This window comes from Aythya marila, assembly GCF_965140915.1.
Source record: "Aythya marila genome assembly, chromosome: 3".
NCBI classification, from domain to species: Eukaryota; Metazoa; Chordata; class Aves; order Anseriformes; family Anatidae; genus Aythya; species Aythya marila.
Genome location: NC_139044.1, coordinates 70580257 through 70647158, shown reverse-complemented (window position 1 = coordinate 70647158; position 66902 = coordinate 70580257). Strand labels below are relative to the sequence as shown.

Below are 66902 nucleotides of genomic sequence, written 5' to 3'. Positions count from 1 at the left end.
GTTTGCATCATCTTCTAAGAGGGGTGTGAGGAGGTATTTAAGAGCTTCATGCGGATATAAATACCCACTGCAGATGCACAGCTCCGAGTGTTATGTTACTGCATTGTTAGTTGGTCCCTCGTGTGGTCTGACCATTAATAACAAGTTTTGACTAACAATTTCGTTTGTTAATCAAAGATTGAGTAACTCTCTCTCGAATAAGTTACTGGTATAGGTAAAGCTTTTATCAGGAAGAAGCAATGTTTTGCATTTACTGTTGTCTTTCCTGCTTTTTGAGAGGATTTAGGAATGAATTGAACAAATCTTTACGCTCTTCTGAAACTCTGGACTAGTAACTTGAAGAGTAAAGTTAAAAAAGCAGTAGAAATAAAATTTCTGCTGCTGCACCCCTGTGCACTAGTGTCCTATGCATAATTTAGAAGTACCTAGTTTTATTTCTGTGTAAACAGACTTGCTTTCTCCCGTCTGCTGTCACACTCCATTTTTTTTTTTTGCTTTCTGTTGGAGATTGGAGCAGGTACCCATGCAGCTGGACCATCCAGCTGGGCCGAGATGCTGCAAATCACTTCCAGGCTCTCAGAAGCCATTTCCCTAGGTCTGTGCTTGGATTTGGCTGCAGGAGGCAGGTGGGTGATGCAGCACAGCTGGCCCTGCTGCTTCTGGCCTCGCTTAAACACTGATATGGGATGCGGTGGTAACTTGTGGTTGGCAAATATAAGTACTGTGAAATACATCTAGGGTAGGTCAATGCCGCCTCTTGAAATAACGGGATACATCTGAAGTAGATATGTGTAAATAAAAGGAATAGATTTTCAAAGATTTTTGTTTTGTAATGGTCCCACCTCCCAAAATGTTGTCAGTGCTTGGTTGATGCTTTTGCTAGTCTGCTGCACGATGACTAGAAAGTTATGGTCATGCAAAAATGTGGTAAATGCCTTCAAAATTGCAAATGTCTCGTAACTGGAGGGAAAAAAATCTTTAAGGTGTACAAGAAGAAAAGATGCTTCTATTCAAAATTGCATAATTCCAGTAATTCCAGCTCTTCCTCCAGCAGGGGGAAGCAGGGGCATAAATTTCTTCAGGAAACATTGGGATTGTTCCAGTTGACACCTAGTTTGTTTTTAGCAGCAGGTTTGGGTTTGTTTTCCCCCTTTCTGGAGGAGGAAGGCATAGACGGAGGTTTCCTTTATCTGTTTCCTGCATTTTAAACTATTGTTTGCTCAAAACTAACATTTTCTTCTATTTTTATGCCTATTTTTTTCCCAAACTCCTTGCTGACTATTCATTTAAAGACTACTGAAGGAAACCCTTTATAAGATAGGAATGACTATAGGATTATTTAAAAATAAAACCTATATTGGAAGTTGAGTGTATGCTTAAATTCCTTGTTATTTAGTAATTTAAGCATCTGCTTTATTGCCAGTGTTATGTTGGGACCTGGGCAAGTTGGGAAACAAACACGTGCATGAGGTATCTTTGGGTGATTCCTGCTTGGTATTGAACTCTAGATATAATACCAAAATCGTTCCCATTGCACATCTGTGTGACTTTCATGGCTTGCAGTTTATTTCATATCAGTGTGTAAAGTTATTTTAACATGCAACTTGAGCCCCCACAGAAGCTATTTAGTTGGTAGAAATAATTTTCTGCCAAAGTCATTTAGCTTTGTCACTCAGTCAAATAGTGGAACAGTTAACCAGCAATGAAACTTATAATAAATCTAATTAGCATAATAGATTGTAAGGCTAATTATAATATTTTAAAGTCAAATTACATACATTCTACTTAATGTGTGTTGAATCAAGAAGCACTTTCAACTTCTCAGTGTGTATAACCCTTCCACATGTATGCTTTAAGAATTAAACAGGGAAGTTACATCATCTGCATAGGATTTAATGGTACAAAGGAGACTTCATGGACGACCTTGAGAAATTGTTTTTAATTCATCCACCTTCATTTTGAAGTAAGTTGAGTGCTTTCCTTTTCATGCAAGCAATGTAAATAGCTTTGCAGACAAAGCTGGAGATGTTTATATGTTCTGGAGAGAAAACCTTAAAAAAACAACAACAACAACAAAAACATGTAAAAGGTAAATTTTCAGGAGTTATATTTTATTTTCACCCTGAAGAATCAATATGACTCACAGAGTGGTGACTTCTGGGAACTTGTTGGTATGATCACAGTTGGGAACAGAAAACTTTGTTTACATCTAATGCTGATGTTAAATATTGGATGAAATGGGTACCACAGGTTTAATGGTTTGGGTCACAGGTGTGGGAACCCCTGAGCTGGTGTTCTGCTGAAGGCAGACAAGGCAGAGCACTGACTGTAAGGGCAATCTAGGGACAGTTGAGCTGTGAGATCTACATCTTTGTGATATTTCTTTTCCTCCCATTGGAAAAGTGTAAGGGTTTATCCAGTATTTGTTATCAAATAATACTTTTGGTATTGCTGAGCCTTGATGGCTGTACTTCTCCATCCCAGGCTCTTTGGTGGACACACAGACCAAATGTAGACAGGGATCAGAATGAGACAATCATCACTTAATGCCAGTCTGATGTTTCCCACAGCTGGGAAATAGGATAGCAATAGCAACGGGAATGTTTTCCTTGTATTTCCAAATGCCGAGATGCCTGGATTTATTTGTATGCCATCCTCCCACCGAGGTGCTTCAGGAGAGTGGAAGGCCAGCAGCATATTGGTTATTGGGTGTTTTGTTTTTTCCTTCACAGCACATGATCGTTTCTCCGTGCCGTGATCACAGCTACAGAATTCGTGCTTCCTAATATATGCATGTGCAGTAAATTAAACCCAAATTGAATGACCAATTTCCTTACAGCTGAAGCTCCATTAATTATTATGTGTAAATCACATTAGATGAGATTAGGCTATAATGGCTGTAAAATAGATGCTGCCCATGGCAGGGTGGCAAGATTCCGAGGCCCAGGTGACAATCAGTTGGGTTGCCTGAAATGAAAAGATGAAATGTGATAGTCCTTGCTTCGTTTTGCACTTGGAGGATTGATCTGCTTGAGTTGCCTGGCTGTGTTGTCCCTCCAAATGAATTCAGATGCACAAGAACCTGCTCTGCTCTTAGTCCTGTGCAGAACACCCAGGCAGCAGCTTCCCGTCACCCTGCTCCTGTCGTGAGACGATTCGAACAACCTCATTTATGTCTTTAGCTCCTCTTTAAATGTCACGTGGCAGAAGTGACTGCTGGGCGCAGGTGCTTCTTCCTGAAGTTATGAAGATTTACTCTTCGCAGTTAACTTCCTTATGTAAGGTTTTATCTGGTTGTATCTTTTTATGGTTCCCTCCTGATGTAGATTTGTTAGGTTGGTTTGATCTCTTCTTTTCCTTCTCCTTTGCAGCAGGGACTGAATGGTTCATTCAAATGATGAAAAGCTGCCCCGTTATATTTTACATTCAAATTCACATTTAATATATAGTATGAATGCTAAAAATTACTGGTGATTTAAAATACAGAGACTTCTCTACACAGGCTCTTCCTTTGCTGGCAAAAAACTGCCTTTAACGCATCTGGCCCATATCTCAGCCTTGTGGCAGGGCGCGAGACATCCATCTCCCCTGCTGGAGCAGCCAGCCCTGCCTGGTGCCTCTCTGTCCTTCTCCTTTAGAAGGACCTTGGTGGAGATGCCTCGAACAAAGTCCATGAGACATCACCAGGGCATCCACACCAGCAGCTGCAGGTCAGAGAGCTGCCCACGTGCTACCCAGCGAGCCCTACCCAGCACAGCAGTGTCCGTGCTGGCTGCTAAAAGCCAATTAAAACAAAAAAATAGAGCTGTGTTGTTCAAACCCCGGCATCTCTTAAAAGGGAAGCACAGCCCCCTTGGTCAAATGTGAGCCTGGGAGACTTGCAGGAATGACAGCAATTAAACATCACATTGCTTTGAATCTCCATGTAAGTGCTAAGTGTTAAATATTACAACAGCACCAACACAGGGGCTGACACCAGCCTTTGTTATCCGGGTCTCTGTAGATGCGAGGTTTTAGGCTAGGCAGTGATAAAATAATTCAGCTTGTTAGGCACAGGCGAGGCTTGTTGGTATGCGTATCATGCCAGCCTGAAAAGTGATGGAAGTGTCAAAATAGCAGAGGTGGGGAAACGTAGCGAAAACCCGAAAATCAAACCTTTTATTTCAAAAACATCACCACTGAAATTAGATTAGTTTTATTATAACTATAATGTGATTTCTGAAGTTTAACTTCTGAGCAATTAATTGACTAGCTCTGATAACTGCTGTGAAGCACGCTTTGATTCTGCTCCCTTTTCTTCTGCTGTTGGCAGCTATTCCGCAGCTGGAAAGAAAATTTGTCCCTTCTGTGGCATTGAACAGAGGCCTCTTGCAAAGCTCGAACCTGCTTTGCTAGGTCAAATAATTGCCTCCCTGTGACAGGAACTGACAAGTCTTTGCAGAACTATACATGGGTGAAGGACAGCAGAGCCTGTCTGGCGATTCCTGATTTCATGCAACGTTGTAGTGCACTGAAGTACTAAAACCGCACTAAAGTACTTCCACTGCTACCAGGAAAATAAAATCCAGATATATAGATTATCCTCAGAGGTTAATGAGGGATAAAATGGGCTTTGATGTTTTTCTGGTCACTGATAGTGTGTTTTTGTTGTTGTTGTTGTTGTTCTTGATCTTTTGTTTGTCGGTTTAAAGAAAAGTTCTGCACGGTTGTGGAGTCTCCTCCTTGGAGATCCTCAAAAAGTCCCCTTGACATGGTCCTGGGCAAGCAGCTCTGGGTGTCCCTGCTTGAGCAGGGGTTGGACCAGGGGGCCTCTGGATGTCCCTGCCCACCTCAGCCCTCCTGTGATGCTGTGACTTTGTCCCTTTTTATTCCACATGCAGACCAACTAGAAACCAAACCTGATGCCTAGGGTAGTTGGCATCCCTGCCCTAGCACCGATTTCTCCTCCTCATGCTGGGTTTTGCTGAGTGCAGTAAGCATGGATCAAGTGCCCGAGCCAGGCTGCCTTGCGTGGTAGTCCTGTCATTTGACAGGCGGCAGTCTGTGCCAAATTTTGGCTACCAGAGAGGCTCTTCCCATCCTTGGTGGTACCAGCAGATGCTGTGTGGGGAGTTTCTCTACTGAGTTTGTATGCAAACAACATACAGCTCCTGACTGACGATGGCTATCCAACTCCCCGGCTAATTAAAATCTATAAACTATGCTGGCATATGTAATTTAAAAAATAGCTATACTATAGTATGACTATGCATGCATATAGACTAAAAATAGCGCTTGCCAAGAGAAAAAAGAGATAATTACAGTGAATTTGGATGGTGACTGATTTTATTCCTTTTTTTTTTTTTTTTTTTTTTTCCTATTGAATTAAGAAAAATGAGTAGTATGCAAATGTGTCTTATGTGGAGGCATGTATTTTTACAGCTTTCTTCAGCTGTGGCAAGAAACCAAAGCTGGCGGCCCTGGACTTTTTGGCAGGTGGTGACTGCAGGTAGGTGCTGGGACTGCAGGGCCTGGCACACAAAATGGCGCCCCCGCACAAAATGGCGCCCCTAAATCTCGCCTCAGGCATGTGAGCAAGTGGTCAGCGTGGGGAAGACATGCTCCTGTGTCGCTGTGCCCGCTGCCCAGCCCTGTCCCCTGCCTGCTGTAGTCATGAATGGTGCCAGGACACGTTTTTGGGGCTGGATCTCTTGGTATTAAAGGCTGGCTTGGTGTCTGCTCCCTCCAGGTGTGGTGTGCCCTGCCTGTCCTATACCTGCAGTGCTACTTCCTCCATGGTCTCCATGTTCAGGTGCTCTCAGGGTGCCAAATCTGGGGGCTGAGAACATCGCCTACTTCCCTGGTCACCTTCCAGTGCCTGAGGGAGGAGATGGGGAAGGGTACACAGCAGGGTTTGGCACCTGGCCGCTGCTTCTTTTCTGGGCATCTGTACTGCGAAACCAGGGCTGGGCGTGATCCTCCTCACCACCCAGGAACAAAATCAGGAGGCTCCTTGCATGAGAGAGGAGAGGGGATCGGGGATCTGCCAGCATGGATGTGGGTGTCTGGTGGCTGACATGCCCTGGAGAGGCCCTAAGTTGGTAAATAACTGCGAGACATGAGACTAACCCTAGTGGAAAAAAAAGGAAATCTGGAGTATTTTGCTTTTTAACTACTGCCCAGACACAGTCATTTTATTTCTGTCCATTTATGCTACTAGAGATGAGTTATTGGAGAAAGGTGCTCGGAAAATGAGATGTTGAGGTTGTTGCTTCTGTTATCATTTCACTGAACTAGCCATTGATTTTTTTGCTTATCATGACATTTATTAAAATAGATTCCTTTCACGTGTCATAATGCACCACCTCCTGGCTCTCAGTCCCTCACTATACAACAGCCAAAAGTTTGAGCTAAGATGCTGGTTAATCAGATCCTGGGAATTTCCCAGAATAAGAGAAATCCCCATTTGGGAAATGCTGCCTCAGAAAGGAATGTTTTGCCCTAATGCAATTTAAATTGTTTTGTTTTCCACAGTGGTAGAAGAATGACCGGGTTTTCACTGCAGAAGCAGTGTGTGAGCCTGTGGGATGCTGCAGGTGCGTGGTAGGAGCTGCGGTAAGGAGGGAGCCCAGTGCTGGGGCTCCCTGGGCAGCTCTGCAAACCCCAGCACTCTCCAGGTGGCCATCCCAGCCTTTCTTCTGTTTTTTCTTTGAACTTTCTTTCTCTCCATCCTGTGCTCCCCTGATGGGATGGCTCTCTCTGTGCCTCACTATGGTTCTTACAACAAAAAGCTGATGTTTCAGTGTGTTGCCTCACAAATAACAATTCTGATGCGTACTCGGTGAAGAGTTTCTAATTCAGCTTTTCAATGCCTTATCCTTGTCAGGCATGGCTAATATAATTAGCAACGGAAAGTCATGCAAAAAATATTCCCAACGCTTCCTTGATCTTCACACGGAGAGTGATGCAGTAATTGCCATCGCTTCAGCGTTTCTGGAGCAAGATGCTCTTCCCAGCATCTGCTCGGCTTTTGCTGAGCAAAGACCCTGTGTTGTGTGATGCTGCAGCATTGCATGTGTTCTGCAGGGAACAGATTTGGAAACACTTGCATCGACAGGGCAGTGAATGCATGACCTTCTTGTGCAGCATCTGCAGGTGCATTGGGGTTTGAGCATCATTGCTAGTATTGGACAGGCAGATATGTGGTGCACTGGAAGTCTTCTGTGTAAATAAATACATCAACAATGAACATTTGTGTCATGGCCCTTAATCTAGAGACAAGAAAGGGGCCCTTTCTTCCTTAGCTGCAGCAGGCTGTGTTGGTGCTCCAGCTCTGACTATGGTTATTGCAGCTTATTGTACCTGCCTGCTTCAGCTGTGGGGAATTTTGTCCAGGCACTCAACTTTTTGGGTGCTGTCACTCCTGGTTTTTGCCAAATATAAGCTTAGAAGGGAAGGGAGAAGACATGATTTCTGCAGATCTAAAGGATTATTTCTTTTATTGCTAAGGATGCCGTGTGACTTTATTGCCTTTCTGAGCTCTTTAACACAGCAATAAATGAGCTGTTAAAATATTTTAAAATCAATAAGTGTAATAAAGAACCAGGCAAATTACAAAGCCGCACCTGACGTTTAGTGATTTGGGAAATAACCGTGTCCTGAAGCCAGGGTCGAAGTGGCAAGAAGAAGGTGCTGCAGGGAGGTGCAAGGGATGGGAAATGGTTTTTGGGAGCTGCTCCTTGCCTCTTTGAGGCATGTTGGGGCTTGGGATTCATCTGCAGCTCAGCCTGGCTCCCCAAGTGCCATTTGTGGGGTGCTGTGGTCCCCCCGCAGCGGGGGCAGGTGGTGGGCAGGAGGCACATCCCTTTGCCTCCCCCCCAGCTTCATGCATCCAAAGGGTTTATCAGAGATGACTTATCAGAGGATGCCCTCCCTGGAGACCTGTTTTCTTGAAAGATGCTGGTGCTTTTGTAATTAAGGTGATTGTTTAAATTCATTGCCTTAGACCAGACCACATCATACCTTAACCAACTGTATCTCCCTGAGCACGGGGGTGGGGGTTGGAGAAGGGTAGGGGTGGCTATCGCATGATTAATTTGGCATCCAGAAAGATTTACGGGTAAAAACCTCGTTAAACTGAACTGCCTAATAAAGATGCAGGGAAAATCACATACGGGGCATAACCCAGGCAGGCAGCAGCCCTGAAAGACCCTCGTGCAGCGGTCACCCAGGGGCTGAATGTCACCAATGTCACCCTCACGGTCAAACATCTGCTGATGGCAGCAAGAAACGCTCCGGGCCCCCACCTCGCTCATCTCGTGCCCACGTACCAGGCAGGGCTGCGCACGCTGGGGCTGTTTTGGGATATTTAATTTCCTTTCTCACTTAACCTGAATGCTTTCTGATTTCGTGGAAATCCGCAGGTAATTGAATGTAATTGTTTCAAGAATCAAATCGTTTAAATTACAGGGTGATGCTTGAAATAAAATGACAGTCTGTGGGAGGTTATTAACGTTGGCGGTGCTTTTCCTGCCTGGGACGGAGGTTTGGTGTGCTCCTGCCTGGCAGGGGGATGCAGCTGGAGGAAGAGGATGGTGTGCGGTCAGGATCCGGCACCTGCTCAGCCCTCGGTGGGATCAGCGCTGTTCCCATCCTTGTTGCCCTCCTTATTCCTGTGTGGATGGTGATGGGCACCTGAGGCTGCCCCTCAGTTGAGTATGGAGGGGAAGGGAAGATGCAGTGAAGAAGGGAGCCCAAGTTTGTATTTTTTATTGTTGTGGGAGGCTTTTCTATTTCTTTTGTTTGTATTTTTTTGCTGTTCCATTTCTTTTTTAACAGATGTGAAAACCATCTCAGATCTAAACGGTTTGAACCATCCTTCCAACACCATCTCATCCTCCCTTGCTCCTGGAAGTTGTGCTGCCCTACAGATCTGCTGTTTGTCTTAAACCCAAATTCAAAAGTCGTCGATTTAAACTTTTACCATCAAATAAGCCCTACAAAGAGCCCAATCTTATGAACCCTGCCATCCATAACAGAGCAAAACTTGCTCTGCGCTCAGTGGGGCTGCATTTTGAGGACTGCAAACTCATGCGCGGTATTAAAAACAACAGTAACAAAATAAATATAATAAATATATAAAATCCTGATCCCTTCCCCAGCACTTTGCTGTTGCATTGCACTGTATTAATGTCAGATTTTCTGCAAGAAGCTGCACTGGTAACATCGTGTGACACGAATAGCAGCGCTGGGCGCGACGAGCCACAGCAGCACCGTGTCTGCTGAGGAGATGGGAAGCGACAGGGATGGCTAAGAGTGTCACGGTCAAAATCTTGAGCAGTTTAAAAGAGAAGACAGGCTTTTTAAAAGATCCTGGCATCATTACCTTTTTATTTATTTATTTGTTTTAGCCAGTCTTTTCCCCGTTTACCCTGTTAACTGAGGTTTGCGTGGGTTGACAGCCACCTTCCATTTTATTCGTATGGCGGAATCTGTGAGTGCTGGCCCACTGGCCCTGATTTTTTCAATTGAAGAGAAGAAGGAGAAAGGGGAATCATAGGGCTTTGCCAGGATGAAGGCTGAGCTGAGTGCTTCTTTAGGGGTACAGAGCTTTCTTCTTTCAAGAGAGAGCCAAGCACCCGGCCATCCCACAGGTGGATGGATGCCCTCCTCCTCGCAGCTGGGGACAGCTCCAGCACCAAAGGCTCGGCTGATGCTGGTGGGAAGGGTCCAGGAGCTGTGGTGCCTTGCTTTTCCTCTTCTCCTTCCTCATCTGCTTCCTCGCCCCATCATCTGTGGTGCTGGGTCACCTGTAGCTCCCCTAAAACCAGCAAAGCCAGGCTAGCACAGAACCAGCGAGCAGGGACCGTGGCCGCCAGGCCGTCCGAGGAAACATTCAGAGGAGTGGGAATGAAGCGAGGTGAGGAGCACGTTTTGGCTTGCAATAAATTCTGGGTACCGGTACCTGTGAGCGTGTGAAGAGGGCAGCGGGGAGCTGTGCGACAGGCCCCTTTGCTGGCACAATCTCATCTAGCACGGTCAATGGAGCGCGACGGGATTATTATGAGCATTATTTATTATGTGTATTATACTGGGGGGGGGGAGGAGTGAGAGCTGCTGGTGGTACGATAGATAAGGAAAAGGCGAGCAGCTGGAAATGCAGGGCAAAACCAGTCCCGCATCCTGCCCGAGTGCCACGGCACGGCTGTGGTGACCGATACCTCCAAGTAGCATGAATATCATCGCCTGGCCATACCTGTAAGATATATCTGTGGGCTCCAGGCTCCGTGTACGTGCGTGCAGATGTGTGAGTGTGGGCACTGCAGTACCCAGGCGCTCCTGGGGTTGCCGGCACAAAGGTCCCGAGTGCCGCTGCCCCTGTTGGCGTCTCATTTATCCGAAACTGGAGCGCCCGGTCCTGCCCCTCACGTTAGCTCGGTATCGGGCCACATTGCTGCAGGATCGGGACAAAGGGACGATGATACAGGCAGGTTTCTATGGCAACAGAGGAGGGGTAGGTAAAATGTAGAAATGTTGCAAGCACCCGCTCGGCTCGGTGCAGCGCACCGCACGCTGCTGCGAAAGCTGCTGCTATGTGGGGGAATAAAAAAAAAAAAGTCCGACTGCCTTTACCTTTTGGGTCGTGGAGCTCTGAACTAGGCAGACATGGCAATTTTTTCTCCGTTTAGCCGGGAAGAGAAAGGAGACACGGCACACGGGCCCTCGTTTTCTGCGTGTAAAATGTGTGTGTTCTTTAAAAGGCAGTGGTTGGCTGGTTTTCCGGACATGATGTGGTTGAAGCTGTCATCGTAATGGAAATTCATTGCTGTAGCTATGGTAAATCGAGTTTTCTGCCTGTGCTGAATGCATTAGTCTAATGAGATGTTTGCAGCTGGAGAGCTGAGCTGCTGGAGGCTTGCACCGTGCTAAGAGGCAGGGAGAAGATGGCTTTTGCCGGGCTCTGGGTGCATGTGCCCAAAGTCCTCTGCCCGGTGGCTCCAAATGCCCGGGCTCCCTAAAGGCACTGCCCAGCGTTTGAGCAGAGGCAATAGGTAAGGGGAAAGCATGCTTCTTTTTCTCTGCCTGATTTTCGTGTTCTTCAGCCTTGTTTGAGCAGTTCTTGTGCTGCTTGCACGCGAACTTTACAGCTCCTCGATTGGAGACCCTCTGCTGGGCACCGCACCCGTCCCCAGAGGCAGCTTCCCAGCACAACCAGTTTGGGAACTGGTGCCGGCGCGGGATGTGCTGGGGAAGGTGCGGTGGGTCAGCAGCGAGTACTGCAGGGCTGCTCCGTGCCGTGCCATGCCAGCAGCACCTGTGTGCACGAGTTTGTGCACACTTCTGGCTGCGGTAGTGCGAGGGCTGCAGGGCAGCATCGTGCTTCTCCAAACCCGGCTCCAAGTGGGGTTTCTGTTTTTCATTTTTCTTTTCCTGCCAGGTAAATGCTGGTTTATAAGCAGCATACTTTGCAATATACTTCGCAGGCAGCATTTATACCACAAGAGCTGGGGTTTTAGTGCAGCTGACGGAGCAATGAGTTGAACTGCAGTCTCCTCGGATCTCCCAACCAGCTGCTCGGTCGAGTCGCTGCCCTTTGCTGCAAAATCGAAGGGAGCAATGCCGCCTGTGTGCCGGCTTCCTCCTCCACGCCCGAGGAGTAGCAGAGGTCTGTCTCTTTGCCCTTCCAGGTGCTTCCCAGGTAACTTCGAGGGAGGACCCCACGCCCGAAGGAGATGCACGCACGTCCCGCTCACCCTGCCAGCTCCTCCCCGGCCACCGCCGCCTCCCCAGCCCCATCCCGCAGCCAGCACCGAGCTCGCCGAGGGTGAAGGCCAGCGTGGGTCAGTGAGTAACTCTGAGGCTGGTACGGGGCAGAGGCTGCAGGGTTTGCTTTGCCGTGGCTTCATCCCATAGCAGCGACCTGGCGGACAGGAGTTGGGGTGGGTTTGGTGCACACAGGGCTTGTCGCGGGGGTGTGAAGTGCATCTGGCAAGGTGCGGGGGGAAAGTTGTTGAAATTCTCTGCTTGTGTGTGGGGGGAATTTTTGTTTCAGCCTGTTTTTAATTCAAGAGGCTTCTGAAGGCGCTTTGCTCAAGGATAGACCAAGGGCTTTCAGAATGGGCATTTAGAGACAAATGCAGAGCGCACAGGAGGGGGGTAAATAGTAAATACTTGGAAACTGCAGGGATGTTGTTCTTTGGGGGTGCAGGGATGCAGTCTAAAAAGTGTCCTTGTGCCACAGCAGCACCTGCAGCATCCCTGCCACGATGTGCTGCCGGCCCCTGGTCCAGCTACACACAGCTGGGGTTGGTGTAAGTCAGCATCGCTCCCGTGGCTCCAGCCTCGTTCAACACGAGCTGAGGATGTGGCTGGGAGATGTGAGCATGCAGGTTTTGTGGTCTGGCGTAGGTCAGGGGTCTCCCAGCCCTCTCTGGCTGCAGGTGATTTCTCATTTTAATTAAGATGTCGCACTGATTTTCCCAACGAGGCAGAACCCTTTTGCCCCATCGTAAAAGTTATTTGGCTGATGCTCACGCTGTTCGGGTTGGAGAGGCTGGCAGGGACACGAGCTTGTTAGCAGTGGATTATGGAAGCGTGGCAAGAAAAAAAAAACAAAAACTGCCAACTACAGATAAAGTACATGTGCTGCATAAGGTCAAAAACTCTGCAGAGTTGATAAATGCTTTGTCGATGGAGCACAGCAACTCTGATATTGTGATCATTTCGTTTAGCAACAGTGTTTAACTCTGGTACTTTCATATTCTGGGGAAAAGAGTGGGTAGAAAGAGGCAATTTTCTTTCTTGAGCAAGGAATGCCTTGCTCTGAGGTTCCTCACCTGCTGGTATGGGTGCTCAGTGGGAGCTGTGGTATCTGAAATGAAAAAATTGCAGTGAGAGGCTTTTCCCCCAGTCCTTCTCTTATCATTGTGCTTGCCATGAATAATGCATTTTGAAATATATTTTTTAAAGTTTTAAAGTGAAACACTATAGAGCACGCTGTCACAGTACATGAGTGACTCTCCAAGCTTCAGCAAGCTGAGAACTGACCTTTGACAGTTCTCTCTTGAACACCTTCCTTCCCCAGAATTTAAGGTAATCACATAAAGAAGAAGAGGGCACTGGCAGCAAGGTGAGGGGAAGCAGGGTGTGGGAAGGTTTGCTGTCCCCAGCCCAGGAACAGGAAACACACAGGTGCATTGGCTGGTGTGTCTGCCTGCCCCATCACCAGCCCTGTGGGGGCATGATGCTGAGATGTGATTGTCCTCCACGTACCTGGCCACGCCGGGACCTATTGGCATCCTCGGGGGCTTTAGATTACTTTCATAAAGTATCTTGTACAGTGCAATGATTTTTTTTTAAGAGAAAAGGATGATGGTGAGATGAAGAAATGCCCCAGCTCCCTGAAATCCTGCCCTACTTCTCTACCTACAGCTTTAAAATGGTGCAAAGGAGGAGTCAGCTGCATTTGCATAGAGCTGAGCTCTCCCGCTGACCATAACGAGCACCTTCAGCAATTAACAGGTGATGGTCAACACGGGCGTGCTCGCAGAGTGACAGAACTGTCAGTGGTTTATGTGTGCAAGGAAGGATATTGCAGGCTCACCTGAAAGGGAAATAATGAATGACGTGTATTCATTCTGTCGTAACAAGTTGCCTCATGAGGAACTGGTTCTCTGTGCAAAGGAAGAAAATTGTCTCTGTATTGTGCTGTGTCTTAACAAAATTCATTCAAAATTGTGCGTCTGTGTGTCAGGGGATTGCACGCTGCTGTGTGAAACAGAATCACGATGTATGGACGCATTAAAGGCAGTGGCTAAATTTGCTATTGATTAATAAAACTGAAAATAATCTACAATCTTGGAAGCATCTTTGCAGCAAGTTTTCTTTTGATTAGAATGAAGGAATTGACAAAAGAAAGGGAGATGTGCGGGGAAGCTAGGGTTAAAATCTACTAATTAAAGATGTAAATTTGTGATATTCTACTTTTCTAATAAAACCTTGCGAAGATGATGAAACTGTAAGTCGTTCATTAAGATTGACTGCTCCCTTTAGGAACTAGTGTAAATTTGGCCAGAATAAAGAATTGCCCAGAGACAGTCTGGATGTGTAATTATGTTACACTGAAGGATGAATAATTCCTCTTGAACTGAGCAGTTTGCTGCTGCCCTGCAGTTTATCCTGACCCCATCTTCAGAGGTGATTCCCATCCTACAGGAGAAATGTTGCTGTAAATGCCAGCCCTTTGCTCTCCGACTGTTCAGCCTGCTCCATTCATTTTGGGTGCAGGATGTGAAGGACAGGGTTTGCTTTCCATCCATCCTTCACCCTCTTCCCCACCTCACCCTAGCCCCAGGACTTGTAGGGGAAGACTATGGAGAATGAGTTCCCCCACAGCCAGAAGGGCTTCCTGTAAGCTTCAGCTTTCTGAAAAATGGAAATACTGTGGCAAAACAGGTCCCCTGAGACTTCTCTGAAGGAGCAGGCTGGCTGGAGGTAGCTGTCTATGTACACCACATTGGTGTGTGTTGGCCTGACCCAGCCAGCAAGAGGGAGAAGCCATGGCCCTATAATGAGGAAGTCCTTGGTAACATGAAAGTATTTAACCACACTGGCTCCAAATGATTTCTTTCTACTGGCCAGCCATGGGGAGGACACCACGTGCAGGTAAGTTTCTAACCAAAGACCTCCTCTTGCGCCACAAGCAGACTTACAGAGAATGATGGTTGTTACCATCCTCAGAGGCTCCAGCTGGAGTTCAGGCAGTCTTCAAACTCCCCGGCCAGAGAGTACATGCCATTCAAACTCTTCAAGTCAATCCAGACAATCCAGAAATCAGTCTAGGTTTCTGTATCTGAAAGCAAAGCTGGGCTAACCTAGGCTCTCCAGGTGACCTGAGCCCCTTACCTTATTTCTGAAGGAAACCACCTGTCCCCTGTGTCAGTGCCACCAAATCATCCTCAAAGTGCAAGTGGGATTGGGGGTCCTTCTTGTGAAGTCGATGTGTAAAATGCTCTGATTTCCAAAGTCCTTGCCATAGGTTTGTTTCTATCTGCACCCGTGGACACAGTGGGGAGGGGAATATCTGTGTTGGGGGAGAGAGCAGAGACTGAGGGAGGGAGTTTCCAAAGGTGGACAGAGATAATGCTCAGACGTTTCCTTAAGATGTGAGGAAAGCACTGAACGGGGAAAGGGGTGCACTGGGTTCAAAACTGAGAGCGTTGTCCAAATGCTTCTTGTACTCCATCAGGCCCGGTGCCGTGACCACTGCCCTGGGGAGCCTGTCCCGGTGCCTGAGCACCCTCTGGGCGCAGACCCTTTCCCTAACCCCCATCCTGACCCTCCCCTGTCCCAGCTCCATGCCGTCCCCTCGGGTCCTGTCGCTGTCCCCAGAGAGCAGAGCTCAGCGCCTGCCCCTCCGCTCCCCTCGTGAGGGAGCTGCAGGCCGCCATGAGGTGAGCTGTTGAACTGTGCAACAGTGAGAGGACTTTTCCTAGTTTTCCATCCAGAGGAGTAAACACATGAATCAAGGTTATTGATTTATTACCATGAGGAAGAAGCAATGATAGCTCCATGTCATCCTCCGTATGTGGAAGACATCTCTGTTTGCCATGGCACCTTCAAGATCTTGCATAAGGAGCTGAAGGAGGACTTCAGTATCTGATGCGCTTTAAAGATCTGATTACTACAGAAGATATCTTTCCTCTGCCTTGGAAAAGCACAGGCCTCATGAGGGCTCATGTGAAGCTTCTGAAGAGAATAAGCCATGAGAAGAAAAGGTGAAAAAGTTCTCTCTGCCCTAGGCTCAGTCAGAGGAGGCACCCAGCTTTGGTGCCAGGAGGAGAGTCACAGTGGGTAGCCAACCTTTCCAGAAGGACATTCTCCTCTCCTGCAGCTGGGCAGGTGACAACAAAGCCCTGAGTGAGGGACCCTGACCAGGGACAGGTCACCATGGCCCTGCCGTGTCCCTGGGGGACAGGAGAGAGGCTGGAGCTACAACAGGGAACAGCGATGCCTCAAGGAGTGGCTTCGGTGTGGGTATGCAGTGGACACACACACAGAGAAAATAAACAGGAGAGGATGTTGTCAAGAAGCTGTGACCATTACTTATGTGTATCTGGGGACTCGGTACCCTTCCCCCCGTCGCCTTCAAAAATGTTTATAGCATTTATCTCCTGATTTTGTCTGGCAGCCTCCGTCTATTTCCGTATAAGCGATGAATGAGAGATGTGCCTAGTAACTGTCTCTTATGGCTCAGTAAATACTTGAATTTATTTGCATATTAAGTCAGCTGTGCTTATACTGTGCTCACTAAATGCAGCACCACGAAATGCTGTGCAGAGGAGGCTGGTCGGCCATTAACATGGTCAGGATTTATGTGAATGACTCCCTTTAACATTAATGGAAGTTATCTACACAAATCGTCTTCCAGTGGGGGAATAGGCCGTAATGTATGTAAATACATCTTACTCGCTGTCATTTAGTCATTCAAAAGGGTACCCAGCGAGGTAAAACACTGCTCTGGTGCTGGTACTCAGTGTCCCCTAAAATGTGGAGAGGCAGGGTGCTGCTCATGCAGGAAATTGTGCAGTCCCTCAGGCTTCAGTGGGCTGCAGGGGAGCCAGATCTCATCTCTAAGCCCTTCTCATAGAGGCCTTCTCTTTATTTATGGCCTCCTACCACTGCAAGTGAGAAGCTGGGTGGTTTGGACCGAGTTTTGCAATAGGTGTTGGAGGGAGCCTACAGCACTGAAACTGAAAACCCACAAATCCCAGTGAGGTGAAGCCACAGCACTTCTCAAAGGCAGGGCTTTGATCTGAATTTACCCTTTCTGCTCTCCTGCTGCTCAGGGTAAGAAGCCAGCAGGGGCAGAGGAGGCCCATCCACATGCATCCCATCCACATGCACAGATGGCTCTCTCATTTTGAGGACCCCTTGCTCCATGCAGTGGCTGGGAAATGGACTCCTAGGACAAACCTTACAATTCAGAGGCATTTTTATTAACAAAAGATGGTAGAATTCACACAATCACAGGTGTTTTGAAACTTAGATTAAATCTACCTGACATAGCTGCCACAGATGATTTCTAGTTTAATGAGGTTATTAAACGGGGAGACAATATTGCAAAAATGATCATTGATCTTGTGTCCTCGGCCATTATTTTTACACCATTAGCAGTGGCAGTCTCTGTTGACAAAAGGGAATGACGCTGAGCCAGCGAAGAAACGGGATGACTTGTCCCTGCTGAAAAGAGAGGGGTGCTCAGGTGAGCTTCCATCAACCTGGTGCCAGGCCTCATGTCCTTCTGCCAGCTGAGATCTCCTGGGATAGGAGGGTGTCTCACAGGAAGGGCTGATGCAGGTATTTATGTAGGCAGGAGAGGCTTCACCATGGTGGTTCATAAAAGTGAATTATTCCCATATCTCCCCCCTGTACCTGCCAGCCTGGGGGAGATGCAGGACCCCCAGGCTGAGAGCAGTTTGCTGCCTCTTGCCCAGAGGGCAAAAATAACATTTTGCTGCTGACGAGCCCCAAAGTTCAGATAACTGTTAAGGTTGGTTTGTTTGGTTGGTTTTGTTCGTTTGATTTTCCTTTCCTGAATTCCTACAACTACTGGTTCTATTTTATTTTATTTTTAAACAAACATGAGCCAGGGCAGAGCATGGCTGTCCAGTGCCTTGGTGCAAGCAATGTTCAAACCAAACCCAGGGCTCCTGCTGGGGGGACCTTGGTGAGGGTCCTGCCTCGCTGCTGCATCCCACCAGTGTCCTGTCACCAGGGTTCCCAGCACCTCCCCAAGAAAAATGAAAGAGGGTCCCAGTGCCAAGAAGGAAAAAAAAAAAAAAGTTGTCCGTGTACGAGGTCTGGAGGAGGGCAAGCAGGAGCACTCCCCAATGAAAAATGGAGAACAGGACCAACTGAGGCTTCTGGTGGGTGGTATATTATGATTAATTTAGAGGTGAGGGAGTTCTCCTAAACTCATTCATATGTAGCTCTTCAGAGTCCCATGAGGCAGCAGTTCCCCACAGCCACTGGCTACATCCCCACGCAGGATGGGCCGCTGGAGAAAGTGCACCACTTTTTTGTCTTATAGTTTTTTGGCAACAGAGAGATGAGTGACAACAGAATAAATACATAAAGTCAGCCTCTGAAAAGGTCACATTTGCCTGCGCTCATAGTTGATGTGCTTGTTTCTCATGCTAATTTTGGGGCAGGGGGAAACTTAATGCTGCAGTCCTGCTGCCTGGTGATTGCTAGAAAGGGCAGCACGGGCTGCTCAGAGTCGGGGTGTTAAAGCATCGGGAGAGAAATGATGCACTGGGAAGGCAAAGAGAGTGTGCTCCGTGAGGGAGCACAAAGTAGGAGGAAAGTGGAAGGAAAAGAAAATAAATAAAGTCTGAAATTTCTCCTGGTATTCACAGGGCTCCATTTATCATGCACCGTGTGTGGCACCATGCCTCGGTCCCTCGCAGGCTCCCTGCAAGTGTGGAAGATCTCCCCGCATGAAGCGTGATAAAGTCATCTCTTCTGAGTGCTGATAAAGGAGCTGAGAAAGCTTGAGGGCAAAAATAGGATAAACTCTGAGCGGAGGAAATAGCTTCAGCCAAAGAGTCTGGGGCATGATGATGACCCAGGTGGTGCTGGGTGCCACCTGAATTACTGTGCTAGGGAGTGAATCTTATGTTGGGTGTTGAGATGCAGAGGTAGGCACTCGCAGTGGGGCACTTTGCCTGTCTTACTACTGCTGCCTTGAGCACTCCTGATCAATTGGCATTCACCCTGGATTTCCAGGAGAGATACAAGGAGCATTTCAACCTGCTATTTTCTGTCCTTTGCAATTTTGGAGAGGTTTCATGAAGAGATGCGTACCAATTGCTTCAAACACTGTACTGCCCCAAAGAGCTTATAATACATCCTTGAGTGATGTGGTCACACACACAACACAATAAAAACGATTACTTGCCTCGGGATGTTGTCCCCATCACCTATATGTGGGTGGGCAGAGTGCACTATGACCTGCAGATACTTTATCTGTCTTATAACCACTTGTACTTTCTCACTGACAGGAGAAAAGTGTTAAAAGCTGGAATCTTTTGTTGAACAATTTTAAAATTATTCTGCAGGGGAGTGTGAGAAGTAGTCGCAAAGGTAACCAGGACTTCTTATGCAGTGCTTATGAAGACCTTTGGGTCAGAGATATTTTTAGGACAGGGGAGCAGAGTGCACCCCCTCCTCACCAGGCTCTTGTAGGCACCTTGGGTGCTTCTCAAGGAGCACATGCTGCACCTGGCAGGCGGTGGAGGTCTTCCTTTCCAGAGGCAATCAGAAGCCACTGGTCATGAATGTGTTGCTGGTTCTCGTGTGATTCACATACTGGGACAGTCCTCAGACACAGGTACTCCCTGCCACCGGGTCTGGAAACCTCAGTGCTAAATCAGAACATGACACGAGTGGCTGACTTGTCAGCCTCAGGGATATGGTGTGCCCAGGTCTGTGTGCATGGACATTTCTTCCTCATCAGCACCAGGCATTGCTGTGGAGCTGTGAGTTGTCTCTGCTACTCACAGTTTTGTCCCGAGGAGCTGGAAGAAATGTAGCCGCAGTGGAAGACACCGCCATCCTGTGCTGGACCTGTGTTGCCAACTTTATGATACAGACATATAGAAAATGAAAATAATGGCACCTCAAGAGCCATTAAACAATTCAATGTGTCATGGGGAAAAAAGCACCATGTGCACGGGGTGAGTACACAATATGAGCTTCCCTCCAGTCCCAGACCACTCTTTTGGAGGCTTAACTGGATGGTATGAGGCTTCTGCTAACCAGTTAGTGCTGGAGTTACACAGGGGCTGAACTTTGTGAACAGTTTCCATAATTAACCTGAAGGTTTTCCTTTAGTTGCCCTCAGAGCTTGCTTGGAGTGTGTCTTCTCCTAATCAACATTTCCAAGGACAAAAGCACTGAAAATTCATCCAATGGTGCCTTTCATCTCTTGTGTCTTTTTTTTTTTAAATAATAATAATAACAAAAAAGGTCAAAGCAGTTAAAGCAGACACTCAATCAGTCCAGTTTTGCAAGATGTATTGCCCAGGGTATGCACATGATGACACACAAGCCAGCTGCAGCATCTTTGTTCTCGGTTTAAAGTTTCGAGGTGATGAACAGAGGGTTGTTGCCAAACACTATGTAAAAATAATCCAGAAAACAGGAAAAAGTGACTCATTGTAGGGGGGGAAATGTACCAAAGCAGTTCTGAAAAGCGAGAGTGGCGTGTTTATTTAACAACAAATTAATGATATAGTCAAACCGTGGCAAACATCACCCTTGCATGCTGTGTGCTGCAGTGACCAGCTGCAGTCAGTGAGCTTTACTCCCCAGCCACGCTTGGTCCAGCTTCACTAACCTGCCACTTGGTGTTCCCACGGTCTGAGGCCCGGGATGTCGGCAGTTTCCCAGCACGCTTCTACTCCAGATGTGTCCGCTCTGCATCTAGAGAGCCACCTGCAGCCTCCCCCTAGGGCAGAATTGGTGTCCATGAGGACAGTGAGCCTTCACGTGGGGTGCATCAGTGCCCAAATCACAGCTGGGACTTGGACCCACCAGGAGTCTGGGGCACGAGCAAATGGCTTCACCTTGCCTCTCGTGACACAAGTGTAATACATCTCAGACACTGCGTATCACCTTGCCAGGTGGGTACGTTAATTTAGGTTAACACCAGCAGATAATAGTATTGGAAGGCTCTGGTTTCCCTCCTGAACCCGTGTGAGCTTACCAAAGGGTTTGGATCACACCAGAGCTTTTCTTCTCGAGCAGGAAGCGGTGGCAGTGGGGTGACTGTCTAGCCCTGGCTGACACAGCGGGCTGTAGCAGTGATGCACGTGCTTTTCTTGTTTCTGCATTTAATGATTAAGTTCAGGATCTTTTTATTTATGTCATCTGATTCCCACGTTAAAATGTGGTTTGAGTAAAAAATGGGTCTCCCATGCATAGCAATGAAAGCTTGGAGCATCTTTAGAAGCTGTGGTCCCTGAAGTCTCTAAAGACAGAAACCTAAGAGCTACTGCAGTTAATGCCAGAAAGGGACGGCTCTTTTATAAGTATTATTGCTCACAATGTAATATAAAAGTGCAGCGGGTCCCTAAGGGATAAGGATAACTATTATGTGAGAAATGAGCGAAATTCTTGTGCTGTGTCTAAGAAAAGTTATTTCCCTATTGACTTTTGTAATATCACTTCTTCAGATTTAGGGGGTCAATTTATTTCCTGAGGCAGCTCCCAGCACCTCTGAGTTGTGGCCGTGTTTCTCATGTCCCAGCCCTCAACACTCCACAGCATTGCTGTGCCCATCCCACCGCAGTGCAGCCGCCAGTGCCTTTTGGTGGCTCGCATCCCTGCTTGCCTATGGGGCCGTGGACAGAGTGAGGAGGTCTGATGGGCTTCACTGCGATGTAGGTGTAATTAGCACAAACAAAACAGCTGCTGTGTGCATGCATGGGTGCAATTTGTGTGGGACAGGAGAAGGAGCAAACGTTTTCTTTAGTGCTCAGGCCACCTGTAGAGCAGATTTTGATGGGAAAGGGGTTTCCCACCTCTTTTTCAAATAGGGACATGTTAGCCCTGGTGATTTCATTCAGTAGGCATAATTTAACAAGGAACAAAGCACAGAAATGTTAGTTGCTATTGCGGACTCAAGCAAGGCAGGGAATGATGGGGGTTGTACCCAGGACCAGGGCTGTCTCTGTGTCAAAAATGTATTTACTTGGTAAGATAATTGAGAAGGACAGTATGCAAGCAATAAAGAAATGCCTGGAGTAGCACAGGAGGCAATAATGCCAGCAGAGAACAGCCAGATCACCTCAAGCTGCTCATCACGACAATTTCTGTTTTCCGCTATAAAGTTTGTTCATATTTCTTACTGCACTGCTGGAGGTCTCCGTTTTCTCAAATAGAAAAGGTTGAAAGCTCCCAAACCCTGCTTAGTGCTAGCATCCTCCCTGGCCTGCTGCACTGGGCCAGCCTTAGCCACGTGGATGCTCTGGAGATGGGCAGTAGTCCTGCTCCTCTTTTATTTAGTTGCATAGGTGTGGTTAAAGAGACTTCTGCTCAGTCCTGAGTGTGATGGGGACCAATTTCATGCTCCTGTGTGTTGGGGGTGCCTAGGTGGGCTTGAGGCCACCTCCGCCACTCCTTTCCAACCCTGGATGTGAAGAAACTTTTCTGACAAAAGTTTTGCTGCACCCTGTGCTTTCCTGCAAAATATTCCCTTAAAAAAATAATGATTTTTGTACATAGTGTTTTCCAAAAATTCCCAGCCACCTCTCATTGCAGTGTGCACCAGACAAACGGGGATAAGTATCCTGAATTCTTGTACATCTGCTTGGTTGTATCACAGTGGTGAGACTTACTCTCTGCTATTTCTATTTTTTCTCCTCCATCACCCCCACAGGAATTTGTACAAAACCCCTCCTCATCTCGTCCTGGGCCAAATGCACTCAGGAGGGATTCTGTGTGGTGAGGGGGCAAATGAGGTGTGGAGGGACATTGCCTCTTCTTCCTCCCTGTCTTCCTACATCAGACCTGAATACATTGGCCTTCTCTGACTTATGTATCTGGGCCTTCTTTCTGTTAAATACGAGTATCAAACTCCTTTTATTCCACAGGCAGAACAATATATTGATGGTTCAGGAAAACCATCTGGAAGTATTTCAGGGAAATTACCTAGATACCTGGATTCTTCTAGGAAGTGAGCAAGCCCCTTTGTGAGGCTTATCCATTTATTGCAGACACTGCTTGCAAAAACTATAGAAAACTTGGGAGGAAAAAAAAAAAAAAAAAAAAAAAGCCAACAGCTATAAAAGCAAAGGCCAGAGTACTGCCAGACAAGCAAGAGGGAAAAAATATGAGTATCAGCCAATTACAGACTCAGCTGGAGAACTGAAATGGCCATAATATAAATGTTGCTCATTTTGCATTCATTTGTTCCAAATCTTTGCCCCTGAACATTTAACAGAGAGCAGAGAGGGTCTGTGGCTTATTGGTGATGAAAGCTTCTGTCTTCTGTGTGAGGCATAGAAGATGAGAAAGAAAGTGACTGCATTCAAAAGAGAAGTTGGGGCTTTCTTCACAGGTCTGAAGATTGTAGATAAATAAGGTTGCTTTGTGAGCCTTTAGTTCAAGGAGGGTAGGCTTGTTAACTGTGCAAGTCCCTGCTAACAAAGCTAATGGCAGGAGGGGACCTCTGGAAAGCAACCTGCAAAGCACACGGGCAAAATGTGTGATCAGAAGCAAGGCCGTCTGAACTAGCCACTGCTTGACTGAATATGTGAAGCAGGACTCGCTAAAATACAAACCCCAATTTAAACTTAATTGCTTCTGGTTCAGAACAAGCCTCGGTTTTGTGGGTTGAAGTCCTATCAGGGCTACAAGCATTCATGTATTTAAGAAAAGGTTTGTTTCAGCGTCGCCTAATTGATTAAAAACAGACACCCTGGGCATCTTTGCTTTGCCAGTATCCAGGGTTTCAACCAAGGACACTGAGGCTGGAGGATCCTGGTGTTGTTAATCATATTTGGTGGTTGGGGTGGAAGAGAGGGATGTGCTCTGCATTACCACCCTCCTGCTTTCTGGGGAAGTTGCTGTGTCCTGAACTGAAAATGGCCAGGTGCAGGCCAGCAGGGACACACACAGAGGTCCTACAGGTGGTATCTTCAGCTGACTGCAGGTGAGGAAGGTGGCAGGCCTCCATTTCACCTCCCTATGCCCTCAGAGATGCTCCTGAGGAGAGGCAGGGCAAGAGCCTGCAGTGAAGACCTGCAGGAAGAGCTCGACCATCTCCTGCAGGTTGTCGAGGTGGTAGGCTGAGTCCAGGCCCCATTTTTCTTCTCGCCCCTCTGCACTATCAGCAGTGGTACTGCTGCACCTTATTTCACAAAGTGGACAGGGGCTTTGCTTTGTTTTCTCCTGCCTGATCTGCCCACAGGTGGCTTGACCACCTCGGCAGAGCGACCCTTGCCACTCATGTGGCCTTCTCACATCCATCCTCTCATCTTCCCTCCGGTGCTCCCTGCCAGTGCTCACTTGCTCCCTGTAGTCTCATCTCCCCGATTCCCTGCCACAGGATACTAGTCTGCCAAAAAACGTCAGGCCAAACGAAGAAAGGTAAGCTTGAGAGGCGAGGCTGGCCTCGGCTGCTCCTGGGGGTCCCATTCTCACAAGGGTTTCCAGGTTCTTCTGGCTCATTAAGCAAACCTGAGCGAGCAGGGGCAGGCAGCACTGCCCTACCTGCTGTCACCAGGGGGCTATCCTTCAAAGGAACACCTCTTCAAGGACAGCTCTGTCACTGCCATGGGCTGAACTTAAAAAAAAATAAAAAAATCAGGCTGTAAGATGGCACTGGGAAACATTTTTTTCTTTCTCTTAGTAACAAGGAAAGGAGCAGACACCATCAGTGCTTTTTGTCTGGGTTTTGAAGAAGCCTGTGCTCTTCCTTACCTATTTCTTACCCCTCTGTTAAGGCACCCAGACGTGAGAGGGAGACGAGAGCAGGGTGCAGCCCCGGACCCCGCTCCTGTTGTGCCCTGTTCCCCAGCACAGCAGCAGAGAAAATGCCCAGTGTAGATCTATGCTCAGGAATAAGGAATGAACTGGCCATGGGGCTCTGCTTGGAAGTACTGCTGCTCACGAGTGTAAAGAAACCCACAAAACACCTGTGGCAGAAACTCAGACATGTTTTGGAATGAATGCAAATGCAAGAGTAAAAATATGTTTTCTTGTTCTCTTGTTTGAACTCCGTTTGATTTGGATCCATTGGCAAATTATTTAATACGCACCATGTGCTTGCCCTTGCAGCAATTACCTGTGTGCATCCTCTGGCATATCACAAGACAGGTGGTCAAAACTGGAGGGCTGCAAATGTGGGACTCGTGTCTATCAGTTCCACATTTCCATCTATCAACCTTTGTACTCCTTGCTCTCATCTGTCTTGACCGTCCAATCTGTTTGAAATGAGTCAAGAGGTTCAAAAGTCTTGGGGAGTGAACGAGTTTGCACACTTTCTTATTCTTCAGGAAAGTAGACTAAAAAAAAATGCACACCACCTCTTTTCTGTGTGTCTCAGGCACAGAATGAAGGCACTGAAGGAAATCTTGCCCGTCTCACCCTCGCCAGCAATGCTGGCTGAGACGATGGCTCTGGGGCAAGGTAGACAGAGTCTGTGCGGTGACGGATGCTGGTGTGTGCTGCTTTGGATGCTGCTACTACTTTTAGTTTTATCAAGGAGAGCTACATTTCTGCTGTGCTGCAGGGAGAAAATGATCTACAGCTACCAGCTCTAACAGAAGATTGCTGCTCATTAGAAACCCGTGTTTTTACAGCCCAGAACAAAAGCACATTCATTTCTCCTTGTGTCTGCTTATAGGCTCTGCTGTAGCCCTGCTCCAGGTAGGGTGGAAGTACTCAAAATATGTCTTTTCAATACCTAACGTTGGGTCAAAAGTAGGTGAGTCAGACCCAACTTTTAGAAATGGGATATAGTCCTGAATTAGGACACCCAGCCAGATGATGAACTGAGCTGTGAAATCAGGTGAGGTGAATCCCAGTCTTGGCTCCCACAGCTAGCACAGATATGTGTGTTGTTTCTTCAATAATTGGTTCAGGAAATTGGGTCTTTCTGCTCAGATCGTGTTGACTGGACAGTCTCAAGGTCTTTATGTAGCAATTCTGTGGTCAAAACGGGCAGGAGAGCTCTCCAGAGAAGCAGTTTCCTCTCACTTCTGTTCCCAAGGCAATTGGCAAGGAAAGAGGGAAGCCCTGCAAGTTGCCATGAAGGACTCCATGCCATGGCTGGACATTATCCCCATCTTTTTTCAAGCAGTGTCCTCCAAGCAGTTCTGCATACAGCGTCATTAGGCAGCCACATCCAGACATGCAGACAATATTGGTTCAATGCCTTCATTAGCAAAAATTCCTGCTGCCTGCTTCACTAAACACCTTTCGTGTGCTAAGCTGTGCTGCTTTGGTATTCGTGATTAAGAGATGTGTAATGCCTCGTGTCCCTGAATGCACTTCTGCGCCTTGCTTTGGCTTAAGGCATGTTCTGTTTCCTCCTTCCCTATGCATCGTCCCCGTGCCAGTCCAGGAACAGGTTTGCGTTAGACCCGGTGTAAACCGAGTTAAAATGATCATCCGCTGGAATTACCGACATAAAATTTAATGTGATATTTTTACCTTCAGCCCTCGCAGTTACTGGAGCGCAGGTTAAAAGCTGCATTTATTACAGGCATTTATTTTTATTAAGAACAGATCTTTGCAGTCCATCAAAAGTCCCCGGTTTAGTAGGAAACTCACGGTGGCTGCCTCCACTCCCAGCTGCGTTTGCCAGCTGAGTCCAGGTGAGCTGTGTTGCCAGTCTTACAGCCTGTATGCCGAGACACGATGCAGGGCAAGCACGTTGCAAAGCACGGGCTGCTAGAAACACCCTGCTGTGCATGCACGGCTGCTTGAGGTCCTCTGGGGACAAAGCAGCACCCTTCCTGCAGCGCTCACCATCCCCTGTACCTCCTGCCTGGGAATTGGTGGGGAGATAAGGAAGGCAGGGCTGGAAATAAAATTGCCAGACCATATGGCTTGAGAGGAGAAGGAAAGGTCACCCCATGTGTAGCCCTATATTAAAGGAAGAGAAGCCATAAATGTAAAACAGTTTCCTGCTGTTATTTTTAATCTAAGTACAGAGTGATAGACCCAGGTCAGAGTGAGGCTTCACCACGCTAGTTCCTTAGGAAAAGTACAAGGACAGGGCAAAGAGCTACAGATTTCCATCCCCAGATACCATCCCCAACTATTCATGCCACAGCAATTTCCTGAACTGGGGAGGTGCCTTCGTCAGCAGCCTGCAATTTGCCTCCTTGATTTCACCCTTAATTTGCATCGGGTTCTCTGAACCTGCTCGGAGGCCACCAAGCTTTCCAGGAGCTGGGCTGTGGGTCGAGCACAGACGGTGGCAGATGTCGGAGCTGCACAAGCTGCCTCCAGCAGGACCAGGGAAAGTCCTTCTGGGGGGATGCCCTGACTTTGCTGGGGTGGCAGAAAGGGGGACCCGGCTGTCACATCCCAAGGGCACCCCATCAGCTGGAAACCATGAAATTAGGACCTGTCCTTCAACCCTGCCTTGTCCTCAAGGGTTTCCAGCACGCTGAAGCCAGCAGGACATTGAGAAAGGGCGAGGAAAGTTTCTAATCATTAAAAAAAAGGCAGTGTGGGCAATGAAACCCACAGGGGTTTCGCTGCCAGTGAAGCTGGGGGCAAAATGCTGGCCTCAGGGTAGCCAAAAGCGGTGCCTCCATCTCTCCGGCAGACTCACAGTTTGTTTGCATGCTTTTCCAGCCTGGCCAAGAGCTTTCTCCTGGCTGTGAAAGGAGGTCAATCTGTCACCCCCCACCATGACGCACAGGTGAATTTTACTTATTCTGCTCTCTTTCCCTGCTGTTGGGGAGCACTCTTGCCTTCCAGGGTCTGCAGCAGAGTAGCACAGCAGATGTCACCCAAGATGTCTTCATACTTCCCTTAGCATAAAAGAAATGAGAACCAAGTCATGGCTGGGTTTATAATTAAGTGCAGTAACAACAGCTTCTGTACTGCAGGTGACTTTTGGTTCTGCTGTACCAGCTCAAATGCATTTCACTGAGATTACGCGTGCACAGCCCAGTTGGCCCTCCTGATCTCGGCCAGGCTGTGAAATCCAGCATAATCCTCACATTTCCCCTCCCTGCACGACTCCCTGCCCACAGCTAGCCTGTACTGTACCAGCCAGGGGACGTGGTGTTTCGGGAGGAGGGAGAGAGACAGAGGGCATCACTCAGAAAGCGCTGCGGGGAGGAAGATGCACGCAGCTGTAGACAGAAGGAAAGTGGTGATGCTCAGGACAGAGACAGCCTTTCTGTTTGACTCCTGCTGTGGTGAGCTTGATGCTTTTAACCCTGAAACTGCAGTCCCCACAGTCACACCAGGCTTTTATTTGGTAAAAATCAGACCCTCCTGGAGGGCTTTCAGCCCATTCCTGATCTGAGTATACCTCAAAGACGCAACCACAGTGTCCCTGGGCAATTAAAATTAAATGTAAAAATTAAATTAAATTAAAAAAAATAATAATAAATTAATAAATAAATAAATTAAGTGCTGTAGGTTTGTCACAAAGTGATTTTTCCAATCTGATGTTAGACCTCCAGTGTTTGCATGAGAGTTTCAGACAGCTGGTGTTAAAGACCGGAAAATTTATGTTCAAACTGTAACTCTTGTCCTGCATAATGGATCTGTTTTATCTGAGCAGATACCCCTAGTGCTATTGTAAAAATCTGTTTGCACTATATTACAAATAAATGCATTTACTGGGGGTTGGGAGCTCTCTATTTTTTTTTTTTTTCCTCCAACAGCAGACACTGTAAACTACTGAATGGGCAAGACCAAATGAGTGAATCATTTCTTAGTGAGTCATGCTTTCAAGGTTTTGACCAGGCAAAACGTATTTACCCTTGGGGCAGGGAATCCCGTGCTGCAGACACTTCCCACCAGACGCAGCCCCCGTCGAGCAGTACCCTGCACACAACAAGGGAGCACAACCCCATTCCTGCTGCCCGCAATGTCAGCTCTGCTCAGTCCAATCATGCTGGCTTCTGAAATGATCAAATTTGATTTTGGAGTTTGTAGGTATTGTAAAAATCTGTGCTCGTCTGTGGTAATAAATAAACCTCTGCTTGCTTTCTTTTTTGAGCTTCAAGGATGCTCTTGGACCATGTCTTCAGGCTGTCCTCTGTAAGTGAGAGGGCCAGAAGTAAAAGTGTAAAGCAGGGAGTCTTCCTTTACCACTGGCCTGAGGGAACATGAAATTGAAAACGTCAGATGTTGCAAGGTTTATCATAAAAGCACGAGAACTGCTCATAGGCTTCTGCCTAGCAATGTGTGCAAGCCAGGGCTGGGCTAGTATTCTGCCCACGCTCAGGAAAGCAGATGCCTGTGCAAACCAACATTTGAAAACCTATTGCTGCAGGGGTTTTTTTATTGACCTTTGTTAGGATGCGACCCTCGCCAGGAGCTGTGAAGAATGCTGTGTATTCCCTTGCTGCTCCGGGTATGGTCGTGTATTTGTTTTCTTTATTAAAACTTGGACAGAGGGAAATGGACCAGATTCCACTCCATTACCCCTGCTCAACTTCATCAGCTGCACGGAGTTGTGATGAAATAACAGCTTTTGATGGAGTACATCCAAAAGCCCACTGCTAGCATGCACGGCAACAGATGCTGTAACACTGCAGAGAGGAACGGTTTGGCAATCCTCCTGTTGGGTGGCTACCTCCTGCCACCAGCCCCCCATGTGTGGTCCCCCCACGAGGCTCTGCCTCCCCGCTTGGGAACGCTGTGCAGGAAACAGAGGGAAGCCTGTTTTGATATAGGTAGCAACTCCAAGGTCAGGAAGGATCTGCAGGAGCACTGAATCCTAGAAAAATTCAGGCTGGCAGGGACTGCAGGAGGTCTTCTCCTCCAAACCCCTCTGAAAACAGGGTGGAAATGTTGAACTCAGAGCTGGCTGCTCACCAGTTCGCTGGCGATGGCAAAATGAGGCTGCACCAGAGACACAAAGGTGTTATCTAAGGGCTGTGGGAAAGCTCTTCATCATCTTCTTCATTGTGTCTTCATCAGCTCACCTGCAGGGTGCAGGGTCAGCCTGCCAGTGTGGGATTCACAATTAGCCACCTCTTACAGAGACCTCGCCACTTGAGCCAGCTCCCTGCACTGTACTCATGGTCAGAGGAGAGAACGGGGCATGACATGGTGTTGGTCTCTCTTTGGAGAAGCTGAGCTGAATGGGGTCAGTGAATCGCGCCCCAGAGAGAAGCCTGTAGCACGACTGTCACCGCTTTGTGATCAACAATAAACGACAAGATGACAACGCGAGGAAAAGTGCGGCTGCTCTGCCTCCAGCTGAAAAACCTTGAAAAGAAAAACCTCGATAAGAAAAATAAATAAAAAAAACTCTTTTCTCTTTTCCTTTCCCTCCTTTCCTGCCTTGTCTGCAGCTCCTGGGCACATGAGTGCCTCCCCACCACCACCCGCCAGCCGGGACCCCGTGGCCATGCAGTCCCCGCGCATCGCGGGGAGGAAGCGAGGGCGGCCCCCGCTCCAGCCGGCGCCCATCAAGGTGGCTGTGCACAACCTCTTCTCCGCACCGGCCGGGGCTCTGCCGCTCGTGAAGATCCCAAAGAAGAGAGGGAGGAAGCCCGGGCACAAGGTAGATATGTGGTTTTCACGCTCCTTCTCCTCCTCCTGCAGTTTGTGGTGGGTTTTGCCTTAGGAGCGCAGGTGAAGTGGAGGAACGGAGGCTGTGTTGGGTGGAGCGACGCAAGGAAAACAAGAGAAGCAGGTTCCTCTTCCACCTGCGCTGGTGAAAAAATAGAGGGAATTTTCTTTTAGAAGTTTAAAAATGTTTTAATTTGAAGTGTTTGGAAATAATATGTGGGAGCACCTCAGCCCGTGGGAAGACGGGACCGTGATGCTGTAGGAGGGGAATTTACTCCAGGGAGTGAAAAAGAGCTGTGTTTGAGCGAGATGCCCTGCTGCCAGTAAATCGCTATGTTATTTTCCATCCCTTTCCACCACCAGGTAGGTGCACAGTGTGTGTTTGCAGTGCACACTCCTGGTGTTCACCAGGAACAGCGACAGATGCAAAGCAGTCTCTGCCAGGTGTCAGAGGAAAGTGATGGTGGTGAAGCAGAGCTGCCCCAGGAGCAGGCTCAGTATCCCTCTTTGGATTACCCCAAAACTGCCCAGCAGCAGCCCAAAAGAGAACCACATGTCCAAGCAAAGATGGGGGCAATTGCTCTGGTGTTTTGTAAAATGTGGGGTATGGAAGTACTTACCAAGACATTATTTTTCACTTCAGGATGAGGTTAATAACCTGGGATGGAAACATCTGACTTGATTTACTTCAGTTAGCTGCTCCTCCTAGTAATTTAAGCTATTATCAGTATTGCTGGGTCACTTGTAGGCTCTTTAGATCAAAACCATCCACGTCTGAGATAATAACACTTTGGAGAGGTGGTGAAATTGAGTCCCTGAGATGATTAAGTGATTTGCCAAATCTCATGGTGTCCTCGCATGAGGAGTCTCAGCAGACCCCAGCCTTCATGTCCCTTGAGTGTCCTGCTGCCCCCCATTTCTTCTACCCGCATTTACAACTGATCTGTAACTTGAAAAAAGTGTGAGAAAGTGTTTTCACCACCCAGCACACATCTGTACACAGGAGAAGCTAAAATTCAGGCTCACATTTGCTGCTTCGGACCAGCGTCCAGTCAGCCGGGCATCACTGGGGGGATGATGTTATTTCCCGGTGAGTGGCAGCTAGAAGCAAGGCGTGCTTTTATAATTGATGGCTGAGGTTTCTGAAGCTGACACTTGTGATCTGTAACATCCGAGGCATCTGGCCCCGTGTTATTTATTTGCGTTGCAGGATTGGTACGCCCAAGCAACGTTTTTCTGAGAGGAGCCTTTGTGCGGGGTGCGCTCGGCCGAAGTGAATGGCTCTCCATGAAAAGCACTGCCAGAGCACAAGTCAAAGATTGCATTTTTTGATGGGTAACTCGAGCTTGATTTAATTAGCTCGCTAATTGTATGACTTTCAGATACCAGGAGACTTAGACGCATTTTAAAAAATGAATCCATGCCCAAATGGCAGACAACCAAATTCTTTATAGCAACCAGATAGCTGAATTATTACAGAGCAGATGGAAAAATACTTCTGAATTTTTAGCAAACTAGGAATTTACAGCCGAGATTTAAATTTATTTTGACTGAGATGTGAATAACAGACATTTATAATCACATGCTCTTTATAGCCAGATGACCCATTGTCAGTTTTCATTGATATTAAAGCAAATATCTGTGTCTTCCTAAACTGACATTTCATCACTCTTCACCACAGAGCAGAGACCTTTTCCCCACTCTCCTCTTTATTTTTTCACAGCTTCGGTTATAAAATTTCATCAGCTGCTTTTCCAAAAAAAAAAAATCATTTTGTCCCTGATGCTGAGCTATCTGCCGTAAACCACTACATTTTCCCTAAACGCAGTATTTTTTCTGACTCTCTGAATCTCATCAGGAAGAAGTCCATGCCGGCAGCCCCAGGATAGCTTGGTGGACGGGCTGGGATTGCTGCCCTGGCTGGAAGCAGCAGGAGCTGGCACCTGGGGCTGCTGCAGCTGCAGGAGGGGAGGATGTGCTGTGCTCCCTGCACCCCCAGAGCCACCTGGTTGTGGGGTGTGAGCGGTGTTAGAGGGCAGTGCCCATAGGGGAAAGATAGAAGTCACAATTAATGGTGATAAACAAGCACTCGGGACTGGGAGATGCTGGGATTAAGACTGCACAGACCACCTGCAAGCAATTCATCCATCCTATGAGGCGGTCTTGAATTTCAAGGTTTCATATGCTCCCCTCAAGGCTACCTGCCTCGCTCACTGCTGAACACTTTGGGGACATGGGAGGCTGTGTGCACACTCCCCTGCACCAGCTGCTGTGGTGAAGAAAGCTATCGTGTGACATGAAGAAAAGGTGAGAAGGAGGTGCCTCTGCCCTCCTGGCTGGAAGAGGAGAGGCTGGTGGGCACAGGGTGAGCCCCAGCCTTGTCCTGCAGTCAGGACAAGGGACAACCAGTGCACAGGAACTTGGAGCCATGAAGATCCGTGGTCTACATGGTTTAAGAAAAGTACCAGGGCAGGTTGCATCATGGTACATCTTGTTTCTGCTTCCTCTGGTCTCTTTTCCATGGTAGAAGGTCTGTAAGACAGGGCTCTGCTTGTATGTCTTGTTTTAGAGCAAGTGCCTTTTTTATTTCATGTTGTACATATTAAAACTTATGGCATCTGATATTCAAAAGCTGATTCAAATGCCTTACTGTGAGGACTTCCCATAGCGCTCTGGCAGATTTGCTCTGTCTCCTCACTCTCCCTTTTTCTATACTTCACCACTTTTTTTCACTTCTGTGTGTCTGTGCTTTCTACTGCCAAGCTCTCAGTCAGCTGGTGGATTGGGTTGGCTTTTTGATAGAGAAGAATCAGTCCAAGAAAAAGAAAACTTTGAAGTAAATATCTGGAGATATGCACTTAGTGATACACAGGGTCTGCTCTGAATTTTGGTGTCCAGAAGATATTTAAGCCATATTTGCTGCTGCACCACCTCCCGTAATCAGGCATTGTTTTATTTTGATCGAAGGAAGGCACATCGTCTGCTACTCCTAATAAAAATGGCATTTATCTCTGTATCAAGAGGCTGTAGAGTACATACTGTTGCAATTAAGTTTGCAGTAAATTGCTCGCTACACCAGCAAACTGCCAAGAAGGGGCTTCCAAGCTGGGGAGCTTACACAAGTCTTCCCCTCTGTTTGTTTGCTCTTGAACACAAGCCTGCCTGTGCCTCCGAGAGCTGAGGAGCAGGTGGAGGAAGCTGCCTGATGGAGGCTGGCAAACCTCTGCCCCACGGGCAGCACGCAGCCAGAGGTGCCCAGGACCTGTTATCCGTGGGGGTGTGTGTGCATATTGATATATTTATTTATATGCATGTACAAAGGTATATCTGTCTATATACAGATGTATGTACTTGTAGAAATGTGTGTGCGCTATGCGTAAACACATATGCAGATACGTATGTTTATTATGTATATATAGATGTGTACAAGCAAAATCAAGACCAGAAGCCTAGCATAAGGGCTACCCAAAATTTCCCTGCGTTTACTCATTTCACCACAGGGAAATGAAACCTTTATTTCCACCCAGGCTTACTGTGCCCACCTTTCCACAGAGGATGCTCTGAAGGAAATTATAGTCTGTGGCTACTTTATAAAGCAGCAAGTTTAAGAAGGTCTTGGTAGAGATCTGGCAGGCAAAAATCACATGTAACTCAACAAAGACAGCATTTTTGTTTGCTTTGAGAGGTACCATCCCCGTACATGCTACCATGCTACTGAAAGCAAGAGAGACCCTCAATCCTATCTTAATGAAGCTCTTGCTGGAATAAGCCAGTACCTGGGGAATGGTCCAAAATCCCAAAGATTTAATGACAAAAATCTCACTTGGGTGGTGCTATGTCCAGCAGTCTTCCCTCTCCATTCCCCAGCTTTCTGCTTTTGCTTACACTGAAGCAGTGATGCTTGTTTTACACAGCTGCAACCATAAATCACGAACAACATAAATCTTTAACCAAAATAACCTCTACTCTCCACCAGAACTTGCTGGAGATTTGGGTCTGCAGCTAATGGTCTGCCTTAATTTCTACCTAAAATACGTGGTGATGCCGTGCTGTAAATTCCCACTGTGTTTCACTTCTCCAAGCCGGGCTGCCTGTCACGAAGATTACTGTAATGGTGCAGCAGTTTATATTTACTACTGGGTAGCAGCACACTATGGACCACAGTCTGAGGTTATTTACACGGGTGCCAGCCCCAAGTAGCCTCGTGGTGTCGCTGGATCTACACAAGATTTACACCTCTGTAAGCAAGAGCAGAATTTAGCCCTGAATTATGACGTGGATAAAGACCCCAGGTCTGCCCTGTTCGGAATCGTGGGGGAATTATTTACACCCACATGAAACGGGCTGTAAAATGCTGTTGCTCTGATTTGTTAGAGTGTTACACCCAATTTGCTCAGGTGTAAATAACTACCCTGTGGGTGGCATCATATTTGCATCCCACAGCTGAAGGCATCGCTGCCTGCTGCAAATCAGCCAGGCTGTGGGCTCCAGCATCCTCCCAAGGGCAGAGCTCCTACAGAAGGGGATGCTGTGGCAAACTGCTCATGGGTGGGAGCTCCCAGGGAGCGACATGTGCAGAGCAAAACTGGAATACCTGGTGTATGTTTTTGTTACCCCCCCGGTTATTTTTTGCAGCTGAAGTCTCGTGTTCTGATGACTCCCTTAGCAATCTCTCCGCCGAGAAGCACGCCGGAGCCTGATGTTAGCTCGATCCCTCAGGACGCAGCGACCATCCCCAACTCAGCTGCCCCACAGGCTCTCACAGGTATGCAGGCTCACAGGCACCACGGCAAGAGGGTGAGCAGGTCCCACGGGCTGTCAGCCAGCTGCTGTGTTTTCCAGAACGAGCAGAGCTCATGAAAATTGGATTTTTCCCGATTAGACTGATGGCCAGTCGCACAAAGCAGACGTGTCCTGCAGGACTGTGTTCTGACAGCTATGTGTCAAGTTCAGTACAGACCTTGGACCCATTCCTCTTGAAATGTGGACGTCAGCATCCCATAAATATTACCAGTTTATTCCCGACACTCATCCCATCAGCTGTGTCGCAACGACAGGACGGGGAGCATCTGTTACCTCTATGGGAGAAGGCGGGCAGAGGCAGGGTTAACCAGCACCTAAACCCCAGAGGCTCACAGCAACAGCAGACCTGGTCACTTCTGGTGGTAGTCTTTGTTGTTGTTGTTTTGTTTTTGCTTATTTTAGAATATACCAGAAGGAACATAAGTCAGTGCTTTTAAATTGACGTAAATGAGAAGAAAATCAACAAGACAGTTGATTTACCCCGAGATTTCAGCAGAGAAATGGATTAGCTAACATTACATTCTAAACTAAACATATAAATCCCATTATTTCTTAGCTGGGATGCACAGAGGAGAAGTTTTCCATCTGCTCTGGTGGCAAAATGATACTAAGCGTGGCGACAACGACGATAATAATATATTTTATTCTCATTTGTCCCTTCGCATCCGAAGGCGGCGAAGTGCTTGGCAAATGCTAGCCGAGTGGCATTTCACGTCGTGCTGAGAGATGCACTTGGTGCCTGAAGGCTGCAGCCAGAGCAAGGATGAAGGTGATGGAGGCAGGGCCAAGCTGGTTTTTGCAAATTTGGTGGGGCTTGACGTGATGGCACACCAGGAGAGCTTCGTCCTGACAGCCCCCTGTGACCCGTGCGTGCTAGGTGTGCTGTCCATGGGTTTGCTCAGTGCTCTGAAGGTGTAAAGTGCCGTGTAATGTTAAGTATGATCACTATTGTGCCCCCGTGTACCTAGGATACACTGTCTGAGCCCCTTCTGCTGCTCGGTGAGAGATGTGGTGGCAGAGTGTGCTGTGACAGTCGCAATAGATTTTCATTACGGTGATGCAAACTGTAAATTATTTCCAACTTTACGCAGCTGTCATCATGTCCTCCGCACCGCTTGATGTTTTTTAGTCACATATCTGATTTCTGTCAGAGGATAATGTTATATTGTCTGAGAGATGACAGCTCCAGCGCACTCAGGCAGCTATTATAATATGTCTCACTTTAGCCTGACTTCAGGCTGTGTCTTGGTAGCCTGTAGTTACCACAATATTATCTCCATGCCTCTGAGACGCAGTTAGCTTTGGCCAGGCTTAAATAAGTTCATGTGAGCAAGAGGAGACTGCTGATTTTTTGGCTATTGCAGGCAGGCCTGATGGCGTGGAGCAAAACTGCCTGCACAGACTTCATGCACTATTCTGAGTCCCTCATGTGTGGCACTGTCACCCAGCTGTGGTCCCCGGAGGGGTTTGGGCTGCAGGCGATGTGCTGCTTCCCTCAGCAGCACGCAGGGTGCTGGGATGGATGTGGAGGGTCGGGAAGCTGCCACAGGCCATGGCATGGCACTGCAGCAGGGCATAGCCCCCCAGAAATCACCCTCCAGAAACCACAGCTGCATCACGGGCAGCAGCAGCAAGGGATGCTCTCAGGGCCGTTTTGTAATAACCGTGTTGGTGTTTTGTGCCCGCAGTCTGCATTTACGTCAACAAGCAAGCCAGTCTGGGGCCCTACCTCGACCGAAAAAAAGTGCAGCAACTGCCAGAGCACTTTGGGCCCGAGAGGCCTTCCACGGTCCTGCAGCAGGCTGTCCAGGCTTGTATCGACTGCGCCCTCCAGCAGAAGGCTGTCTTCTCGCTCATCAAGCCGGGCTATGGAGGCGAGATGGTGCCAGGTACAGTGTTTGTGTACAGGGGTTGGGAGGCCGGTAATGAGTGGACGACCCCAGGGGTCAGTATGGGGTCCAGTCTTGTTTAACATCTTCATTAATGATGTGGATGATGGGGTAGAGTGCACCCTCGGTAAATTTGTGGGTGACACAAAGCTGGGGGGAATGGCTGACACATCAGAGGGCTGCACAACCACCCAGAGGGACCTGGACAGGCTGGAGAAATGGGCTGACAGGAACCTCATGGAGTTCAGCAAGGAGAAGTGCTGCATGTGGAGAGGAAAAAGCCCAGGCACCAGGACATGCTGGGGACCACACAAATGAAAAGCAGCTCTGCAGTTCCTGGTGGACACCAAGCTGAACAAGAGCCAGCAGCGTGTCCTTGCTGATAAGAAAGCTGATGGTATTCTTGGCTGCGTTAGGTAAAGTATCACCAGCAGGTCAAGAGAGGTGGTCCTTCTGCTAAATTCATCATTGATGAGGACACACCTGGAGCACTGTGCCCAGCTCTGGGCCCTTCAGTACAAGAGAGACCTAGGCATACCAAAGAGTCCAAAAAAGCCACAAAAATGATCAAATGATGGGAGCACCTCTCCTACAAGGAAAGCCTGTGAGCCTCAGGCCCCTCCAGTAGCTGAGCGTTGCATGCAGCTGTACAGTGATGAGCAAGCCCACGTGAAAGCTACATAGTGCTCTGAAGGAAACCTTGCACAAGATTCAGCTGCTGGTGTGTCCTGCTGCTGCAGGCCATGAACCAGGTCTGCTCCCAGCTGCAGGAATTGCAGGAGTCCTGCAGCAGCCTCCTGCAGAGCAGCACTACAGAAACACGTCAGAGCAACCAGGGAGAATTTTCCAGGACCTTCTCGTTGTCCTGGAGTGATGCTCCTCTCTTTGTCATGTTGGTCTCCCATGTCCCACGCCAAGTCACCTGGCATGGCTCTCAAACTGAACGTAAACTTATTTTTTTAATAACATCAGGAGGTTCGTGTCACAGCACTGTGGGGATGCAGTGGAAGTGAAATGACGGGAGTGTGGGAGCAATGCTCTCTGAAGAGCTGCTGTGATTGATTCAAGCCATGCCCCACCAGTCTACATGCAGGGTCCGTGTCCTGTGTGGGAGCAGCACATCCAGACCGCTTCCTCCCTCTCCTTTAATTCTCTTTTGAGCTCTCTAACCACAGGTGTGCCTTCCCTAAGGGACATTCAGAATACTCTGAGAATGATCCAGATTTGTTCACAGAAACATGAGATTGAAGTAATTCAGTGCATTTTTTTTTCTTGGTTCTGTGCTGTGTATATGGTTTTAATTTCAAGCAGGAGAGACACATTGTGCACCAAGCCTGGCAGATACTTTGGTCTCAGTTCATCTAAGCTGGCCCAGCCTCAGGTACCTGAGCTAAAAGCACCTGGCCAACATGATTGCAAACTTCTCACCTCTTCTAGTCACTGTCCAGTAGGTGTGATGGCCGTCTGGCCGTGGTGGGGCTCTGAGATTGCAGCTCCCTCCCAGCTGTCAGCTTTGTCCGGGAATTTTAATTGCTCTGCTCTCACCCTTGGGTTCAACCCTAGATGTATTTCTAGAGAGCAGCCCTCATCCTGCTCGGCTGAAGCACAGAGCTACTTTCAGGTCCTCTACAACACGAGGAAGATTGCTCTTGGTGACAAGAGTCCTGGCTGCAGGGGTCTTCCCACAGCACCACGTAGCAGAGATGGTGCTGGGAGCAGTGCCACAGGGAAACTTTCTGTTACCTGAACATCGCTGTGGCCTGCCTGTGCACCTCTGCAAGCACCAATTCACATTTTTTTGAGCCCAGATGACCAGAACAATGCCTACGAGTACACTTCAGGCTTTACCAGGAATTAGCACTCCCTTGTCTCTCTTGGAAATGTCTTGTGCCAGCATGGACCACTGTCAGTTCCCCCCCAGGACGAAGGCTCTCCTGCTGGCACAGCCTCTTGTCTTTTCCTGACTCACAAACAATCATTTCTAGTTTAACAAAAGATTCCTCACACTTTAATGACTACAACTACCACCCTTCTGTTTTCTATAATGCAATTATATCACTAAATAAAGCCCCCTGATTTAGTCTGGCAGACCTCTTCAGTAAAATCCTGATATTTTGTTCACATGTCTTTAGTTCCTGTCTCCCCATTTTCTTTTAAAACCGTGGGTGTTGCATTGTCATCTTTTTGTTTGTTTGTTTTTGTTTTTGTTTTGTAATTCACTGTAATTCAGTTGGATGCATGGATTAGATATCCTTGCACTGCTGCCAATGCCTGGCTGCATCTCTCTGGGGGAAGGTAATGTGATTCATGTGAACTCAGCTCCTTAAGCTCCTCTGGTTTGTTTTGTACTTCAGGTGAGGTAACTGGGTAAAATAAGACATGCAGACAAATACAGGTATGAAATCTTTTTCCCTGCTCTCAAACAACCCCCATCCATGCATTGCTGGGTACTGAATTGCTCTCGCTTGCTCTCCAGTCTCAGCTTCTTTCGAGGGGAAACAGCATCTCCTGAGCCTGCTGGCAGTGAACAGCATTGGGTATGTCCTGCGCTTCCTGAAGAAGCTCTGTCGCAGCCTCCTGTGTGACAACCTCTTCAGCAACCAGCCCTTCCAGCAGTACAGCACCGCGCCAGGAACCCCGGAGGTGTACGAGAACAGACGGATGGAGGCAGGTAGGCTGCCTGATCTACTTGTGCTCAGGGTTCAATGGGGCAGAAGAGATGACTCTCTCCTTTTATGCTGGAGAACTGCAGGTCCCCGTGGGATGTTTCCAGAGGGAGACAGGTGGATCTGCAGCATTTTTCCTGGTTGGCTACAGAGGCTTTCATCTGAGAACCACTGTGTTGAGGAGCCCCAGAAGTGACAGGGATACTTCTCTGAGTATTTTGTATTCCTTTGCCTCTTTTATTATTATATTTATTTATTTTCCCAAGGAAACAAGGCTCACGTGGTCCCACTGTCCTTGTGTCTGTCAGTAACTTCTCGCCTCCTCAACCATATCTAGGCCTGGGGTAGAAGTCTCAAGGGGACTGAAAGAAAGGTGCAAAGATAAGGCCCTGAGCCTCTGCTTCACTGGCAGGCCTCACCCCAACTTAAATTATTGTGCCTTCTCTTTCTTTAGTGGTGATGTGGGCACTTGGGGAGCACGTTCTCTCTCTCATACACCCAACTATACATGTATGCTGGCAGCTGAGAGAAGGGTGGTTTCGTGTCCACAATTATTATCCACAGTTTATTTGCCAGGAAGAACTGCAGGTGTGCTTTACACACCAAAGCCAAGAGCAGGGTGTGCACACAGTGTACAAACCTCCTTTTTGTGCAAAGAAATCCAGCTGCCACTCTTAAACGTAAGGGAGGAAACACAGGAATGCACACTGAAAAGCAATATTGTTTTCCTCTAGACTAGGTCATTTGCAGCAACCCAAATATTTCTGAGAGGCTAAGGGATTTCAGTAGCACAGAGTGAGTGACTTCCAGCAGGCCTGGCATTTGCATTTACATTTGTATTTGCTTTTGCTTTTGGTTTTGCTATGCTGTGTGTGATGGAAGGCAGCTCCATCGGTGGAGTTTTTACCATGGCTGTTACACTCTGAGCATCTCCTACATGATTTCACTGCAGATACCCCTGGCACCATTCACACTGGCTCTGCCCAGCTCCTGAGGAAGGGGCAGAGCATTACCTTGGTCCCAGAGCAGGCAGGGGATGTAAATGCAGGGAAAGGCCTTAAGCCCAAGGCTGTCCCACTGCTGGGGGCAGTCACTGTCCCTCCTGGAGGCAGTGTGGGCTGGGGCATTCTTTGGCAGGGCACGTGCTGGCCTGGGCTCCTTCCCCTCACCTGGGAGTGGGATGGGGCACAGAGTGGGGCTCCCAGGCTTTTACAGCTCTGCTGTCAGCAGCACCGTGGTAGAGTGGAAATGAGTCTTGGGAAATAGCTGAAGGAGACACAGGAACAGCTAGCAAGCCGGTGTACTTTAGACCTGCATCACAAGAGACACTGATTGTAGATTACTGTTTTGGCTTGCACTTAGCATTTCTACAGCAGTTTAGGTTTTTATCTTTTGTTTTTTCCTTTCTCATGTTTGAAATAGCATTCAGAGACATCCAGGTTTCTGGGAAGGGAGTGCTGAGAGCCAGGTCCTGCTATCACACACACCTCACAGCTCCTCCCAGCCTGGCTGCTGCTCTCGCCGGTACTTTGTCAGCAGCAGAGCAGGGAGCTAACAACAGCAGGGGGGCAGCTTGGTTGCAAGGTGCAGGAAATGTTGCACTGGGCCCCAGGATATAGGCATGGAGGCTGCTAAATACAGGCAGATAAATACTATTCCTATTCATAATGACAGGCTGTATACAACAGCTGGAGTAACACCAGGTTTAGGCACAGGAGCTCGAGCCTCTCTGTGTTGCTGCATTGCCCGAATCTCCTTTCCATCTCCCCAGGAGCCAGCATTTCTCTGCAGCAAGGCCAGCGTGGGGGCCCCTCTGCTACACAGAGCAGGGACAGGGGTTCCCTGTACTGGCAACAACCAAGGACAGCAGGAGGTCTTGATGCAGACGGCTCCGACAGAGCCTTTGTTGGGACAGGTCTCGCATGGAAGGTGCAGGGCCGTAATAAAGCCCCACGGGAAGCCATGCAAAGCAGCCCCATTTTTCATGGTGTCAGTTCTCCAGCTTGTAATCGAGATGTTCTTCCTTTTAAAACCACGTGCCTTTCAGCCTCTGTGCGCCAATGAATTTAACACCTGCATTGACTTCGGTGCAGTCACAGATGCGAAAGGCGAGGCCGGCGTCGTGTCCAGTCATATTAATCCACTTACACCATTCAGGAGCCACCTCTTAACCTTGTCCTGAAGCACATGCCCCTAAGCCATTACTCACCTCCGCGGGCAGGGAGCTGCCAGATGCTAATGGCTGCACGCAGGCCAGGTGGGATTTGTGGATTCGTGTGTGTATCACTTGCAGCAAGAGCTGACATTGCCCAGGAGCTGCACCCAGCGCCTGGGGTGAGGGTCTGTGCATGCCAAAAGGATGTTTCTGGAGAACCCACATACTGCTGGCATGCACCTATACAATGTAAGGGCGCTATTTTCCTGAGGAAACCACGTTTGCCCTAAAACTTCTTGCCAGCCTAATCCTGGGCAGAGAAACTGAAGCACATTTCTTGAAATATATGCGGTGTTGGCTTATGTGGGAATCATCAGGCTTGATAAGCAGCTTCTGCTTTCTCCTTTGGGTCAGTCCTTTCTTTTCCTGAAGCTTGGGCTGTGGTTATTTTGTGCTGTTAGACAATTGGTCTTCATGCAGAGCATGGCTGCATGTAAGCAGTAGCTGCAGCAAGTCTTTATTTGTCCAAGGACTCCTGTGGCCACCATATATCTTTGTCCTTCGTGTGTGTGTGAGAGAGGGGGTACCCCAAAGATACCATATGGTGTTCCTTATCACTGTCTGTAGGGGAGGAGCACCCCTTCTTGTGCCAGCGGCTGGAGGTAGGGCCCCAAATGGAGCAGAAGCACACCAAGAGGTAGAAGCTCTGTCCTCTCTCTGTAGGGAGGTGGGCTCCTCCTATGTGCAAGCACTCAAAAGACAGCCTGAGAAGTGCTGTAGGAAGGCATTGTAAGAGTGTGAGCAGCAGGCAAGACATCAGGTTGGGACTGGGGAGCTGGATTTTGTCATGGACTTTCCCACTGATTGCATGGGTAAGTCACCCCCTCCTTGCTGTGCCTTTATTTGAGCGTCTGTCCAGCGAGGGCAGTGATTCTTGCCACCACGGGCAAAGCCCCGCTAAAACTGACAGAAGAAAAAGAGAAACATGATAGAAAACGACATATTATTACGATCGATATTTCCTGTTCAAAGCACCACATAAACAGCAGCTCAGAAATTTCAAGCCCTGAGAGGGCAAGAAAAATGTTGTCTTTTTTTTTTTTTTCCAAGTACTGTGGCTTGTTTAATCTTGTCTTGTTGTATGCTATGAGGAACAGGGCTCCTGGCTTCACGGCACACTCAGAATAGATGGCTTTTATGGCTATCAATAGCTTTGGCTCTCTTCAGTGTTTAATTACCTGCAAAGGCCATTTATTGCCTCATATATTCCTCTGCCATGAACATTATCCTTTAAACAATAAATAAAATATTAAGGTCACATTTAAAGAAGGAGCAGAGGAACAGCACAAGCCATCCAGACACAGTGAAGTCCAATATCAAATCTTTGTCTGGGCTTCAGGGCATTTGATCTGATGTTTGCAGTGGGGCAGGAGAGTGAAGGAAGGAGGACGTCGGGAGGTGGTCCTGGGGGGTCCTGAGGGTGGTCATACAGTTTGGTTTGGGGCCCTTTAAACCCAGAAAGGCTAATGAACAGTCCACCAAGGGGCAAATCCTGGCCTGACAAGAAGAAAGATAAGAGATGGATGGGAGAAATGAAATTTACCTGTAATAAAATTTGCCCAAACTCTACAGAATTGAAAGAACTGGATAAACTGACCACCTCTGACCCTTATGCTTTATGATTACTGTTTGTTAACCCCCAAATGAAGGAAAAGGCCCCTTCTGAACCTCAGAGTTTATAAAATTGTATCTCTTTGTGGAGACAGAGGAAGGAAGCTGTGTGCAGATCTCCATCCAGCTGCCAGCCCAAGGGCAAGCCTCCTTCCCTCTCAGCTGCTGTACCTCTACTGTCTTGAAGGAGTGGAAGAAAGTCTCCCATTTTGGAAAGGCTCCCTTCAAACCCAAGTGGTTAAGCACTCTGCTTCCAGCTGCGGGCAAGGAAAAGCCCAAAAGCCCTTCTGTCTCCAGCCTAGGATGTTCTCAGGGCCATGGTGCAAGAAGTGGTGGTGCTGGAGATGGCCCTGGCAGCAGCTGTGCAGGGTGGAAGAGGGGAGCTTGGCTATGAAATGGAGTTTAGAGAATGGAAAAAAAATCCTTTTTTTTTTTTTTTTTTTCTCTATCAAAGGGTATACGTAAGGAAAGTGGATGAAATGATGGGCATAAATGCATGAAGCATGATGGATGAGATGATGATATCCACTACAGACAAAAACACCCCTGGGTATAAGCATTTAATTCAAGCCTTGCATGCTCAGTCACGTGGAGGAAGCATAGATGCTCTTCTAGAGCCCTAGTCAGGCAAATTGTGTGATTGCAACTCAGCTTTAGCTTCAGGTGTATCTTTAACTGTGTTTTAGCTGGTAATGAGTGCAGAGCTGTATTATTCCTTTAGGAGATATCTGAAAGAAGGAGTCCAGTCTCATTTAAAATGGCTCACATGGAAGCCGAAACATGAATTTCCATTGCTAAACTTGTAAAATGTTGATACAAATATCTGCTGTCCACTAAACCCATATTTCGCGCAGTCAGATCAATAGGTGTAGCACAGGTAGCAGGCCACAACCGACAGTGAAAAATGCCAGGGAGGAGAAAATGACCCTCAAGATCCTGACCTTGTGCCGGTTCAAGCCGTGCTGGGTAAGGTTTGTTGGGAGCCACGTGCAATGCGTCAGCGTGTGCTCTGCTAGCCCATGGAAGCTGCAGGCAATTTGGATGTGTAGCTCCTTGCTGCAGGGCTGCTGTCACATCCAGGGTGATGGAAAGCCCAGCGCTGGCAGTGCAGGGGATATGAGAGTTGCCATTTTCACTGCACAGGTTTCAAAACAGATTTTTTTATTATTTTTTTTTTTTTTTCAGGCAGCTTACTAAATTTTGCTCGGATGTTCTTTATTTTTTTCAGCTCCGTTTTTTTTTTCCTCCCCCACGTTAGCCTCTTTTTTAACCTTTTAGATTAAAAGCTTAAAAGGCTCTTCTTCCTTTATCTGTCTTCATCTATCTTCTGTTCCAGTCTTTCCTCTTCCATTTTGCTACCAAATAGATGGAAACCCACACAGCACAACTGCATTTCCACTTCCATGGAAATAAAACACCCCATTTTTCTCGAAAACTCTTGGTCCCGGTTTAATCAACAGTGCTCCCCAGGGTTTATTTGTTAGCAGTAATTATACAGGGTACATCAAAGTGCCTTTCGGAGAGTAGCAACATGCAGCATCTGCCTGAAGAATATTCATCTGTTGGCAAAACGAGTTCAGAGCTGATTAAAGCAATTAAGAGAGAATGAGAAGCACGTTGCAGGGGGGGTCCATGAAGCTGGGTGCTGGTGTTGGGATGGTGCAGGCTGTGGGCAGCAACGAGAAACGTAAGGTGCAAGGCGACGGGAGCACTGCTAGGAGCTGGGCAAGGGATGACATCTCCACCTCTCACTGAAAATGAGGTGGAGATGCAGGTTTGGGGAACACAAAAGTACATAAAATGCTTATGGCGGGCTTCTTCATGGATCTGTGAAGGGGAAGGAAAGCTTTAGGGCCAAGCCGTGTTGCGTTTATACCGCAGAAGAAATCCCAGAAGAAATATCAGGAAGTCCAGCTGAGCAGCAGCATTGGACAGAGAGAAATGAAGCACAGACCTTATAGGAGATCTTACACCTGTGTATAGACAGATGCACAGGCCCATACTTTATACATGCTCTACCTAATTACTGGATGAGGTTATTAGGGATTAATGGGTAAATACAGCTTATTTTGCAGTTGCTGCACTTCACTGTAGACATCTCACATAATATATCTCAAATAATCTGTTTTTCAAACAAAAAATCACTGTTAAATATTTTAAGTCAGTGCTAACCATACAATTCAGGGAGACTCATCGTGCAGATAACAACAGAAATGCATTCAGCACTTTATCTGCGGAGAACGCCAGCACGCAACGTGTTGCAATGTCCAAATAACGCAGTCACTTTCCTACAGTCTCTTCTACACACAGCTTTTTTTTGTGACTTATCGATGCTGATTTATAAGCATACAGGGTACTTCACAAACTGCCTGGAGAGAGGAGCAGCCCCAGGTACTGCTGGAAGCTGGAGGCAGAACAGATGGATGGCAGCCTCTCAGCTCCCTCTGCCAGGGCAGAGGCACAAAGGCTAAGACACAAAGCCTTGCAACCCTGACAAATCTCCTTTCCGTGAAGCACACCCTGTTGTAGCATAAAGGTGAGGGAGGTGGGAGGAGAATGGGGGAGTGGGTCTGAAATCAGGAGGAGGAGACCAGAGGAAGACTTCCTAAAGGCTGGGGCCATATGTCACTGAAATCCCTTCACCTGCACTCATGGGTTTTCAGTACTTAAACAATTTGCCTGCACTGTAAGGTAGGACTAAAATGTCTCCATTGCAACACAAGATATTTATTCAATCATCCCCAAGCACTTAAAAAAAATCCTCTATGGGTTATTTATACACACGAGCACCTTTTATTATTAAATCTAATTTATTTGTCAGCAGCTAGCTTGCAAATTTACTCTACCTTTTTACTCGGTTTGGACAATAAAGCCATGTTGGTCTGTTCCCAGCCAGTTTCATTTCCTGGTTCTACTGCATTAAACACAATGTGGCTGTTGTCTAGGCTGCAAACACTCAGGGGAAATTGTTTAAATAATGAAAAAAATTGCCTGAGCTGAATTCCTAGTAATCAGGACAACATCGGTTTTTGCAAAAATTCTCTAAAAAATTTCAATTCTTGATGTTAACTGACTGGCAGCTTCTCCTGAGGGGGGATTCTGCATTTCAGTTCCCAAAAAAACGTTAGCAGCTGGGGCACAGCGAGGTGATGTGTGGTGCAGTAAAGCCCCAGACTGAGCCCTTGGGGATTCATGGCAGGTTTTATCCCCACAGCGAGACCATGGTTTCAGTGTTCAAAGCGCATTTACAAATGGATAAGGCTTATTTACATCTTCCTGTTCGAGTACCCCCTTTCTTCCCCCACGGATGCAGTTCCCCCATGAATGCTTCCCCCGTCCTTGCCCGGCGTGCAGGGTATGGGTGCGTGCAGCAGAGCGGTGCTGAGGCGCCAGGGGAAAGCCTGCTGAGGGGTGACCTCATGTTTTCATCGCGCTGCATGTCTGGGCAGGCGGTGGAGCCAAAAGGAAGGGGATGGTGCTGTCATCCCAGAATAAATCAAGGCAGGATGAGCTGGAAAGTCTTAATCCATCACAGGAAGCTCTTATCTTCAGATAGATGCATGTAGGCCCAAGCTACAAGGCAGATAAGGCGCACGGTCCATTTCTGACTGGGTGGAAATATGCGAGGCTGCTTGGCAGACACAGAAAAAAGTTATTTTTTTTAATCTTCTAAGAGCTGATGTTAAAATAGAAGATAGCAGTTCAGAACCATATCTTCACGCTGTTAAATACTGCTCCGATCTCTCTGCTCCCTCCCTCTCCAGCTTGCACTAGACTGAACTGATGGCTAAACTCACCTGAAGTGGTTATTTCTGCATTTCTGCTTTGGCTTTTTGTGTTTTTCCCATTTTTACTTGTCTGTACATGAAGGCTGAGATGCAGGGTTTCTAACCCTTGATAACTGGAGCTCATTAGACAAAAATGTAGGGTTTTTTTTGGAAATCATCCTTGAAGATGACTGCTTACAGGGACCCAAAGTGTCTGGCCACTTGTGCCAAGCTTTGTAACTAAAGACAAAAAGACATGGCTGTGTGGTGTGATGGAAGAGTTTTACAGGTCATAAGGCTGTGTTTCCACCGGTCTCAACTAAAGGAAAAGAAATACAGATATTTAGAGAGCCTGTTAATGAGAACCAGAGAAATTTGATCGTTTCTCTGGAGAAATATTGGAGTGAGAAACTTCCTGGGCCAGGACCTGAATCTCTTTTACCCGCTTCTTGGCAAAGGCAAATCAATAAGCTGAATACCAGGGCAGGAGTTAAATGCATGATGCTGGCCAGCAGGACTCTCCACAGCTGCTGAAAACCGTCCCCTCTGCTCCCCCACGGCACCCACCCTTGGGCAGGGAGCTGGAGCCAGGAACAGGATGTACAAAATGCAGGGAAGATAAAAACATACAAGCAGCCTCTCAATGGGACTTTGTTGCTGTAGTTAGCTCCTCTCAAAATGACTTGGAGATGAGGCAAAGCTGGCCCTGGCGGGGGGAGAGGAGAGGTCTGGGGAAGCTATGATATCATGCAGCTTAAAATATTGAGTTCACATCTGGTCAACCCATTATAGAAAATATATGGTAACACTTAAAAAGGTGCAGGGAAGGGTCAGAGGGCAAAGCCCATCACTAAGTAATATCGGGAATAAGAGACAAGAGAAAAAAAATGGAAGAGGGGGGAAGAGAGAGAGAGAAGAAAGAAAGAGAGAGAGAGAAAGAAAAGTTTTATATTGACTGTGAGGAAAAGAAGTTAATGGGGAATTTAATTAGAGCTAATACAGATGGTAGAACACTGCATTGTCTGTCCTCCGTCCATCCTCCCAGGGCAAAGTGTGAGCAAGCAGTACCCCGTGGCAGCTGCCCCTGTACAGGACGTGCCCTGGTAACTGTGAACGGGGCCCCTGGCCCCAGCTCACTGCCCTGACCCCAGGCTCTGCTGTCCAAGCAGCAGCTGAGGGAGCAACCCACAGAAGGTGTCAGGAAAGAATGAAATGATGATATGGGGAGAAGGGAGATGCCTGTGGAGGAAAAGGCTATGGAGGTCAGCAGTGCAGGAGGAGGGAAAGCAGAAAAGGGAGAGAGAAAATAGCTGGCAAAATAGTAAAAGGAGAGGAGAGGAGAGGAGAGGAGAGGAGAGGAGAGGAGAGGAGAGGAGAGGAGAGGAGAGGAGAGGAGAGGAGAGGAGAGGAGAGGAGAGGAGAGGAGAGGAGAGGAGAGGAGAGGAGAGGAGAGGAGAGGAGAGGAGAGGAGAGGAGAGGAGAGGAGAGGAGAGGAGAGGAGAGGAGAGGAGAGGAGAGGAGAGGAGAGGATGACTAACCATGTTGCAGAGGTGAAAGACAAAACAACTACTTTTCCTCATGCTGATGGAGAAGTGTAGTCCAAAGGTGGTGGATAACCTGGCCAAGGTCACCCCAGAGGGCTGCAGCAGCACTGGGAACTGAGCTGCAGGTTCTTCTGCTGACCCATCTTCAGGAGGTTGGCTGGGAAACATGCAGCCTGCTAGTTTAAGAATCTCACACAAAGAAGCCTGAATTTTTAAATTGGGAAAATAGAAAATAGGTGGTTGTTTTTTTTTTTTTTCTTCCTCTTTTTTTTTTTAATTATTATTTTTCTTCTCCTTTGCTACATTTTAAGGTGTGCTAGACGTAACAACCTTGCACTTTTCAGACCAGTTGCCTGTGGACCATTCCTGGAAAGGAAAACTAATTCAAAATGGCTTGCGCATCTCAGGTGGCGTAAAGTTATAATGGAGACTACTGTGCTCAAAGCAAAGGCTCAATACAGCTTTCTCATAAACCCTCCTTTAAAACAATGCATACTAATTTTTCAGTAGCGTGTGCCCTTCTGCTGACTACATAGAAAATAAAATACAGAAGTGCAACAGAATACAGAAGGGCTAAGCTACAGATTTATGAAACTGTTGCATTTTAAACCTCAATGGAGAGTTATGTTTTCTTCTATTGTCTTAGAAAATATGTTTTCCTCTAATTGGTCAAAGTGGGATTAGTATCTGTGAAAGCCATGCACTTTACATGGCCTTCTGGGGGCTTACCAAATGCAGCTATTTTGATACACATCACTGCTTGAGCTGCAGCTTGGGCAGCTTCTGTGTTTTACAAACAGGGAGCAGGAGAAATACGAACACAGAAATCTTCTGGACAGTGGAGTCTGTCCTTCTTGCTACCTCCTGTGCCACTGTAAGGACTGTGGGCCATCAGCCTTCCCTATGGTCATTCTCCACTCTTTGTGGCTGTTTACCTGAGTGAAGATGTTGATCCTAGGACCAGAAGATAATTCAGGTGCGAAGGGACACCAAACAGGGTTAGCTATGGGATCAGACCAGGGTACTCAGGGCCTCGTCCAGTTGGATCTAGAAAACCTCCAAAGACACCGCACAGCCTCTCTGGGCAACCCCTGCCACTGCACCGCTGTCTTCACAGGGAAAAGGTTTCTCCTTACATCCAGTCTGAATGTCTTATTCGACCTTTGCCTGTCGGTTCTTGTTGTCCTGCTGTGTACCACTGTGAACAGGCTGGTTCCACCTCACTGGTGACTGCGAGGTGGGGCTGGACACCTCTGGAGGTCCTTTCCCATCCTAGCCATGCTGTGGCTCTCTGGTTGTCATCACTGTAAGTAGCTGATGTAGTTGTCATCCCTGCATCCATGGGAGGTGTTTTTGGAGTGTGTTTGAGCCCAGGGTGCCTTCCCTTCAGGACCATGGTGGGGGGCTTTCAGGAAGCCCAGCCTGTAAAGCACAGCCAGGCAAGGGGCAGCTGGCTCACCAATGGCTTTGGTGCACACGTGGCCACAGGCCATGGGCTGCCAGCTAGGCAGCCTGTTTTATGCCAAGATTTTTACATTACCATCCCTCCTCCCCAGCAGATTGTGCCCATTGATCCTCCAGCTTCCTGCTATTCCATTACTTGGGAGACTCTCCAGCTCCTTTTGGTTGAGGCTTTTTAATGCTATCTCCAAGCTCCTTAGCTTCCTAATATTGGTGAACATACTCTGTTTTAGTAATTTTTGAGTCTTGTCTGTTCTGTTGACGTTGAGATGGAAACACCTGGGGGTGCTTCCCACTTCCACTGCTGTGGTCCACATCCCACCCAGCACATCCTAACGGCAAATGAAGAGAGACATTATAACCTCTCCTCCCCCAAACCACATGCTTTTGTTTCCAAGAAAATCCAGGTGTTTGGCCTGGGCAAGAGCCACAGCAATTCCTCAGCCTTGGCTTTCCACAGATGAAGCTACACGTGAGGGTGGCCCCAAGCATTGACTGATACATCCCAGCTAGAAGACGTGGTGGCTCAACTTGCATCAGCTTTTATCAGGTTTTACAGAGGAGCCCACACTAGCAGGGACTGCAGAAGCTGAGCAGCACCTTTTAAAAGTGTGTGAATTAAAACCCTTAGCCACACCTACTTGAATGCAAAGTCTCCTTTTTCCCAGCCTGTGAACTGCCTTTGCTCCTGAGCTTCTCTTGGTCAGCAGGAGATGACGCTGGTGAGTTGCTCTTGTAATGTGCTGACTACTTGTGTCAACCTGAAGATCAGGAGCTCTGAAAGGGCTTGCTTAGAAACCTGGCTGTGTGAGGCAATTCCTTCTCCCCCTCGTCTAATGATGTGAAAATCACTTTTCAAACTGCCAGAGCACCTTCAGCTTGGGCATGTTTCAAGCAGTAATACGTTTACTTGGTCCGTGGCAATAGGCGTTATTGCTCCAGTTATTGAGCCCAAAGCAGGGACAGGTGGAACAAATTGATCTGGATTAAGAAAAGAGTTTTAGGCAGAGTGGGGAACAGAAATTATGGCATCTGGTTCCTCATCCTAGTCTCATACAAAACTCCTGGGTGTTCTTCCATCAAGAGACTCCATCCACACAGGTCTTACTTTACACAGATTACCGAGAGAGTCTGACATCGGTAAAAAATCCCGGGTGTCCACTCGCAAATTTAGGAGCCATTTATATCCATAGTAATAAAAGCCGTATGCTGTTTATTTAGCAGGGCTGTTTTAATGTGCTGTTTGTTGTTTGGATAGTCTGTATCTTCTTCATATTGTAATCATATTAAAAGAGCATTCTTTTCCTGGAATAAAGAGGTAATGATTCACAAGAGGCATAATTATTCCATGCGGTGCAGGCAGGATGCTACAGAAAGAGCTGTCTTCTTTATGCATAAGAGGCTTTTAATGCAAGTGTTCTACACAGTAATTAAATTCCTTTGAATGAGAAGGCTTGATTGGATTTTCTTTGGTTTACTGGGCGGAGTCTGAAAAGCAAGGTATTTAGCTCAATTGCTATACAATTTTGGCATCTGTCAGAGGCGAGGGAGAAAGGTTCACAGTGTCTGATTCCCATCTCTCTCATGCTTGTGTTATGTTAGCTGAAGGCCGCTGAATTCAACTGAATTACACCCTGCTTGTGTTTGTGAGAGAATCAAGCTCAGAAACCCCTAGCAGAAAACATTAGGATACTAGAACTTGCTCAGTAAGAATCCAAATTATTTAAGGGGAAAAGAAACATTATAAAAGGAAAGTTATTTGCAGTTGCAAAGGCAAGTGCCCCAAAGTGAAGAAAATTTACATTTACAGCTCTTCTTCAGATCTGATGGCTGTCTTATAGCGAGTCCAGCCTTGGCCCAGAATGGGCCAAAGTTTTAAGAGGGAGCAGCAAGTGAATGCGAAGTCAGGAAACCCTGTTACAGAAGCTTGACGCACAAGCCAGGATGCTGGCATGGTGCAACTTTTGTGTATTTGAGTTGTCAGACTAAATCATGTTTGTTTAACATCAACGACTGCGTGCAGCCACTAAGGATTTTTTTATTTTTTATTTTTTTCATAGGAAAACAGTAAAAGTGTAATTTAAAAGGAAAACTCTCTTATACACAGCCTCAACATGTATTAGCAAGGGGGTTTGGGTCTTGTGGCGTAAATTACAGCATGAATTCTTCCTGCTACTCAGTAAGGCTACACAATACCTCAGGAGGAGGGTGCTAGCTTGGGCAGGGAAGATGTGCCACACCACAGGGGTAGTTTCACCCTTCTCAGATGTCTCTAGAGAGACAGTATGCACAATCAGGAGTCCATCAGACCCCTAGCCAAGGGGGATATAGGTCTGTAAAATAGGTCTGTTTGTGAAAAATGTTATAACCTACGCAGTGCATAAAGTGCAACGCAGAGGTGAAGGACCAGAGAAAAGGTCTGTGATCATCTGTGATGCCAGCACCCATCTGAGAAACTGACTCACGCACCTCTGCTTGCAAGCAGACACTTGGGAGTGCTCGTAGCCATCAAGCCTCTTCTCCTGGCAGAACATTGGGCCTGATGGATGTCTTCAGCCGAGAATATTTTCTGATGAATTTTCATAATTGCAGCCAGAACACTTTGGTTTATTACTGTCACTCCTTCCTAATTGCCTGCCAGGCGTTATTAACCTGCAAGCTGCCCCCGTCCTGTGGTCCTGCTCTTCTTTCTTCCTTTCAAATTGCATGTTTTTGAAACAAAGACGGAGGGAGAACAATAGCTGCACAGCCTTCCAGCCTTGGTGGTGTTCAGGGAGCACCTTGAAGGAAGGGAGAGCTGCCTCTGCCTTCCCACCAGGCAGTGGTGGGAGAATATCACACTAAATTGATGACACGGACGAGTCACAGCAAGCCAAAATTTCTCTGTTGTGACTCTACTGACTTGGGAGTGGTTGTGCTTCCTTTTATTGTTTACTGATACTCAACAAGGATGCCTTCTGGATCTCTGTCTGTCCCTTCTGTCCAGCTGTCTGTACAGAAAGTTGGACATGGAGCCCATTTTAGTTCATGGAGCCCGTTTTAGTTCCATTTTACTGATATTTCTTTGTCTTTCTTGGCTTGCTGAGTAGAAACGGTCGTACCTGAGGATTACCTGGTCAATCCCATGCACATGAAGCGGTACAGCGTGGATCCTGCCGACCCTGCCTTCAGCTGCACGGGCTCCATGTACACCACGCGGCAGAGTCCTGCAGATGGACTTGCAGCTGGAGGCTCCTCTTCCTCCTGTAGCCACCGTCCCACCCAGACGTCTTCAGGGGGTTCCTCCTCCACTGGCCTGCGGCATCAGACCTCCAGCCCAACAAGGAACGGGACCTACCCTGAAGGAAACAGAAGTGGTAATTTAATATCTTCCTATGAGCAATGTGTGTTACTGTGCTGGTGCCACGCTGGAGTCTGAGCTAATTCCCAAATTCCTGGGAAAATGAATGAGGGGTGTCTGGCTTGACATCCACGCAGACAATGCTTGCTTTCACTGAGAAGAAGTAATAACCTATGTAAACACAAAATCAATCTGTTCATCATTAAGTAAAATGGTGAATGTTTTCTAATGCTGTTATTAATTATGTAAACATATGTATTATGTATAATCGAGTGGCAATCAAAACTCCCATTATCAACTTACAGATATAAATATTAATACACAAGGCATTCCTCCCCAGGATTGATACAGCCTGCAGACAGGTTCCTGCTAATGGCATGACACCAGCTGTGTACAAGGTATGGTGCAGAACAAACCCAAATATTGGTGCCTACCTCGAACAATTTAGCAAAGGGTTTTGCTTCCTAGCTGCAAACCATGCTCCTTTAATTATGAACTAGACCAGACTGGAAAAAAGACTGCCCAGCAAAACATATTTTTAGAAATCATCCAGCTTACTGCTCAAGGCTTTTTTATCCTTTAGGGAAGCAAAGTCGCAAGAAGTTTATCTGCAGATTCAAGGGATGCCATGGGAACCACTGCTTTCAATAACCCTTCCTCTGCCCTCTCTTTGTATTTTTGCCCAGTTCTGATCGGATTTAGGTTTGTTGGGTCGTTCACTCTGCTCTTCAAGGGCACTCTGCTGGTGCAAAGCCCTCTTCAGATGGGGCTCGGTGACAAGAGTAGGCTTTCTTCCAGGAAAACTCCTTTGACAGATGAGGTGAGGGGAGCAAGTGGGGCTAAAAGGGCAACCTGGTGTCAGGCAGAGCAGCTCAGAGGACAGGGTGCACACAGACAGGCAGCCAGAAGCTCACAATATCATGAGAAAATTGGCCATGGCAGTGGCAAGTGTGGTTTCTAAACCTGGGTTGCATTTGCTCTTCTCCAGCTTATTGCTACATTCCCTGTTAGCAATGATTTTTTTTCACCCCCACAAATGACCTGGGTTCATCAAACAGGTTAGGTAATTATCTGAACTTCTGCTAACTTTGTCTTTTTTTTGCATTTTCTAATTTCCCAATTAAAAGGTCCTTATCAGTAGTGATTTGAATAGTGTCTTCACCCCTTACTAATTATTCAAACTTCATTTATGCATTTTTCATCTTGAAGATAGATCTAACAATGGAGTTGAGTGTCTCAGCCATTTTTAAGTCATTAATTTTTTCCCTTCCTCATTTATTAATGGAATCTACTGTCACTCTGGGTGGTTCTTTTTTGTTTTTGCCTTTTTTTTTTTTTTTTCCTCTTGCAGAAGCCTCACTGGTTCCCCCTAATCCTTTTCTCTAGCATTAACTCCTTACACTGTCTTTCTGCCCTTGCATTTCAACCGGAAACTGCAGGTGATTATGCAAGAAGCCAAGATTTAACAATGATTTGCACATTTTCAGCATCTAAAAAATACTGTGGTAAAGTTCCCGTGCTTTAAGAATATGCTGTGTGGAGATGCCTTGTTATCATGGGTTTGAATCTATGTTCAAGAGACTGAAGTTTAAAAACAGGGCTCCCTAAGCCTGCTCATCTGCATTACTTTCCTTTCTTGTTTCTGACTGTGAATATCACTTTTTCCCAGACTCAACAGAGCCCTAAGTGGAAAGCTAAGCTTCAGGAGGCAGTTCTATCTCTCTTACTGTGACTTCCATCAAAATTTGCAGTCTTTGCAAAATGAAAGCCTAAAAGATGGCAGGTTATTTTTCCAGAACCGAACCAACAGGCAAGTCATAGAGGGCCCATGCTATAGGCCTTGCAGGTTCTTATATTTCCCTAGTTTGAAACATATTACAGAGCTTTGAGGAGCAAAGACAAAAACATTGCTTTTAGACCAGACACTTGTGAGGTCTAGGCATCTTTGAAGCAGCTACAAGTGAATTCAAGCTGCAAAATATGACATTTTGGGATAAAAGGACTTATCCCAAAACTGTGTTGTTTAGTTTGTTTGATTGTTTGCTTGTTTTTGTTTTGTTTTGTTTTGTTTTCATAGGGCATATTTTTAACATGTGCAAAGACTAGTTCATCCAGGACCTCTGGGATATTTGGCCAGCTCAACAGCAATGGCTCCTTAAAGCAGACAGATATACAGTGAAGACCACCCAAAAAATGTTATTAATATCTTGATATCATTTATAATTATCAACAATTTATTAGACACGGTTTCATCCGTTGTACATTAGGATCTGCACATACAGGTCCCTGCAAACCCGTACAAAGATGGGGTTGCTCTCAAGGTCTCCAACAGGAGGAAGGGCAATGGCCAGGTGCTCTGTGCACCTCTGTCTGTCTGTCAGCACCAACGGCCCATGCATGTTTGTCCCACCACCATCCCGTTGCCTCTGAACTTCTCAGCTGCTTTCTGGAGACTCCAGCAGAGGCAGGAGCTGGCTTCTCTGAAGCAGAGGAGAGCAGCTTGTTCTTGGCTAAGGCTGGGCAGTTTTCAGTGGCTGTGATTTTTTAAAATATATATATTCCTAAGGCTACCTTGGTGCAGCTACACTGGAGTTTGATTACTGTCTTAGAAAAATCTCTCTTGCAAAGGTCTTAGGAATCTGCACTCTCACTATGATGCTTCTTCATGTGTTTTTCCTCTTTCTAGGGACAATTTATATGCTGCTGAATCATAAGCGAACAAAGATGAGTAATTGGTTCATGCCAGTATCTCTTCTAATCCTCCTCAGTTTGCATACTCACAAGGAAGGGATAGGCAGCACTCATTAAAAAAAGGAAGGATTTCTCTCCAAAACCTCAAGCCAATCCTCTTTATTTAACGAATATTTTTGAAAAATAGCATGCGTTATTTATCAGGGTGTGCAAATATCATGGAAAAAATCATAGCCATAAAACATAGCTCAGTGCAGAGCAGAAAATGTTTTTCAAGGGGAATGGATGAGATTAAACCTCAAAGCTCTCATTAATGCGATCGGAAGCACGATGCCTAATTCTCTCTGATTATGCTAAAAAATTCCAAACCAAAAAAAAAAAAAAGTAATTTCAGAAAGCCAGTTGGGGCTGCTAACAGATAAACATGCACTTTTCTGTCATCATTTGCCAAATGGAAGCTCTTAAATCAGGGGAGGAATAGTCAAGGACATCATAAACCTTAAACCTTTCCAAGCTTGCTTATGTACCAGACAAACAAACCCTTTATTCCAAGCGTGAAGAATTCTGTGTTCAGACACAACATAATAACCTTAACCTTGCCCTGTAGCTTGCTGGCTTTATGCAGATTTTATTATCCAATATTAGCAGTTAATTATTATCACCTGAGGGCCTTCGTTAAAGAGGCAATCCTTCCTTGCTTAATACATTCATTTCCTGAAAACATTTGGGGGTGCAGGGGCTGAAGTTTCTCTTTTTTTCCAGAGCAATGCTGCAAGCACCTGGGGTGGGGAGGTGGGCAAGGGATGCCCAGCCCTGGTCCCACTGCTTTGGCAAGTGCTGCCTGCCTGCTGGTTTTTGAGGACATTTACAACATGAAAGGTTTGATGTGTTCAGTGATCTGCTCTTTTTCTACTGCAAAGGAGAAGCAAGGCAAGAAAAGCCCCAGTAAACATGTATCACCAGCTTATGGCTGTGTCTCATTCAGCTTCGTGGCTCTGGTGGCCACCGTGTCCCATCCCCTGCAGGACACAGCTGCAGCGCTGGTGGGACAGGGACAACAGCCACGGTGCACATATCTCCTGCAAGGGGCTTGCCAGCATACGTGCAGGTGTTAAATGCAAAATCTGCTTTCCATGCCTCTCTGCTGACTGCAGCTCATTGAGCTCTGAGCCCTGCCCAGACATATCCCGTAATTGTACTCTTCCACCCGCCTGCTTTTCCAGCCCTCCTCCTTCCAACCATCTTCTCCAGCATGGTGCGCCCTGGCCTTGTAGAAAGCCTCTCCTGCAAAACCTTCCTCCTGCCCTTGTTTGCAGTGGGAGGTTTTATTTTTAAAAAAGTATTTCTTATTTCTCCATGCCTTTGAGGGTCTGCTACTTTGGCTTACTTTCAGTGGATCTGCTGCTCCTTATTATCTGCTCCAGTGCGATCAGAGAGAACCTTTTAAAATTTCATTCCCACCCCCTTCCCCTGAGGCAAAGAAATCATTTAGGCCTGCAGCAATATTAAAGTTCATCTGTCACTCCCTTTCCACTCTTATCTATCAATGGCCACACTCCCTCTGGGCTCTGTTTGTTTGCCAAGAACATATTTAGGGAGTCTGTTATTTATCTTTCCTTCTTTCACAGGTTTAACTCCATTTTAGTGTCGTATTTTCTCAGTATGGCTCTGCAGCCACTCGGCTGTTGGCTCTCTCTCTCTCCATCCTCCTTCTGAGGAAGGTCTGGAAACAGAAATGGGGCAAGAGCTCAGCCGTTGGCTCTGTTGCACCATCATCTCACCATCATCTTTGCTGGGCACTGGGTGCTGGCCTGGCATTTCCAGCCATCCCTGGCAATAGTCTCAGCTGGGATACCCAGAGAGCCTTCCCCAGAGGGGAGCCCCATCCCCATCTTCCCCTGGCACTGCTGCAGGCAGGAGGGGAAGCATTTCCCTTTGATTACCTGGATTTCCATATCCCGTTCCATTAATTTGACAAATTTTTTGCCACCTGTCAAAAACAGGAAATTGGATTTGACCTAGATTACAATCTCTAAAAATAATTATTGGTCCCGAGCACTCCCATCTCTTTGTAATCTGAGTATTCATTATCATCTTGATTAATTCTGATGACAGAATGGCATAGGATACCCGGGAGACATGAGACTTCCTCATTTATCTAATTCTTAGGTTAAGTGTGAATACCTTCTGATAAGAAAAAAATGTATAGTACTTGCCCTGCCACCATCAAACACTTTTGTGCTTAATATAATCTTTTACCAAGGTGATGCTATTGAAACATAAAACCTCTGCCTTTATGTAGGCATGAAATGATTTATTTTCTTTTGGAAATAAAGAAATTGCACTAATGTGTAAATTAATGTGTAAAATTAATGTGTAAAAGCCAGAGTGAATTTAAAAAATACATTTTAAAATATATGCAAAAAGAGATTGCTTCCAGCCTCATCATCTAAAAACTGAATTTGAGAAATTTGTCTGCAAACTGACAGTATCCCAGTTTCACTAACAGCATTTAAAGGTAGTCGCTTACACACCAGGAAAATAACACATCTCAATTCATGAAAAAGCAGCAGGGAATAGAGGACTTGGCTCCAGGTAGGTAAATACAGATTTAAAATAAAGAAGAGTTATGGCTATGCATAATTCTCGTGTTTATATTGACGTATTATATCTCAGGAAGGGATTTGAAAGGGTTATCTTCACTTGCTGGAGGCTGGAAGAGTTCTGGCCATGTAGTCTCTTTAGAAAGGTCATTTATATATTTGTCTTTAAAAAATCGGATTTATGCTATCGATTGCTAGACTGCAGAGGAGCGCGCAGAGTTCCCCTGTCATTTCGACCTTTCCTCCTCACCCCCTTTCTTTTATTACCAATATTTCTCATACCCAGAAAGGCCCCCAGCTGCTCCCAGGGGCTCTCTGCCCTTCTTTGCCCTTCCCTGGCATCTCTGCAAGCATTTTGGGCAGCAGTCACTGGGCCAGGGCCTGCTCTGTTCATGCACCTGGCGTGAACCCCACACTAAGTCCTCTGGATTTCCTTGTATTCATATGAATTTTAGGGGAAAAATGTGCTCCTCAGCAGTGGCCCATCTCCCCAGACCATGCTATGGCTGTGGTGTGGAAACATCTGCAGTCCTTTGGGCACAGCCAAGCCTTTCCCCTCTCTCTTTTTCCACTGGTTCACAAAATCCTGGTTTTCTCCCTTGGTTTGAGGTGCCCAGGGGCAACATCTCTCCTCACCAGCTGCCACCAGACCAGCAACAGATCGTGCCATGAGCAAGTTAAGCTACCAGAGTCCCTTTCCAGGTATTGCTCCTCTGCCTCCAAGGCAAGTCTCGCTTCTCCCGCTCACCCCTGACAAACTTGCTCGATGTTACTGACGATCCAGGGGCTGGCCGAGATTGCCCCATTCATTTCCTACTCTTTGTCTTCATCGCTTCATGCCAAACAGTCCAGATGGTGCGTGTACCACTGTGTATTGCATTTGTTCTGTGAGCGGAGCCCAGGGTCGCGTGAGTCCGTACGAACACCAGCCCTCGCTGCCTAATTACGAGGACCCACGGCTATGCCTTGTCCTTTATATCCAGCACAGTGACTTAGCAAATGAGAGCGTAATTATCATGATATTTACATCCCATCCCATTACGAAGCCCATTGACCAGATTTACACATTCATAGCACTGCTGCTTACTGGAGTTCATCTTTCCTAACTGCGAAATGCACCCCATTACATTATACTGGGGGACGGGGATGTGGCGAGAAAGAAAAGGGCCAATATGCACATAAAGCTGTTATTGTGCGTATATGGGCAGACCCTCCACTCACATAAATCAGCACAGCTCTATTGAAGTCATCAATGTGATTTACATAAGCCACAAACCCAGCCCACTGCATTTGGTCTTATTACAATGGTGTTTGGAGCCACACGTGGTGTTTTCATACCTTTTATCTGTCTTTATAAGCTCAGGGTTTCTCTGGAGGGCTCAGTCCTTCTCTCCTCAGCAGCTCTGAGCCATTCTGATTCCCTTCTTGGCTACCTGGGGCCTCTCCAGGGTACGGTTTGTGTACCTGTGGTCTGCCTCTCTTTGCACTCTGCTTCCTTTTCTTCCTTCTGTAGTGTCTGTTTGCTTATCGTTTGCAACAGTTATTGAAAATTGGGCCTTAACAGAAAGAGATGAGCAGGTCTGGGCAAGTAACACCTTATACATTTATGTGCTGCCACCTGCTAATGTAAAGTTTGCTTTGTGTGGACACAAACAAAAGCAAACAGCTTTCCTGTAGCCTAGCATAATGTAGTTCTTTGTGAAGCAACGTAAGGGTGTGTGTGGACGAGTTATATACACATGCAGGCTAAGATTTATGGTTCTGCAGAGACTCGGAATAAAAACATAAATGTACTTTCATTCCAATGTGCCTTTTTTCACTTGATTTAGAGCTACAACAAGCCAAAGTGACCTTAAATCATCCAGGGCTTGTACCATTAAAGGATCACACGTGCAGTGTTCATCTTCGCATGTTTTAGTAGCCCTCCAAATCAACCTTCACCAGGGACCCTCAGCTTTGTGTGAGACTAAGATTAGCAGGGTATTGATTAGGAACCCTCCTCTAAGCTCCAAGATAAGTCTGAAGATCTGTATGCAAAGAAAAAACCTATCTGCTGAAGTCTGATTTTATCCTCTGGCCTTCACATTCAATGGCAAGCTCCTTTGTTTCGTGCCGAAGTGCTTTCTCTCCAGGTGGGAGGGTGGTGTCTTCCTGAGCCAAAATCCCCACTGCTTGCACATCAGACAGCAGGGGCAGCTCGGTTTAAGAGCCTGGCAGCTGGCACATTTTTCCTTCCCCAGCAGGAACCTGAGGCTTTCATGTTTTTTAACACAATTCACCAGCTGGGATCATGTCTCCCGGTAAGCAGGAAACTGCCAAGCCCCTTTCTCTCCCCACCCCACCATCTCAGGCTGATACATTCAGATCTGACATCCAACACATGGGGCTGCCGCACTGCTGCACACTCACAAACCAAGGAAGCCACTGCATGCCACTGCAATGCACTGCTGTTGGCTTTTTTTTTTTTTTTTTTTTTTTGTACCTACAGCCTCAAGTCCTTCACCAGAACAAGACTCGGCTCGGCCATCAAGCAAGAATCCTTTGACCTGGACTGTGGATGATGTGGTTTGGTTCGTGAAGGACGCAGACCCCCATGCTTTAGGTCCCCACGTGGAGCTCTTCAGAAAACACGTATGTAAAAGGCTGCCCTTGGTGTTTCTGGGGAATTTGAGCCAAGTGCACAGGCAGTCCCAAGAGATACAGACATACAGACAGCCTGCTTTTGGCTGCTATAGACAGTGCCTGTGCTCAGCCAGGTTGACCACAGGGCCCTGCAAGGGGTTCAGAGCTTTGGGGGGAAGAGGGGAAGTGCTGAAGAAGAGCTCACTTATCACTCAACAAAAAGATCCTACAAATGTCTTTAGAAAATGCTCGCTATTTGTTTCCAGTATGCCAGCATATATTGTCATTATGCTAAACCGAAGAGAAAGCACAGAGGATCTGGTGTTCATTTTTCATTGTCAGATTGGCACAAAAAAGCCTTGCCTCAATGACAATTTATTCTCAGGATACCTATGATTCTTCTCTGAAGAGCATTTTTTATGCGTCTCTAGATATTTAGCAGTAGAAGCCTAAAAGAGCCAAAGAGCCAAGATACTTTTTAAAAAAAATAAAATAAAATTATGTAACTACATAACCAGATTTAACAGACCTGCTGACTCACTGGAGAATATGATATAGTAAAGAGGACTGTAAACATACATCTGATCAGGACTTTCTTGTTCTCCTGCTGCGTAAGGTGTTGGTACCACTGCATCTACCATTTCCAGCCTCCTCCATCACTACCTGACCAGATCAGAACACCAGCCCTGGGCATTGAGACAGGGTGTTGGGATGAGAACAGCAGAGCTTGCACAGCACCGTTTTTGTCCAGTTTCCACTCCTAGCAAAGAATGGCACTGTGTTTTCACACAGCAGCAGGGCAGTGACACGCTCTGGTCACTGGGCCAGCTGCACCGAAGCATGCCGTGCCACAATACTGCTGCTGCTCTGTGACCGGGGACACCGAGCTAAATTGCCCCTAAAGACTGTCCCTGTCAGCCTTTGTGAGGCACCCAGCACCTACAGGCCCTACTTATCACTGGTTTCCTTGTAAAATATGCAGCAGGTTTGAGGAGCTGGGTAAGATTACCACACAACTCAATTCAATTACGCCTTTGAGTTATATATGTCCCTGCAATTTTTCAGCCTTCAGATCTCATCTGGATTAGCACGGAGACCTCAGAGGTGAGAGACAAGTGATTAGTCCATTAACCTTAGCCATATTTTCCTGTATGTTCAATCTTTCCATGAAGCAGGTGCATAATTTACTTAGCAGCACTTACTGCCATTGACAAGGCCCAGCTATCACCTGGAAGCGTTGCTTTGGCAGTCAGCTCAGCTCAGCTATGACAGTGGGAAGAAAAGGGTGGTGGGGCCACGAGGAAGGGGAGGGTGGGAGAGGTGTCCTGCATGCCAGCAGATCTCTTTGCTCTTGCCGTATGAAGCCATTTGGGTGTTGACCACTGTCCCAAGAGCTGGCTCTCCCTGAGGCAGGGAGGTGTAACCCACATCAGTCACAGCTACAGTGTGCATTGCGGGATGATCGTGGCTGTGGCTCTGCTCTTCTCACCACGAACAGGAGCCTGTCCTCTTGCCAAGACACCTAAAACAGCTCCTGAAGGGTCCACCAAGACCACAAAACTGCCTACAACCTCCCCTCCATCACACAAAGGAGCCGTGGGCCTGGCAGGGACCTGGTGGCAGCTCTGCGTGAGAGCCCCATGCTGTGCCCTCCCAGCAACAGGCAGGCCGTAGTAGGCAGGCTGAGAGAAGGGAAACAGAGGAGCAGAAGGAGCTACAAAGGGAGTTAGCAGGTAGAAAATTCAGGCTGGAAGGGCTGGAAGAAATGCTATGGTCTGACAGTTTAATTATGGCTGGTGATTTGCAAACGCATGTACGAAGGAGACAAAAACCTTTGAGTTTAACATAATGAATACCATTTATTTAAGGAGCAACCTGTCTCTGCCAGTGCTAGACATCACACTTGTGAGCTTGCATCTTTCCCTAGACTTTCTTCATATCAGTTGTTGGGGCCCTGACTGATGAGCTGCCACTTGCTGCACTCCCGTCACAGGTGGTGGCCTTACCAGGGCTGGTGTCTGTTCACCAGACTGTGGAGCACTAAAAAATAAAAAGCTTTTGTTCCTCTTTGAGATACAGATCCTCAAGTTTTTGATTTTACTCATAATTAATTGCTTAAACACTCATGAAGATCTGAATTTGCATCTTTCTCATTCAAAGTCTCACCCTGGGGGACACCCACGGACATCCAAACCCAGGTGCAATTCTTGTTCACATGGCACAGGGCTTGGTTAGGGGCTACTCTGCTTTTTAAGCAGTGTCCTCAGACCAAGTTCTGCAAGAAGCTAGCACAAACACTGTAATACTCATTCTTGCTTGTGGAAGCTGTATGTTTACTCCCCCTGTATCATGATCTCACAGCTCATACATTTGCTGCTCCCATCCCTTGCAGGAACAGAGTGATATTTTCCTGCAATATCCTAACCTGCAGTGGGCCAGATCTCAACTAATGTGGTACAAACTAAGCACACTGAATTTTACCAGCTCCAGAGCCTATTCAAGACCAGCTCATTGGGGCTACTGCAGACTTGGGGACCATGCTATAGAGTCTTTCAATTTTAAAATTATTTTTTAAAGGGCTGACACAGTAATATTAAAGAGAAGTTGAGCCAACAATCTGCACAGGGACATGGCTAATATGGGATATTTAATTGGATATGAATGCTCCCTCTGGCATACTCTAGTCAAGGAGTTTAATTTTGACCCCTACACAGTAATAATAAAGGAAATAATAAAATGCTGAACTCAACATTTAGAAACAGCTGCAGTCGCACCAAACCCTTGACAGAGATTTTACCTTATGGCATCACAGTTCCAGGAGTTTGTTTTTCTTTCTTAAGCAAATATTAATTATACGTAATACTTAATCTTCCTTTCCTTAACTTCCTTAAAATAATGGAAAAGAGAGGGGGAGGAAAAAGAGTTCCTGTAATGGATGGAGTGGGGGGGGTGCAGAATGAAGAGCATCAATTGATTGAGTTAATCAGAAAGTGACCTTAACTGCTCATCAGCTAAATCACCTGCTGAATGGAATAATAATGATCAGGGCAAATTAGGATCCATAGTATTGCTTAATTAGTAGGTAATGGATCACAGAGGAAAGACGTTACCATCAAAAACATAGAATACAATATATACAGCACTAGCGTGCTTGTGTATATGTATGCACACACACAGCATTAGTTATGTTTTAGCTGTGATGATCCAAGTAAGGAGTGGAGACTGAGAGGAAAAGTAGTATTTTTAAGCAGATCTGCTAATAAAGCTGGGGAAAAGAAAACAGACAAGCTCAGGATCCAAGAAAGGACAGCATATTTGAAAGTTTCTGTGTTGTACAGTCACAAGAGAGCCCACATTAAGACAGCATCCTGTGTCTGTGCATCAGTGCTATCCTCTGCTCAGTACAGGCATTTTGTAAGTACAAAAGGTTTTCAAGCCAACAGGTCTGGGATAAACAGCTGAACTTGGTGGCTGTTTCCACCTCTGACATGGAGGTAAAATTAAATTTGAACAAGTTTTGTTAATACATCCAATTAAATATGTTACTACTGTGATTCTGTGGGTTTAGAGCAACCCTGATTTAAAAATAAAAATCCTCATGATTTTATGCCAAGTAATTGAAAACCTAGACAAACCTTAGAGCTCCTTGAAGAACAAACGTAATATTTGATTAAAGCCTCCTTTAGAGCTTCCTTTTATCTTACCTTAGCTTTCAATTTTTTTAATGAAGTTTCAGAATTCCTGACATTTCAGCCAGCTCTGCTCTAAGACATGCTGTTTCTGATTCACCTTGTTTAATGTGTCCGGACGCAGCTCTGCTGTCTTGCTTTCACGGTGCTGGAAGCGAGGTTAACACATTTTGATTCTCTTTCTCTCTTTTGAAACCAGGAGATTGATGGCAATGCTTTGTTGCTGCTGAAAAGTGACATGATCATGAAGTACCTGGGGCTGAAACTGGGACCCGCGCTGAAACTCTGCTACCACATTGATAAGCTCAAGCAAACCAAGTTCTAACAATTTCCTGAACAACAGCAGAACCTGACCTAAATCTAGACAGAAAACTAAAGGTAACGTGCTGCCTTACAGAAATGCATTCTTTTGCAGATTGTTTTCCCTTCTTTTTTAACAAAGACTTTGCCTTTTTTAACATTTGCGCATCTTCACAATTTTTTTAATCCAATGGGAGCTTTCAGGCTGCTTGCGTTAATAATTTGCCAAAAAATTATATACTTATTTTGTACCATTGATATTATTATGATTATAGTAAGTCCTATTTTTGTAATCAGAAGTGGGGAATCAAAAGCAAACACAGCGATGGTGTATGCTGAGGACTGCTGGCAGACAAACCGAGGGTCCTGCACCTGCTGCGGGGCCACCGCTGGGTGCCAGCTCCACCACCGGTGCTCAAGGCGTTGGGGAAAGGGCGGCCTTTGGTCCTCTGTCTTCTGATGGGAACGACCCTGTGTCTTGCACTATCATCCGGAAAACTTGAATTCTGCAGTTTGAAAATGAAAAGGGGAAAAAAAAAATAAAGAAAAGGAGGAAAAAAAAAAGAAAAAAGAAAAAAAGAAAAAGTTAAAAAAAAAAAAAAAGAAAGAAAAAGAAAATTTCAAAATTAAAAAAAAAAAAAAAAAAAAAAAGGAAAAAGAAAAAAGTGGGATTGAGGGATTTTTTTGCAGCCGAAGTACTTTTTCCCACTAGAGGGAGCAGCCCTAACAGACTTGGGGCTGGAGCTCAGATGACACGGTGCTTTCTGTCTGATGAGCTTTGACCATCACAACTCTCCCAGCCAGCACATCTCCAAATACTGACAAGGAATCGCAGGCTCCCAGCAGGATGAGCCGTCGCCGTTTACAGATAATTATTTCAAGAAAAGCCCAAATGCAGAAAGCATTTCTGACAGGATGTTTCCCGTTAAGCCGAAGAGGGGGTGGATGGCTCCCATGGTGTCTGGCGTGCTCAGCTGTCGTCTCCCTTCCTTGCTGGCTGACGTATGGTTTTTGGCACTCTTCTAAGAAAAAGCAGAATTTCTGTTTTTGGTCTCGTTTGTGCTTTTGCAAAGCGAGGGAGCTGGGTGGGAGCGTTCCCCACGAGGAGCTGGCAAGGCACGGCACATCTCTGTGCTTGTGGGCAGGTCTGGGGCAGATGCTGTAGGGTCAGTGCCTGATTGCATTGCTGCAGAGGGCAATGCACGCTTGCTTTCAGCACATATGCAGATTTTCCTGGCTTTAAGTCTCAAGTGGATTCAAAGTAATGCCCTCCTGCCTCTTAGTGAAATCTAAAAGGTGCTCGTTGATATTCTGTGCAGCCAGGCCAGGAGAAGGACAGGTCGAAGGCCAAGGAGGCAATTTGTGGGGTGGGTAAGCCCTCATCTTTATCCTCCACAAGTAGAGATTATGAAGGGACACATCCATATGGTTTAAAGG

At 46.9% G+C, this 66902-nt stretch overlaps 1 protein-coding gene across 1 annotated transcript; it reads left to right on the top strand.

Moving 5' to 3' along the window:
- Positions 1-30055: 30055 nt before the first annotated feature.
- Positions 30056-65490, top strand: SCML4 (Scm polycomb group protein like 4; the record flags this gene model as incomplete). Its single annotated transcript, XM_082756174.1, has 7 exons — positions 30056-30256; positions 34900-35029; positions 36756-36956; positions 39433-39627; positions 53310-53576; positions 61343-61485; positions 65365-65490. The coding sequence occupies 7 exons, from the start codon at positions 30056-30058 to the stop codon at positions 65488-65490; spliced, it is 1263 nt and encodes a 420-aa protein (XP_082612300.1).
- Between the last annotated feature and the right edge of the window lie 1412 nt (positions 65491-66902).